The sequence below is a fragment of the Arachis hypogaea genome, chromosome 11 (genome assembly GCF_003086295.3).
Source record: "Arachis hypogaea cultivar Tifrunner chromosome 11, arahy.Tifrunner.gnm2.J5K5, whole genome shotgun sequence".
Lineage (NCBI taxonomy): Eukaryota > Viridiplantae > Streptophyta > Magnoliopsida > Fabales > Fabaceae > Arachis > Arachis hypogaea.
Genome location: NC_092046.1, coordinates 64,542,705 through 64,614,793, shown reverse-complemented (window position 1 = coordinate 64,614,793; position 72,089 = coordinate 64,542,705). Strand labels below are relative to the sequence as shown.

The window sequence follows — 72,089 nt, the reverse complement described above, 5'->3', positions numbered from 1 at the left end:
TTTTGCACTAAAACTTTATAAAATGTAACTGAAAATACTAAGAAAATGATACTAAAAAGGGTATAAAATATTCGCTCATCAATGATTACCCATCATCGACCTTTAATTCAACAATATTGTACTTGGTAGATTTGCCATCATTTTTAAGAGTCCTTTCACTCTCAATTCCAGCAAAATATTCAATATACTCATGATGTGTAGTCTTGAAGTTACCTATATTGAGCCCAACATCAAAATATCTTATTTGATAAGATATTTCTTCTCTTAATAAATTCACGAATCGAGACACAAGAGTCTTCTTAAGTGAGGTGTATATTTTTTCTTCCTAGAATTGATAAACAAAAATAAAAAAATAATTAAATAGGGATAAACAAACACATTTAAAATATGAATAATATAAATGTAATATTATTTAAAAAATTGGTAGAAAACTCACGTCTTTATCGAGACAAACCATCTCAATTGAATATGATAATGGAGAATTTTCATAACTTGATAGTGTCCATAACCTTATTACTCGTATACGTACACACAAATTCTCAACTATAGGACTCATCTCAGCAATTTTGTGAACATAAACTACGATTGAAAAAAGATAGAAAAATTTTAAATAATTAATTGTATTGATCAAGGAGACAGTGGACTCATAGTTAGGATTTTTTAAAATCTAATTGGCTTTGATTTCAATAACTAACTATTTAAAACGCTTTTGAAATTTAGTTTTTACCGTAAAAATGATTTAAACCAATTAAGTTAGATTTTAACTTTTCAAAAAATTATAACCACAATTTAAAAGAATGAAATTAGTTTCTAACATGCATGTTGACATGTTGACGGTTTTAAAATAAAAACTATTTAAAACACTTTCACATGTGAACGAATTTGAAATACAACTACTTAAAACACTGATTTTTAATTTGAATGATGAAAACTTTAATAATATGAAGTTAGTTTCTAACTTTTGAAAAAATTATAACCACAATTTTTGTGTGTACTATAATTTATAAATTTTAAAAGTAACAATCTAAATAAATAATTTATAAATAAATTTTTTAAATTAGTTCAACAATATTAAAAACTAAATATTAACGACTTAAGAAAATATATTTAATTTAAAAATAAAAAAATAATAACCTAAGCAAATAACTTAACCTAAGCAAAATAATCTAAATAAATAACTTAAAATTAAAAGTAAAAATTAAAAAATTTCTGGTGATTAAATTTACAAATAAAATAATATAAACTTATTATTAGTCAATTTTTTAAAAGAGTAATATTGTCAATAAAATAAATTTTATAAATAAAATGTAACTAAAATTTAAAAATTTAAAAAATAACCATCTAAACCAATAATTTTTAATTTATAAATATTTTTTTAAATTAGTTTAACAATATTAAAAAGTAAATATTTAATAATTTAAGAAAGCATATTTTAAAATTTAAAAAGTAACAACTTAACCAAATACTCTATTAGTTGATAAAAAAAAATTTAAAAATTTTTAGTGACGACATACACTTAAACAAATAAATTTTCAAATTTAACGTATGTGCGCCACGTCAGCATAAAAGCTCCTCATTTTTATTACTATTACTATTACTATTAATATACATATTATATAGTGATATATTATTATTGAAAGTATCTTATAAAATCTCAATTATAATGAGATACACATATTAAAGAGTATTAATAAAGATATCTTATTTCTTTTTGTTTTATTTTTATATTTATTTCTCTTCTCTATTTCTTTATTTATTTTACAATAAAATAAAATTTTTTATCTCAAAATTAAACTCTATTTATAATGAAAAACAACCCAATATTTTTTTTTGAATTTTATAAATATTATATTATTTAAAATATTATTTATACACTAAAATTTGTCATTATATATGTATATATAAATTAAATATATTATTTAATTTTATTTTTAATGTACATTTTATATTAATAACTGATTTTGGTCGCATTTTAGTAAGAGTATATATATATATATACTGTCCCGTTATTATTGATTGGATACCCTAATCCAACATGAGATTATAAGTAAGGTTTTGAAAATTGGACCAATTATTAAATCGTTTTAGTTACTTATTTACTGATTTATTAGTCTAATTGATTCAATTATATTTAACAAAATAAATAAATTCTCTAAAATATACTTATAGTCTAACTTTTACGGTGGCTTAGTGGCTTGCTGGATACAATTAGGAAATAATCCGATTTAGTTTCAGAATATTATATCAATTACTAGTCTATGCAAAGAGTATTAAGATAACATATCCAATTACTAATTCCATGTTTCATTAATGGCATAAAATCTCATTCCTAAAGAGATTTTCTTTAACAGAAAAGCTCCGCAGGCTTGTATGCTTTACAAGTTCATTAAGTAATAAACCCAAAAAACGCGCTGCTACACATACGTGGAATACACGCGCTCTATAAATATCATGCGTATATATAACTACCAAATTTAAAAGATTTGTTTCCTTTTTTGTTCTCCTTATTTTTAGATTTGGTCGTTCTTCTTCTCGCTCCTCTTCCTCCTTCTTCTCGATCGTTCTTCTCTACTCCTTTCTCACTGGTATGTTCTTTGTCATTTACGTTAGTTTCTCTCTCTGCAACTCCATCTTCGTTTTCTATTCGATTTCTGAAATCAAAGTTTGAATTCGTTTTTGAAGATAATGGATGATTCAACCTCAGATTGTCAGCTGAATCCAGGCGAAGTGAACTATGAATTTGAATCTGACGAAGTTCCTGAGATTTGAATGTAATGTATTAGTTTTGATTAATTATCTGGAATTTATAGCAGACGCTCGGGTGTATATCAGACCTTTTTTGGGTATATTTTTGCTAGAAGTGTGGGTGTATTTACACTTTACTGCTTTTTTGTTATTTTAATTGAGTTGTTGTTGTTCAGGTGTATTATATCAGACATGATTGGGTGTGTTTTTAGTTTTTGACATGGTGTATTCTGCAGCCTGTGTATTTATAGTTTATGGCTTTTATTGTCATTTTAGTTAGTTGTTGCGGTTCCGGTGTATCATATCAGACATGATTGGGTGTATTTGAATCGTATCTATGGGTGTATTTACAATTTTTGACATGGTGTATTCTGCAGCCTCTCTCGGTTGTTGATGACCAGCTTGTTCCGAAGGGTGGAATGACCTTTACCACCCTTGAAGATGCTGGAAAATTTTATAGGAACTACGCCAAGGCTGCAGGTTTCTCTACAAGAGTTCGGAGCACAAATAGGAAGGGAAACGAGATTAAGAATCAACTGATTACATGTAGCAGAGAGGGAAAATGGAAATCTAAAATATCTCCGACCGAGAAGACCAATCCAACAGCCGGTTTAAACTGTCCTGCAAGAATTTATATACACACATTGAAGAATGTCGGTGCTTGGATCATTTCAAAGGTTGTGCTGGATCATTCACACCCCTGCTGTCCAAGCAAAGCAGAGATGCTCAAACAGCACAGGGAACTAAGCATGTCCATTCGTCGTACAATACAGAATAACGAGGAGGCCGTTATCAGACCAAGCAAAACCTACCAATCATTTGTTGCGGCTGTCGGGGGTCACCGTGAGTTAAATTTTATCGAAAAGGACGTGAGGAATTACATTACCAGGGAAGTGCGGAATGTTTCCGAACAAGAAGATGCAAAGGAATTCAGAAAATATTTGTTAAGAATGAAAGAGAAGAATCCGAATTTCTTTTTTGAGCTCGAACTCGAGGAGGATCAATCGATTAAGCTGGCTTTTTGGGCCGATGCAAGAAGCAGAGCTGCCTTTGAATATTTCGGAGACGTCATTTCATTCGACACCACCTACAATACAAACAGGTAACAAACTGCCCCTGTTTATGATGCTAAATTAATGTATTTTTATGAATCCACAGCAGAGGTGTATATTGGCTGTTTCATTGGGTGTATACGAAGCATTTGTTGGGGTGTACCTAATGATTTTGCATTCTGGACTATGGTAATTTGTTTCAGGTATAATTTGGTCTGTGGTTCTTTTGTCGGGGTGAATCACCACGGTCAGTTAACACTTCTCGGATGCTCTTTGATGAAGAACGAAGAAATTGAATCATTCAAATGGTTATTTCAATGCTGGCTTCGTTGCATAGGAGGAAACGCTCCGAAAGGGTTTCTCACCGATCAATGCGCATCAATGAAAAGGGCTTTAGAGGCCTGTATGCCAACAACAATTCACCGTTGGTGTATTTGGCACATCATGAAGAAGATTCCAAGCAAATTAAACGGGTACAAGGGACATGCCGATATGGAACAAGAAATGAGCCAAGTTGTTTGGAACTCTCATAGCAAAGACTCATTCGATAGGAATTGGAATGATTTTCCGCTGAATTTTGGTCTTGCGGACAACAAGTGGCTTTCAGGTAATGTCTTTTTAAAATCTGCAGCAGAGGTGTAAATTGCATGTTTTCTCGGGTGTATTTACAGTCTGTGTTTGGGTGTATTATGCAGATCTGTATGAAGACCGTCATATATGGGTTCCTATCTATCTGGATCACCACTTCTGGGCAGGGATGAGAAGCACACAAAGGAGCGAGAGCATGCATTCATTTTTTAACAAGTTTATCACCCAAAACAGCTCGCTTATTCAGTTCGTCAAACAATACGATAATTGCCTCAGAAGCAGGGAGCAAGCAGAGAGAGAATCAGATGCTGCAGATTTTCATACGGTCATACTGTGTGCAACAAAATCCTCCATTGAAGCTCAGTTTCAAGATGCGTACACTCATCAAAAGTTTAGAAAAGTCCAAGCGCAATTCAGAGGAAAGGAGAATTGCATCACCAGATTAAAGAATTCCGCTCTAGGCTATTCAGTATACGAAGTCGGAGAACAAGTTTCCAGCTCAATATTCAACAAGTTCGTGGTTACTTACGACTCAGTTGCAGCCGAGGTAAAATGCCAATGCTTATTATTCGAGTCGAGAGGGATACTGTGCCGTCACGCACTAAGCGTGTTAAGCTTCGAAGAAGTAAGCCAAGTGTCACCTAGATATATACTAGAACGATGGAGCAAGAAGGTAAAGAGGCGACACACACACATCAAGAGCAGCCACGACGAGCCACTGATGGAGCCAAGAAGCAAAAGGTTCGACCAATTGGTTTTTCGTTCGCAAAATATTTGCGAATTTGCATCCGAATCGGAGGAGCTGACTGCAATTCTGCACCGTGCGTACGATAACGTCATGGCTGAGATGGAATCATTAAAAGCCAAAAGGAAGGGGACATCTTCTTTATCCCACGAAGATGCCAACTTGGAATATGTTAACGAGCTTCAAAGCCCGCCAAGGATTCGAACAAGAGGACGTCCAAAAAATAGGCTAGGTTCAAAGTTGGACAAACAGATTGCAAATGCCACAAAGAAGAAGAAAACGAAAGTTTTAAGCGAGGTAAAAGTAATGTTCTTTAAATTTGTGGGGATTGAGTTTGTTTTTCTCGTTAATAGTTTAGCTAATATGTGAGTGTTATATTCAGATAAACCTGTTTGATGCTGCATCAGCGGTGCATTCAAATTCCAGCCAATATCAAGGACATGTTATGAATTATCAGTTTAGGGTACCAGCAGCAGGGGATAACTCTTTGGGTGTATAGTTTTACAGAATATGGGTGTAAAAGCACTGTTCTTTTGGGTGTATTTTTGTTAATTCACAATTTACATATAGATACATATATATAATATTTGTGTTTTAGGGTTTACAGGTTAGGGGTAAGGGTTTAGGTTTTAAGTGTTTAGGTTTCAGGGTTTTAGTCTCAAAGCATCAGGGGGGATAAGGTTCAGGGTGTATATTCAACTTTATTTGGGTGTAAAAATTTGCAGGTTATGGGTGTATATTTGATTTAATGTTTTTCTTCATATTTTAGTACCTGTAATTCATACATTTTGAATACAGCACAGACAGTTTGGGTGTATATTTTATGCAATCTTGGGTGTATTATTAAACTTGTGTTGGGTGTAAAAGTTTATAATTTGCGTTTATATATGACTTTGATATTTTTCTTCATATTTTACCACCTGTAATACAGCTTTTGAATACAGCACAGATAGTTTAACTATGAAAAAAATTTCATTCAATAGAAGTTGTTTATAAATGGCAAATTTTTACAGCATTTGTTCAATGTACAAACTAGCTAGCAGTTGGATTACGCAGTTTCTATATCAGCAGAATTTATCTGACAAAACGGACTCAATAATACAGAGGATGGCTTCGACAGCCTTATTGCATTACTCTCTCTAATTGCCTGATCTCTCTCTTTATTCATTTCACTGAATAGTATCCGCGAAGTATACTCGACTCTATAGTGGTCCACCTCCTCCTACAATTAAAAAGTATATTCTGTTTAAACAGCAATATTAATTCAGTAAAGTAATACAGAGTTATATAGTTCTAAAGACAGTTACCTGTTTCCAATTATCCCATTCATACTTCCCCTTTTTAATGTTTTCCGGCTCAATTAACTTAAGCCACTTCATAACGTAGATACCGCAGTCATAGCTGAAAACGAAGAAAATAAATTACAAATCTCATTTAGGAAAGTTTAATGTTCAGAGTCACAAATTTATACCTTGATTTTTGGCCTGATATTTTAACATATGATGCTTTAATTTCCTTCTCCTTCTTGTCTTTCTGCAGAGGTTCCCCGCCAGCATATGCTCTTAATCTTGAAAATACATATCCCTTAAATACCAAAACAAATCAGTAATACACCCGAATGAATGCACAAGATACAACCAACTGAATGGACAATATACACCCAACACAACTAACGAAATACACCCAACTTGAAAAACAACATACACCCAACTTGATCAACAAAATACACTCAAATGGTTCCACAAAATACACCCAACTCGACAAAGAAATTACACCCAAAGGAGAACATAATTATACCCAAAGCAAAACATACATAAACCTTATATTGAACTGAAATAGACCTATCTATTAAAGTAAAGAACACAGAGGCAACTTACAATGAATTTATTAAGCTCCTTTCTCTCATCGCTTGGAGCTTTCTTGTGTAGCGGGTCAAGTATACGACATCTCCGCTTTCTTGTATCAATCACCCATAACCACCAATGGCCCGAGTAGCAAACAGGTGCAAAAATCTGAAGGATTGCCACATTTCAACAGTGTGTTATTTTATTTAGCATAAAAGTAAAGAACGGTACTAACAAATTTAGCAAATGAAAACTTACATATGGATGAGAAGTTAATTTTTTTGCATCTATGAAGGGAATAAAGCTCGGGTAGTCTTCCACCCTGAATTCTTTATTGGTTTTCAGTGATATGAATTCCCCCATTGGGTGCTTCGAAAGGGCCATGCTCTGCAACAATTGCGAAACAAAAAATGAAATACTGAAAATACACCCAAGTGAATACTTTAAATACACCCAAATGACTACACAACTTACACCCAATAGAACGTAAAAAATACACCCAAATTAATACAGAAAATACACCCAAAATTCGTAGAAGTAACACTTACCACAATATCGGGGGGGCAGACAGTATACTTGTTCTTGAAACTTTTTATCATTTTTCCAGTTGAGGATGTGGCACATGGCAGATACAATCTAGAAATATATGCCGAAATCAATTTACGTTAATAAACATTGTAGTAAACTTTGGTGTAAAACATTAATGTTATTCTAATATTACCTCAGATTCTATATAACTTTCTGCCTGGAGGGATGCAATGTGCATTCTAAATAAAATGTAATTATCTTGGGCAATCAGAGTGCACATGTGGTCATACTCATTAGTACTGCCATCTGCGTAAGTCTTCAGTCGTGTCCCCCAGATGTAGCACTTTTCTTTCATATCATCCGTAATCTGATTTATTCCCTCAGGAGTTTCAAACTTCCCAGAACTTTCTCCCCCAGTCTCCCTTTGAATTTGTGGACTTTTACTTTTTTCTTTTGCCGCACTGCTTGCTATTTTTTGTACCAAATCGTCTAATTGTTCTAGCAAATTTGCAGTTTCTGGAGATTTTGCCCTTTCTGTCTCCTGCGTTGACGCTCCCTCATGGCTTGAATTAGTCAAGCCAAGGCTGAATGATGGCACTGGATCTGTTTTAGGAACATAGGATGCTGTCCGTGCCATCATCATCAGGGTAGCAACGTCTTCTGCGGCTGGATGACTGCGTCATCATGTATAACGTATTATAAGAGTAAGAATATACGGATCATAAGCAAAGATTGATTTTAGTCTGATGAACTTACATTTTAGATGGAGCTGGGGGAAGCGAGGGTGTGGTTTCTTGAAGTTGTTGGGGGGGGTTCAGGAGTGCTACACAGTTACACAAAATTAATCATGGCGTAAAAAAAACTAATCAGGAACAATATACACCCAAACTGTTAGCAAATATACACCCAATCTCTAAACAAATATACACCCAATACTATTTCTTACGTTTCTGTAGTCCCTTCAATCTGTAGCAGAGGGGTTGGTTCAAAATCTGTCTCAGGTGTTTCTTGAAGTTCCGGCACATTGGTTGTTTGGGACGCCGGCACAAAAACTTGAATCGGGACTTTAAACAAGAAGAAAAATGAAAGGTTAACAACGCCTTTGAAAATAATAAGGTTATAAGATTGAAATATTCTTGGAAAACTCACATTGCAAGCACTTCCGACGGTGTCTGTTCCCTCACAACCATCATATTCGATCAGCCAGACTCAACCTAAAATACACCTAAAGAAAGTCAAAAAATACACCCGAACAATTCAAAAAGAAGACAGGCTTTGTTTTTTGAGAACTTACATACTTGCAGTTTTTGCTTTTTTTCTTGCCTTTTTTTTCTTGAATAAAATAATAAAGGGCTTTTTTTTCTAAAAAAAAATATATACAGAATTAGAAGTAGAAGGTAATAGAAGAACAAAAGTAACGGTTATTTGAAAGAGAAATTACATGCTCTCTGACGGCTGGTTTACACTACTCTGTTCTGTGCGTCCTTGAGAGGAAGGATCATCACTTCCCAAGTTCACAGCCGGTATTCTAAACAGATTTCATGTTATTCAGACAAAATAAGATACATGTATAAAATACACCCAAATGAATGCACAAGATACAACCAATCGAATGGACAATATACACCCAACACAATAAACGAAATATCCCAACTTAATAAACAACATACACCCAACTTGATCAACAAAATACACCCAAATGGTTCCACAAAATACACCCAAATCATGATAACAAGATTTTATTAAATAAAGCTTCTTACGTTTTAGAGGAGACATAGCGACCTTCTGTCGATCGCAGGTCAGCTTAGTTCTCCCTGCGAAACAAGAAACAATTATTAGCAAAGAAAACACACTAAAATCTGAAATAGACACCCCAACAAGACATACCCCTCTGCAGTAGATTTTTCAACGTTTTTCCTTAGCCATTCATCTAGTTCTTCACTTGATATTTCATATCTCTCACTACATGCATAAAAGAAGATGTTAACAAAAATAATTACGATAATAGACGGTAATATAGCTTACGAGGTACTGTACCCATCAAAGTATTGATCTTCTTCAGGAGATGAATCCTCTACAACAACTTTTTTCTTTTTTGATTGTGTTCTGGGTGGAAAAAAAAAGTATGAATCAGAAATAAAAAAGTAATTTTATCACAGAATATTTATCCAAAGAAGTGCTTACTTTTTTGGTGTTGTTTTTGTCTTTTTCTTTTTCTTTTCCTTCTCCGCCGGTGATGATTCTTCGCTTCTATAAGTTAATAAGAGACACTTCAGTTAATACATGAAATCTTTATAATGAAGCCAAAAGAAAGGAGTAATAATTTCAGAATATTACTCATCACTTGATTCAGATTCAGATTCTGAATCAGAATCTGACTCCTCTTGACTCTTCTTTCTTTTTCTGGAGTCCATTCTGGAAGGCAAACAATCATTATTTAGAATATACTAAAGATATAAAATACACCCAAATGAATGCACAAGATACACCCAACTGGATATACAATATACACCCAACGCAGCAAACGAAACACACCCAGCTTAATAAACCACACACACCCAACGTGATCAACAAAATACACCCAAATGGTTCCACAAAATACACCCAACTCGAAAAAGAAATTACACCTAAGTATGGTACTTACTTTTTCCCCTTTTTGCTGGGGTGTTTTCTTGCTGAATCCTCTGAGTCTTCTTGAGTCTCAGACTCAGAGGTAGAACTGTCACTGTCAGTAGTTGTTTCTGTCTCCGAAGAGGATGTTAAACTTGCCTTTCTTTTTTTTTTTGTTTTTTTGATTTCTTGTTTTTTTTCTTTTTTTCTCTATTTTTTTCATTTTCTCTCTTGTTTGCGCCAACTTTACAATCCCCTGAAACATCAGATAATTTATTTAGCAGCATTCAGATAAATAAAATACACCCAACATATTATGTTCACTTACCAAAAGTTCCTCTGTTTTTGCAGTCATTCTTTCCACCAACTGCTCCTTACTCCAGTTGGCAATCCATGGTTTTGGTGGTCTTTCAGCCCTCTTCTTGCCTTTGTTTTTTGAAAGATGAAAGTAAATTATCATCAGGGCAAAGAGGCAGCCATCAATTGCCTTCTTCTTTTTCTCCTTGTAGTCTGTGATGCCCTTGACGATGAAGGTCAAAACATGGCCCCCCCAGTTTCGCTCTGAGATGCCGTCCATCTCAAAAATTGGGGCCAGGTGCACAGGTGAGATTTTGTTTATTGTCATTGTCATTAGGCGTTCCTCTTCGTTACCAACGCCGATATCCATCATCTCATCGGTAAGACTTTTGAGGGTCTTACCCTGGAATCTTCTAAAAATTATTTTGTCATCCTCAGAAAGTTTCTTATACTCGACTTTCTGAGGAAATAGATCTCCTACAAAAAGGAAAACAACAAAGTATCAAAGTCGGTTCAAATACACCCAAGCATCAACTTAATATACACCTATAATTTTGAGCTAGTTACCTGTTGCATTGATGCCAAGCGCATGACCTATCTTTCTTGGGGTTATTTTGAAAGAACCATATCCTGTTTCCAGTCTGTTCTCCCCAAGTTTGAAGTTGTTTGCCATCTCCCTTAACAGTTGGTGATGCACCCTTAGTGGTGGGATGTGCATCAACCCACCGAATCCTAGATCCCTCACAATCGCCTTCTTCTCCTCAGTCATGTTTCTGAATTTATCACTTAGGAGATGTGTGGCACACTTAAGGTCTTTTGTTTGGTTTCTTGCTGCCATTTTCTCTGAAATAAAAAATACACCCATATATATGAGTCAGATACACCCATTGATAACAGTGAGATACTCCCATAGTGAGATACATCCATATATATCAGTCAGATATCACTCAAACATGCTTCAATATCAAGCAACATTACAAGGTCAAGCAATATACACCCCCAATCTACTGAATATACCCCCAAAAATCAGTTACCAGAAGATGTAGAACAATAAGAATAACAGGAGAACCTAGAACAACAACGTAGAAGAACAGTATAACAAAGAAGCAAGAATAACAGTAAACCCTAGAACAACAACGTAGAAGAAAAGTAAAACCTAGTTCGTAATCTGGAAAATATACAGGAATCGTAATGTAACGTACCTTGAGTATTGTTGCTTTGTTTTCGCTTGAGATTCTTGATGGAGAGTTTGATGGTGTGTTGATGGAGGTTTCGAAGGTTAGCGACGAGTTGTATATTTTGATTTTCGATTTTCGCTCGAAAATGGAAGGGTTGCGTTTTCTTCGAATTGCTTTGAGAAGTGGAAGAAGTGGAAGAGTCTGCCATTACTCGACGTGTACGTAACCATTTTGAGTGGGAGCACATGAATGTTACGCTCCATTCAATCTCTCTTCATGCGCGTGAATTGTTTTTGGGCTGGGCCAACTTGTAAAGCTTGTAACTCGTTTTTGCTTGTATGTGTAGCAGGCCCGTTTCTTTAAAAATCTAAAATTTATATTGAAAGCTTGGTTTAGTGTAAGTCCGTGTAAATTGAAAATTGAAGCTGAAGAGAAACCATATCCAAAAATTTAAATGAAAATGTAACAAAGCCAAAGTCCAAGTTTAAAATCAGTAAAATTATGAACCTAGTCAAAACATTCTAAATTTCAAATAATAATCACAAACAAACTAACAAATTATGAAAACAGAAAATATAGATATTCAATTAGAGCGTTCAAATTTGGAGGTAACAATCCTCATCAATTTGACTAAGACAGTCACAATCTAATCATAATTAAGCCACAAAAGTACAAAGAACAGCAGGACAGCAGCATATTTACAATGAATAATTACAAACAGTAGTAAGAGTTAATCAGTAATCAATTAATCAATGAATAAAAAACTAAAAACACAAATCATTCAAGAATAATTCAAGGATCAATAACTCTTATGAACAGAGCAAAAAAAAAACGAAGAACAACATCATTACACTATTACAGTGAGCCACAAACAGAGCATTAATCTTTGAAGAAGGCAAATTGTAAACCCTGAATAATTAGTAAATAATTAGCCAATAAATTAATTACTATTTACAAAAATTAGAAAATTAAATTTTATAGTTTAATGAAGTAGAAATAATTAAAATATAAATTTTAACACTAATTTTAAAGGTTTTTGCCCAAAATTAGGCCAAACAGACCAAATTGGTTGGATCGAGTTCAAACCGAGCCCACGGCCCAATATATATATAAGGCCATTTTAGCTTTCTTCTTCCTCATAATCATATGAGGCACGCTGGTAGGACAAAAGGAAGAAAAAGAAAACCCTAAACTCTAGTTTCAATTTCAATTCACCGTAACTTTCAATCCGGAGCTCCGATTGACGATCTGTCAGTGGCCACGCGTTCGTCTTGAAATTCTCTATAAAACCCACTAAACAATTTGGTAAGAAAATTACATTTTCTCACCCACTTATTCCCTTTTCAGTTCGTGATTTAGGTTTTGGAAATTGAAAATTTTTGTGATTTTGATGGTTTAGGGGTACTTTAACGGTGGATAATTGTTGGGTTTCACCCTAATTTTGAGTGGATAAGGTAAAAAACCACTTAATTCTCTATGAATCGTTAATTATAAACTCTATGTTAATTATAGTGAATTTAGATTGTATTAGATTGAATTGGGTGTTTTGGAGTTAAATTGGTGAATATTAGAAGCTTGAAATTGAATCCTGGGAGTTGAAAATTCAGTTGGTGAAGAGTTTGAGCTTTGGAGGTTGAGAAACAGTGGATGATTGAGGCGTTTCGAGCTTAGGGAGGAATCAGCTAAAGTATGGTTTTAGTTTCTCATAACTAAAATATAATGTGTCATGAAAATGGAGGTTAGTTGACCCTAAGATAGGATTAGATTATTGATGTTGTGAGGATTGATATTTGTTGGTATTTATGAGGCTTGGTGATTTTGAGGTTGATGATTATTAATATGTATGATTGGGTTTTGTATTGTTGGTATGATATTGATTGATGATGATGTATGTTTAGAATGAGCATAATTGGAATTGTTGTATTTGAATGGGAATTATTGAATAAAGATTCAGAAAGGGGAGTTTGAATAATGTTTAGATGATGAAAAGGCTGGAGAGTATTTATTATAGTATGGAAATGCTTGATATTGATTTTGAAATAATTTGATACTGGAAATGATTTGAATGACTGAGAGGCGTTTGATTTGGTGGTTGGGACCCTTGAGGGGTGGCAAAAGTCCAAATTTTAGAGGAGATGCTACTGAAATTTTTTTGAAAATAGGAGGTTTCGATTGAAGTGGTTATTTAGAAAGATTTAGATTTTTAAGGATTTTATAATTTGATTTTGAGTTATTAAGAAAAGGAATTACGTTTTGAATTTGATTCATTTAAAAAAGAATGAATTATATTTTAAGTTTGAATTATTAATGAACAGAATGAGAGGAATGATGATGATTGAAAAAGCATGAAGAATGATCAAAATATGATTTAAAGTATGATTTTTGAATGAAACTAAATGATAATTGAGTGAGAGATTGAGTTTGAATGAAGGATAATGAGGATTGATATTGAAGTACGATATTTGAATGAATTGAATGATTATGAAATATTTGTGGCCCCGAGTAGTAGGCAGTGGCGATGTTCACTTCCTCCGGGTATGAGATGGGGAAGAAGAATTATGAAAAATGAGTTTAATTATAGAATTTTGAATGAATGTAAGGTTGTGATACCTGGGCAATAGCAAGGATTGTGGTTCATCCCGCTTGCTCCAAGTCAGTGTTTGAGATTTGATAATAATGATGATTGATTTAGACGGAATGAATGTATGTTTGAGATCCTGGGCAGTAGCAAGGATTGTGGTTCGTCCCGCTTGCTCCAAGTAAGTGATTATGAAGCCTAGGTAGTAGCAGCAGTAGTGGATTATTCCATTTGCTCCAGGTTGAGCTTTTAAACACCCGCCTGGATAGTGGCAGCAGTAGTGGTTACTCCATTTATTCTGGGTTAAGCAAGTAGTAGCAAGGGGGTTGCAGCTCAAATCCACTTGCTCCGCAATGAGTGTTTCTGTCCATGGTTAGCTACCAAGATGTGTCGGGTTGGCTATATGACCGACATATGATATCATCAGCCATAGGATAGGCATACATCATATGCATATATTTGTTTTGTATGAGTGTGCATTAATTGGACTTATGGTGCGGGGAATTAAACTTCGCACAACTGAACCAGCAAGTGCACTGGGTCGTCCAAGTAATACCTGAGTGAGTCAGGGTCGATCTCACAAGGATTGTGATTTAAAGCAAGCTATGGTTATCTTGTAGATCTTAGTCAGGTAGATAGAAAAGTTTTTTGATTGTTTAAGACACATAAAAAGAAAATAAATAAAACATTACTCAGTTGATGGTAAATGCAATGATATGGAGATGGTTAAGGCTTGGAGATGCTTTGTTCTTCTGGATCTATCTGGTCTTACTGTCTTCTTCAACTGTGAATGATTTCTTCTATGGCAGGCTGTATATGAGCAACGCCTTTCTTAAGAGATCGCCAATGCTCATCTAGATTTGAACCCCAAGGTTAGTGCGGATCCAGTCCGATTAAGGGTGAAGCTCCTGCAGTTCATCCTCCTTAGTAATCCTACTCAAAATGCCACAAACAAACTCGAATCTTCTGGATCAGAGAATGATGTGCCCTTGGTTCTAGCCTTTACCACAAAGACTCTAATCTTCCCGTACCTCGGCTTCACTGGTGTCTCGAGAAGTTCCCAATGAAGTCGTGGATTAGCCGTCTTAGAGATGTATAATCAAGCTAGTGGTTCATCATTATCCGATGAGAGATTCACTCTGAATCCATGTAGAATGAGATAACCTTGTGCTGGTTTAACGCATTCATAATGATGAAGAATGAATATACATCTTAGAATAGAGAATCAGACACGTATTGAGATAGAACATTAGTATTTTATTAATCCATAAAACTCAGCAGAGCTCCTCCCCTCAACCTACTAGGAGGTTTAGAAATTCATACTGATAGAAAATACAATCATAAACATGTAAAGTGTCAAAAGGTCCCTCAAGATTGTAAAAGTTCTTAAATAAATACTAGATTAATGACTAAGGATAACATAAGAAGGGTAAAACAGTCTTTTAGTGTAAAAATCCACTTCTGGGGTCCACTTGGTGAGTGTTTGGGCTGAGCTTGATTGAGATCCACATGTTAGGAGGCTCCTTGGGCATTGAACGCTGGCTAGAGGATCCTTTTTGGGCGTTGGACACTGGGCTCTTCTCCTTTGGGCGTTGGACGCTAGAATAGGGCAGGAGGCTGGCGTTGAATGCCAGTTTTGGGCCTTCAATTCTGAAGCAAAGTATGGACTATTATACATTTCTGGAAAGCTATAGATGTTAGCTTTCCATATCCGTTAAGAAAGCTTCATTTGGACTTCTGTAGCTCCAGAAAAGCTCTTTTGAGTGCAAGGATGTCAGATCCGGACAGCATCTGCAGCACTTTCTCTGTCTCTGAATCAGACTTTTGCTTCAACTCCTCAATTTTAGCCATCAAATATCTAAAACTGAATAAAAACAAACAAACTCATAGTAGAATCCAAAAATGTGAATTTTACACTAAAACCTATGAAAACTTAATAAAACTTAAACAAAACATACTAAAAACTATGTGAAAATGATGGCAAAAAGCGTATGAAATATACGCTCATCAGAACACTAAACTTAAACTGTTGCTTGTCCTCAAGAAACTAAAGACAAAGTAGGATAAAAAGAAGAGTAAGATACAATAAATCTCAGAGTTTTCAATGAAGCTCAGTTTCAATTAGATGAGCTAGACTTAGTAGCTTTTTGCTTCTGAATAGTTTTGGCATCTCACTATCCATTGAAACTGAGAAGTGTTGGCATCCTTAGGAACTTAGAATCCAGATGATATTATTGACTCTCCTAGTTTAGTTCTTTTTTATTCTTGAACATAGCTTTTAGAATCTTGGTCGTGACCCTAAGCACTTTGTTTTTCAGTATTACCACCGGATATATAAATGCCATAGACACTTAACTGGGTGAACCCTTTTGGATTGTGATTCAGCTTTGCTAGAATCCCTAGATAGAGGTGTCCAGAGTTCTTAAGCACACCCTTTTTGCTTTGGATCATGACTTTAACTGCTCAGTCTCAAGCTTTTTACTTGACACCTTCACACCACAAACATATAGTTAGGGACACTTTTCATTTGAATTGCTTAGGTCAAGATTTTATTCCTTTTATGCCCTCCTAACCATTGATGCTCAAAGCCTTGGATCCTTTTATCCTTGCTTTTTGGTTTAAAGGGTTATAGGCTTTTTGCTCTTGCCTTTTGATTTAAAGAGTTATTGGCTTTTTCTGCTTTTTATTTCTCTCTCTCTTTTTTTTTTCCGCATGCAATTGTTTTTCTTTCTATTGCATCTTGCTTTTTGCTGCTTTTTCTTTATTCAAGAATCAACTTTTGGGATTTTTCAGATTACCAATAATACTTCTTCTTTTTCATCATTCTTTCAAGAACCAACATTCTTAATTCCAATTTCAAATATGCACTGTTCATTCATACATTCAGAAAACAAAAGCAATGCACCACATCAAAATAATTGACTATTTTTATTATAAACTTGAAATTCATGTATCTTTCAATTCTTTTCAAATAAAATTTTCTTTTAAGCAAGGTGAAAGATATATAGAACATTTTATAACTTTAAGACATAGATAGAAATGATCATGCAAGAAGAACACGAGAACAGACAATAAAATATAACAGAAAACAGAAAAATAACATAAAAAAAAGGGATTAAGAGAACGAATCCACCTTAGTAATGGTGGCTACTCCTCCTCCTTGAGGATCCAATGTAGTGCTTGATTTCTTCAATGTCACACCCTTGTCTTTGTTGTTATTCCCTCATAGCCCTTTGATCTTCTCTTATTTCATTGAGGATGGTGGAATGCTCTTGATGCTCCATCCTCAATTGCTCCATTTTAGTGTTCAATTCTCCAAGAGAATTATGCAATTGGTCCCAATAGCCTCAAGGAGGAAATTGCATCCCTTGAGGTATCTCAGGAATTTCTTGCTGAGGTAGTTTCACAGGCTCATGTGCATGCTCTCTAGTTTGCTCCATCCTCTTCTTAGTGATGGGCTTGTCCTCCTCAATGAAGATGTTTCTCTCTATGACAATTCCAGCTGAATTGCATAGGTGACAAATGAGGTGAGGGAATGCTAACCTTTCTTTGGTGGAGGGCTTTTCAGCTATCTTGTATAATTCTTAAGGTATCACCTCATGTACTTCCACCTCACTCCCAATCATGATGTAATGAATCATGATGGCTTTGTCAATGGTCACTTCTGACCTATTGCTAGTAGGAATGATAGAGCGTTGGATGAATTCCAACCATCCTCTAGCTATGGGCTTGAGGTCAAGCCTTCTTAGTTGAATGGGGCTTGCCTTGGGAATCCCTTTTCCACTGTGCTCCTTTCACGCAGATGTTTGAGAGTACTTGATCCAGTCTCTGATCAAAGTTGACTCTTCTAGTGTAGGGATATGGGTCTCCTTGCATCAAAGGCAAGTTGAACGCCAACCTCACACTTTCCGGACTAAAGTCTAAGATTCTCCCTCGGACCATGGTGTTCCAATTCTTGGGATTTGGGTTTACACTAATGTCATGGTTTTTCGTGACCTATGCATTAGCTTAGAACTCTTGCACCATTAAGATCCCAACCTCTTGGATAGGATTGGTTAGGACTTCCCAACCTCTTCTCCGGATCTCTCTTCGGATTTTTGGATACTCATTCTTCTTAAGCCTAAAAGGGACCTCAGAGATCACCTTCTTCTCTGCCACTACTTCATAGAAGTGGTCTTGGTGGGCTTTGCTGATGAATCTCTCCATCTCCCAAGATTCGGAGGTGACGGCTACGACCTTTCCTTTCCTCTTTCTAGAGGGTTCTCCAACCTTGGGTGCCATAAGTGGTAATGGAAATAAAAAAGCAACGCTTTTCCCACACCAAACTTAAAAACTTTGCTCGTCCTCGAGAAAAAATAAATAAAAGAGAAGAATGGAGTATAAGAAGAAGAAAATAGATGGAGATGGAGGGACAGAAGGAATTCGGCCAAGGGGGCTTTGATGTGTGTGATGTGTGTGTATGAAGGGTTAGTAAGAGGGGGTATTTATAGGAGTGGGCTAGGTTAAGATGTTGTGGGACCCACTGGTCTTGAGAGGTTAGGGAATTCAGATTCTCTGCCCTCTGCATGGGCATTTGAAAGCCCAGCACTATGCTCTTGGCTGGTGTTCAACGCCAGCTTTGCTGCCATTTGGGGCGTTGAACGCCCAGCCAGTGCTCCCTGGCTGGCATTCAATGCCCAACCAGTGCTCCCTGGCTGGCGTTCAACGCCAGCAAGACACTCTATCCAGAGTGTTCTATTTTCATTGCTGAACCTTTCTGTCTCTGTTCCGACTGCTGCAAATGATCATGAACCTAAAGAAATAACTTAAATAAAATAAACTTAAGGAATTAAAAGAAATAGAAATTACTAGATAAGATTGGGTTGCCTCCCAACAAGCGCTTCTTTAACGTCACTAGCTTGACGGTTAGCTCCTTACGGAGATGGATATGGGCTCAGAATTTTGCCCCTTATAGTGAATTTTCTTCCTGTCTTCTCATGAATGAGCTCCACATGCTCTAGAGACAGGACACGACTCAATGTATGTGGTATGACTGGCTTCTTGGTGAAGACAACTCTCATGCCAGGTGAGAGGCCTTCAGTGGAGACTTTCTTGTCCCTCCAGCCTTTAGGTGCTTTCTTCTTAGTACTTTTGTTCTCAGTGCTTGTTAATGGCTATCCAACACCAAACTTAGGATTGGTGTTTGGGGGCTTAGTAAAGCTTTGTACTGAAAGAGATGGTTGGAACACTAAGTGTTGCACATTTATCTTTCTTCTTTTGGAGGGAGAGTCGTGGTGAGGCATCTTGAATAAGATATGATTCTCCCCTAGTTGTAGAATCAGTTCTCCCTTTGCTACATCAACGATAGCAATAACAGTGGCTAGGAAAGGTCTTCCAAGGATGATGAATTCATCATCATCTTCCCCAGTATCTAGGATTATGAAGTTTGCAGGAATGTACAAGTCTTCAACCTTTACCAATACATTAATGAAGGGAAATTTGATGGTATAGAATTTCACAAATAAATTCTCGTTGCAAGTATAGTTTCTGAACAAACAAACAATCCTCTCATGCAAAAATTTGGTTGTCACAAGTAACAAACCCTAATAAAAATAATAACCGAAGTATTTAAACCTTGGGTCGTTTCTCAAAGGAATTGCAAGGAAGTGTTCTTGATATTGGTTATGGGACAAGTATTTTGGGGTTTTGAATAAGGGACATAAAGAGTAAATGGCAAGAAAGTAAATGGAAACTCAAAGAATAAAAAGGTCTTGGCAAGGAATGATGGTCAAGGATCTTTATCCTTGTCACTAACCATAATATGATAATTGCAAGGATTAATCCCATTAAGTCATCCTCTAACGAGTGGAGGAAAGTCAAATGAGCTACATCAATCCTAATTCACAAGTCCTAACCATCTCACTAATTACTTTAGGGAAGGCTAGAGTCAATGGACACCATTTATCAACACTTGGACATTAGCAACTCAATTTCACCTAAATTACCATCCCAAGCCAAGAACACAAAAATCTATTCTAATATCCTTCCAAGCATTTAATCAAACACTTGGAAGGCATAAAAGAAAAGTAAGATAAAATTGTAAGAAAAGTAAATCTACAACTACCAATTGCAAGGAAATGATAACAACAATTCAAATCAACAATAAAAGAATATCAAACATAAAATTGCATTAAAAGAAAATAGAAGGAACAAGAGTGCATCAATATAAAAGTAAACAATTACAAGAAGTAAAATGCTAGACTAAGAAAGCAAAGGTAGAGGAACAAGAAATTGAAAAGGAAAAGTAAATCAAGGCATGAATTTAACCTAGATCTAAGAATTCCTAATCTACATCTAACCTAATTCTAGAGAGAAGAGAGAGCTTCTCTCTCTAGAAACTAACTAAAGCATGATCCAAACTCAACTATGTGCTCCCCCCCCCCCTTTGACTCTCCTCAATTCTGCATGTAATAGGCTCAGAAAGTGAGTTGGATCTGGGCCTGGGAGTCTCAGAAATCGCCCCCAACGTTTTTACTTTAATGAAGTCATGTGTGAACATCGACGCGTACGCGTGGGTCACGCGTATGCGTTGCTTGGCATTTTTGCTTTCCACGCGTACGCGTCGCCATGCGACTTCAATTCCACGCGTGGGCGTCTACTACGCGTGCGCGTCGTTGAATGCATCCCAAATCCTTGATTTTCCATGATTTCTCCACCTTGCATGCTTTTCTCTTCACTCCTTTGATCCATTCCTAGCCTTTTCAACCTGAATTCACTAACAAACACATCAAGGCATCTAGTGGAATCAAAGATGAATTAAAATTAGCTAATTTAAGGCCTAAAAAGCATGTTTTCACTCTTAAGAACAAATTAGGAGAAAGTCATGAAATCACGCTATTTCATTGAATAAATATGGGTAAAGTAGATAAAATCCACCTAAATTAAGCACAAAATATACCACGAAATATTGGTGCATCAAATCTCTCCACACTTAAACCAAGCATGTCCTCATGCTTAACCAAGAAATAGACAAAGGGTACTATCATTTATTCAATGTAAACTACCTAAATGCAACCTATCTATATGCAATCTATCTAAATGAATGCAACTACTTGGTCAAAATAAATCAATTCCCAAGAATATATATATATATATATATATGAGCATAACTGCTAAAGGTATTAACAACCAAGCCAAACCACAATTGAATTGAGTTATTAAAGATTATACAAACTTGCAAGAAAAGTGATGATTCTAGGTGAAAACATGTAACTGAGCATCAAACCCTCACCGGATATGTATCCGCTCTAGTCGCTCAAGTGTATAAGGTCGATCCACTCAATTCTCCCCTAATCATGCTCTCTAAGATTTATTTTTCTTCTAACAATCAATAGTTATTTCATGCATGCATACATTTATCATGAGAACTTTTCATAAGGTTGTAATGGGGCTAGGGTCAAGGTAGGATGTATTTGGTCAAGTGGACTAGAAATTTGAATCTTTGATTAACATAAACTCCCCACCTAACCTATATAGCAACCTATACAATTCAAAGCTAACCTAACTACCCATTCTTCACTTTTTCACACACTCATGCATTCTTTTCTTGATTACAACTCATATGCATTGATTATTAGTGAACTTCACTTTGGGGCATTTTGTCCCCTTTTATTGCTTTTCTTTTTCTTTCTTTTTTTATATTTTTTTCTTTTCATATATATATTTTTTCTTTCTTTTTATTTTCTCATTTTTTTTCTTTATTTTTTTTACTTTTTCGCAATAAAGTATATATAAAAATTTCATTGCATATGGTTTTATATTTAATTAACACATGAGTATGTACCCAATTCCCAATATCTTCAATAAAGATACAACACACACCTTTTACTCAACCAATGTCCCAAGTTTTTCCACACTTGAATGATACACACACTCACTAGCCTAAGCTAATCAAAGACCCAAATAAAGGACATTTATTGTTTTTTTGCTTTAAGGCTTGTAATATGCTAATATTAAGAACAAAGTGGGTTAATCGTAGGCTCAAAGTTGGCTAACAATGGAGATAAAAGGTAAGGCTATTTGAGGTAAGTGAGCTAATTGAAACAATAGCCTTAATCATATAAATGCATGTATACACAAAATAATGGACATAGAGAATCAAACAAATCAAAGATCACAATCATAGAAAGAGAATAATACACACAAGAAGGAAGATAAGTGGTTATATAATGTAACCACATAATTAGGCTCAAAATTCACAAGCTTGTGTTCTTAGCTTAAAACATATTCCACAAGATATAATTCAAGCAAGTTCAATGAAAAATTTTTACTCAAATCAATTGAGGTGCCCTATAGATAAATTTCTTGAAAAATCTGATTATTTTGACTAAGCTTATTCTATATATATGCAAAAATAAGAAAATGAAACTAAAAATCCTAAAAGACCTAAAAAAAATGAAATGCAAAAGTGTTGGATTAGAAACTTGTCACCCAAAAATGCCGACTGGTCGGATGGTGCACAAAATCGTGATCGTTCATTCCTTGGTAACGGCGCTGAAAACTTAATACGTACGTTCATAATCTTAGTTCTTCTTCACAACTTCGCACAACTAACCAGCAAGTGCATTGGGTCGTCCAAGTAATAAACCTTACGTGAGTAAGGGTCGATCCCACGGAGATTGTCGGCTTGAAGCAAGCTATGGTCACCTTGTAAATCTCAGTCAGGCGGATTCAAATGGTTATAGAGTTTTAATAATTAAAAGATAAATAAAACGTAAAATAAAGATAGAGATACTTATGTAATTCATTGGTGAGAATTTCAGATAAGCGTATAGAGATGCTTAGTTCTTTCTGAATCTCCGCTTTCCTACTGCTTTCATCCAATCCTTCATACTCCTTTCCATGGCAAGCTGTATGTTGGGCATCACCATTGTCAATGGCTACATCCCGTCCTCTCAGTGAAAATGGTCCAAAATGCGCTGTCACCGCACGGCTAATCATCTGTCGGTTCTCGATCATACTGGAATAGGATTCAGTAATCCTTTTGCGTCTGTCACTACGCCCAGCACTCGCGAGTTTGAAGCTCGTCACAGCCATCCCTTCCCAGATCCTACTCAGAATACCACAGACAAGGCTTAGACTTTCTGGATCTCAAGAATGGCCGCCAATAATTCTAGCCTATACCACGAAGACTCTGATCTCACGATCAGGAGGCTAAGAGATACACATTCAAGCTTGTTTGCATGTAGAACGGAAGTGGTTGTCAGACACGCGTTCATAGGTGGGAATGGTGATGAACGTCATATAATCATCACATTCATCATGTTCTTGTGTGCGAATGAATATCTTTGAGAAGAAATAGGCTTGAATTGAATAGAAAAATAATAGTACTTTGCATTAATTCATGAGGGACAGCAGAGCTCCACACCTTAATCTATAGTGTGTAGAAACTCTACCGTTGAAAATACATAAAAACAAGGTCTAGGCATGGCCAAATGGCCAGCCTCCCCAAATGGCATATGAATTCGAAAATAGGGAAAAAAGACCTTGAATACAATAGTAAAAAGTCCTATTTATACTAAACTAGTTACTAGAGTTTACAGAAATGAGTAAATGATGCAGAAACCCACTTCCGGGCCCACTTGGTGTGTGTTTGGGCTGAGCATTGAAGCTTCCACGTGTAGAGGTCTTCCTTGGAGTTAAACGCCAGTTTGTAACCTGTTTCTGGTGTTGAACGCCAGTTTGCGTCATCTAAACTCGGGCAAAGTATGAACTATTATATATTTTTGGAAATCCATGGATGTCTACTTTCCAACGCAATTGAGAGCGTGCCATTTGGACTCCTATAGCTCTAGAAAATCCACTTTGAGTGCAGGGAGGTCAGAATCCAACAGCATCTGCAGTCCTTCTTCAGCCTCTGAATCTGATTTTTGCTCAAGTCCCTCAATTTCAGCCAGAAATTACCTGAAATCACAGAAAAACACACAAACTCATAGTAAAGTCCAGAAATGTGATTTTTATTTAAAAACTAATAAAAATATACTAAAAACTAATCAAATCATACTAAAAACTATGTAAAAACAATGCCAAAAAGCGTATAAATTATCCGCTCATCATCGAACGACCTCCCTACACTTAAAAGTTTGCACCGTCATCGGTGCATCCAAAGATGAAAAAGGGGGTACGGCGACTCTCCGATTGCCACCTTCAGCTGGCGGATCAACCGATGCTGCGTGTTCTTCCTCCTGCTTCCATTTTTGCTTATAATAACTCATCCTGAAAATAGAAGGCAGGATAGAAAGAAAAGTAAATGCCAAAGCAAGGAAGCATACATTGTTGGAATGAGGTAAAACCCACTAGAATTGAGTGAGTGGATTAGTGTGACATTAATAAAAGTAAGTGTGCATTCTAACTTGCGTGCAGTTTAGAACACACACACCAACATAAAAAGCCATGCCACAGTTACACAAAAAAGAACATGTACTTCACTCATTCTAGTGAGCTTGAGATGCTCTAAACTTGTGGGTCAAAACAACCAAACAAGCAATAAAGAAGCATGAAAGCATTCAAGCCAAAAATATATGGATGCATATGATCAAGAAGCATAATGCATTAAGATAAATGCATGATGAGCGGATAATTTATACACTTTTTGACATTGTTTTTACATAGTTTTTAGTATGTTTTAGTTAATTTTTATTATATTTTTATTAGCTTTTATTCAAAAATCAAATTTCTGGACTTTACTATGAGTTTGTGTGTTTTTCTGCAATTTCAGGTATTTTCTGGCTGAAATTGAGGGATCTGAGCAAAATTCTGATTCAGAGGCTGAAAAAGGACTGCAGATGCTATTGGATTCTGACCCTCCTGTACTAGAAGTGGATATTCTGGAGCTACAGAAGCCCAATTGGTGCGCTCTTAATTGCGTTGGAAATTAGACATCCTGGGCTTTCCAGCAATATATAATAGTTCATACTTTGCCCGAGATTTGATGGCCCAAAATGGCGTCCAAAGCCAGCCTAAAACTTCCTGGCGTAAAACGCCCAAAGTGGCACCAGAATTGGAGTTAAACGCCCAAACTGGCACTCAAACTGGCGTTTAACTCCAGGAACAGCCTATGCACATGAAAGCTTCAATGCTCAGCCCAAGCACACACGAAGTGGGCTCCGAAAGTGGATTTTTGCACTATCTGCACTTAGTTACTCATTTCCTGTAAACCTAAGTTACTAGTTTAGTATAAAAACTACTTTTAGAGATTTATTTTGAGGATCTTTGACAGAATTCATCATCTTTTGACCATTGTTCACATTTGGGGAGGCTAGCCATTCAGCCATGCTTAGACCTTTTTCACTTATGTATTTTCAACGGTGGAGTTTCTACACCCCATAGATTAAGGTGTGGAGTTCTGCTGTTCTTCATGAATTAATGCAAGTACTATTGTTTTTCTTTCAATTCACGCCTACTTCTTCTCCAAGATATACTCTCGTACTTAATTCAGTTAAGTCAGAATGAAGGGGTGACCCGTGACAATCACCCAATCTTCGTTACTCGCTTAGCCAAGATCCGCGTGCCTGACAACCACAAAGTGGTCTACATGATGTTCAACGTAGTCATTGGACGACAGCCGGAGTATATTCTCTTGGATATCTAATACACGGACCGAGTCCGTGAGATTAGTATCTTCGTGGTATAGGCTAGAATCATTGGTAGCATTCCTGGGATCCGGAAAGTCTAAACCTTGTCTGTGGTATTCCGAGTAGGATCCGGGAAGGGATGACTGTGACGAGCTTCAAACCTGCGGATTTTGGGCGCAGTGACAGTGTGCAAAAGAATCAATGGACTCTATTCCGATGCTAGTGGGAACCGACAAATGATTAGCCATGCGGAAGCTGTGCCTGGTATTTTTCATCCGAGACGAGAAATCCGACAGTTGATTAGCCGTGCAAAAACCATAGAGGACCATTTTCACTGAGAGGATCTTACAGCTTGCCATGGAAGGGAGCACGCATGATTGGAAGAAGGCAGTAGGAAAGCAGATGTTCAGAAGCAACAAAGCGTCTCCAGACGCCTATCTGAAATTCCCACCAATGAATCACATAAGTATCTTTATCTTATTTTATGTTTTATTTATATTTTAATTATCAAAACCTCATAACCATTTGAATCCGCCTGACTGAAAATTATAAGATGACTGATAAACCACTATTTTATGATTTATCTTGTGCTCAATTGAGTGGTTTTCATTAACTCTTTACCCACTTATTCATACTATTTGCATGGTTTTACATTTGCCTTCCTAATTATGTGCTTTGATTGAAAACATGCTTCTTTGGCCTTAAGTTCCCTATGTTTAATCTTCTCTTATTACCATTAGATGTCTTGATATGTGTGTTAAGTGATTTTAGAGATTACAGGGTAGAAATGGCTCAGAGGATGGAAAGGAAGCATGCAAAAGTGGAAGGAATACAAGAAGTTGGAGAAATTGCTAAGCTGTTTAGCCTGACCTCTTCGCACTCAAACGGCTATAACTTTAGCTACAGAGGTCCAAACGACACGGTTTCAGTTGCGTTAAAAAGCTAACGTCCGGGACTTTGATTTGATATATAATATGCCATAGTTTTCCTAACGCTAGGTAACGCAAACGCACGCTCCACGCAGACACATCGCAGTGACGAAAAATCAGCGTGTTTGAATTCGCAACTAGCGAATTCTGGGCTGTTTCTGACCCAGTTTGCGGCTCAGAAAACACAGATTAGAGGCTATAAAGTGGGGGAATTCATTCATTCATGATTACAAGCTCATAATTCACAGTTTCATAATTTTAGATGTAGTTTTTAGAGAGAGAGGTTCTGTCCTCTCTCTTAGGATTTAGGATTTAGGATTCAACTCTTCATCAGGTTCAATATTCCTTTTACTTTATATTTATCTCTTATTTTCAGATACTTTAATGCTTGTATTAGTTATGTTGCCTAATTGGCTTATGAACTTTTCCATGTTAAGATTTGAATATTTTATTTAATATAATTGAGGTATTTCAGATTTATCACTTCTTCTATTGTTTGTTATTAATTAATGTTCTAAGTTGGATCCTAACTTGATTTTAGAGTTGATTAATATTCGGAGACCCTTGAGTTGAATTGCTCAAGAGTTAAATTGTAATTGGGTTTATCGTTGGCTGGCTCTCTAGCCACTAACACTAATCCTTCCCAAGGGAGAGGATTAGAACTTGTGAATAGAAGTAGACTTCCAACTTACTTGACTTTCTTTTACTTTACTTGGTAAATGATAACTAAGTAGAAGCAACCTTCAATTATCAATTGATCTTGAGAAAAATCCAACAAGGATAGAACTTCCGATTAATCTTCTCTGGGTCAAGGGTTTTAATTTAATTACATAAAATCTCTTATTTATTTTTATTGCTTTAATTTATAAATATACCTGTGCCCATTGCCCAAACTTCAAAACCCCCAATTTACAAGACTCATAACCAATAATAAGAACATACTTCCCTGCAATTCCTTGAGAAGACGACCCGAGGTTTAAATACTCGGTTATCAATTTTAAAGGGGTTTGTTACTTGTGACAACCAAAACGTTTGTAAGAAAGGTTGATTGCTTGGTTTAGTAACTATACTTGCAACGAGTGTTTACTATAACTTCTAAACTATCAATCTTCAGTTCTTCAAAATGGCGCCGTTGCCGGGGAATTGCAAACGTGTGCCTTATTATTGGTTATTGTAAATATTTGCTTTTTGCTTGTTTATTTGTTTTTATTTTTGTTTTTTTTTTTTGCCTTTTCATAAATTAAGAGGTTATTGGTTTTTATTTAGTTATTAAAAATTTTTCAAAAAATTTTTGTTCTTGGTGTTCATCTTGATCTTCGAGTTGTTCTTCGTGTTCATCTTGACCTTCAAGTTGTTCTTAGTTGTTTTCTTCGTTTGATCTAAAAATTTTAAGTTTGGTGTCATTTTATTGTTTTTCTCTTTCCTCATTAAATTCAAAAATTAAAAAATTTAAAATTCAAATTTCAAAGTTTCAAATTTCAATTTTCAAAATTCAAATTTAAAAATCTAAAATTCAAATCTTTTTTAAAAAAATCATATCTTTTTCAAAATCTTGTCTTATTTCAAAAATCAAATTTCAAAATTCAATATTTAAATTTCAAATTTCAAATTTCAAAATTTAATTTTCAAATTCAAAATTTAAATTTCAATAACCTTTTAATTTAAATTTGTTTTATTTTCGTTTTTAATTTTTATTAGCTACCATGAATTCTCACCCCTCTCGCTTTGAGTTTGGTTCTAAATCTGTTGAAAGGAGTGGAAGCTATAACATGAATATGCATTAAGGTCTAAGCAATCAAAGATGGATGGAGCCAAGAGGATCTGATCAACCCTTTAGGCAACAACACCCTCCAAGATATCATGGGCAAGGACCACTCTACAATGCATACCAAGCTGATAGATATGGTTGACCCCCTTGTAATTACCAACAAGCCCCACCCGGTGCTTATGAACCACCTCCCCAGCATACCTTTGAACCACCAAACTCACAAGCCTCTTTACACCATTTACCTCCATATGACCCTAACTCACATCCACCATACCAACCACCTTATGAACCGAATGAGCCATACATAGATCCACCCCAACCTCCATTGGATAATAATACACTCATCTCTAACATCATTGGTCTCACCTCTACACTCCAAAATCTTATATCCCGCATGAACTAACCCTCTACCTCCAATATTCAACCCTCAAGCTCTAGTGCACTTTCTTTTCAAACACATAATGATCTTTTCATCCCATCACCACCCTATATGGAAGAGCACCCACATCCATCAATCCAAGAGCAAGATGATCCCAATTATGCTATTGATATGGAACATGAAAGAAGGAATCATCTTCGCGAATCCATACTTCATAAAGAGCTAGAGGAGGCCCTACGAGTAAAGGTAGGAGAGACCCTTGAAGATGAAAGAGTAGTTAAAAGGAGTTGTCATGGAAAGAAAATCATTGAGGATGAGTACGATTTCATACTTAAACAACTGGACAAAGCAGCAATTATTAAAAAGAAAGAAGTGGTTGCAGACTTAAGAGATGCTATACCTCCATTGGAAAGTCCAGTCACAGAGCCTCCTTCCACGGTGTTTGATGTTGATGTTGAGGAGAGCGTACAACCTCCAAGGCAGATCATGGTTGAAGACTTTGTAGAGGTTGATCAAGAGATGGAGATTAAAGAAGAAGAATCACAACCTCCCATGCCCTTGGTGAGCAATGAAGAAGAGATTGAATGAGAAGAAAGCTACCAAGAGAAAGAGGTTGATGTTGAAGAAACTTGCAAAGAGGTGGAAGTTGTCAGAGAAGAGCACAAGGGAGTGGAGCTTGCAATTTCATTAGAAATACCTCCCCCTAAGTTACCATCATCCTTCACAACATTCAAGTGGGTAAAATTTATATCCCTCAGCTTTCTAATTCCACTTGAATATGGGCTACTGGAGACGGATGGTCAACTTAGAGCTCTTTGTGGCATTAAGAGTAAGAGGAAGATGGTTAGTGGTTGGAGTTGTCAAGCAAGGTTCAACATGGTTGCATACTCAAAGTTTAAATGCAAAGGTTAGTGTAAAGTTCAACTAAATGGGTCTACAAAGTTGGTTGGCCGCTTTAGTAAGAATTCAGATTGCTTGCCACCCGGATGGAATCATGATGATCAACAAGAAGACGGGTGCAATAGCAATGTTTGGGATCCTGGAATCTGTTCTGACATCCAACACTCCGGGAGCCTAAGAATCTGTTTGAAGCTGCTCAAAGGCTTCACGTGCCTAGTTTGGGATCCCGGAGGCCATTGGAATTACAAACATTGGTGGAGATTCCTAGATGAGTTCAAGCACAAGCCACCATAACAGGGAGCTCACAAAATGTCCAACTTAAGGACTTTAACTAAAAGTGCTAAGTGGGAGACAACCCACCATGGTATGATCGCTCCTTTTTCATTTTTATTTAGTTTTATTTGTTTTGAGTTTTATTTTATTTTATTGTATTGAACCTGGAGTTTTGCATAACATTCATATTAGCATTGCATTCCACATACTGCATTAAAAAAAAAGAAGCACGCACGCGACGCGGCAGCGTCGCCGATGCACCTGCGTCGCCAGTGCATTGGGAAGAAAAGAAAATTGAACAGAGAGTCACGCGAGAGCGTGGCTGGAGGCGTGCCTTTGGCACAAATTGACCCACGCGACCGTGTCGCCGACGCCTCCGCGTCATATGGGAAAAATTCCTCCCACGCGTCCGTGTCACCCACGCGAACGCGTGGCTCTGTAAAATCGACGTAAAGGGGTGTATGGAAGTATGTTGGGTTGGAATGGGGCTGGACTCGTGCCGGAAGCCCAAGCCCTACCACGTGAACGCGTGCCCCACGCATCCGCGTCATTTTCAAAAATGGCCATCCACGCGATCGCGTCAACCACGCGACTGCGTCACCCTGGAATTTGGCAAAAAGAGTTTCAAACAGAGAGTTGTGCGAACGTGAGGCTACACTCGTGCCAATCGCACAAATCAGGTCACGCGATCGCGTGACCCACACGTCCGCGTCACCTGACCTTATCGCGCACCACGCGACCGCGTCACTCACGCATCCGCGTCGCATGCGTCGTACAACTTATCCAGATCAGCGCCAATTATCTTATCTTTTCTTTTCTAATCCTAATTTCTTCTTTCTCTCTCCTTTCTCACTTTCTTTTTCTTCTTCTCATCCTTTTTCACTTTCATTTTATTTAATTTATTTGCATATTTCATTCATTGCATTTTAATTTTGTGCATATTTTTCTTTTCTTTTCTAAATTTTTTATTTTTTTATTGGTGTCACTTGTTCATATTCAACTGTTGTGTCTTTTCTGGTATTATTTTGGTGCTCAGTGACTTGTTTTACACTGTTGGGTAATATTATTTAAGTCAATGCTAATCTTTTATGATATTTGTATTAATTTTGCATTGACATGAATTTATATTGTCTTGCACTCTCCTCCTCTATGTTTCAAACCTTGCACCACTAGTATGTCATTGCTTCTATTATTTTCTCACGTACATGTTGAAGCTTCCATGTAAATGAGACCCTTATCAATTGGCATTAACCCACCCATTCTTTATTTATTTTCTTATCTTTACTTCTGGGTTACTTTTCTTCCCTTTTTCTTTCAGGATGGCCACCCGGAAGGGAACCGGAAGACGTTTACATGAGGAGACAGACAAGTCTATCTGCACAATCTTTGGAGAAAAGCGTCAGTTGGAACAACCCGTCCACTTGTACATCTTAGCATGCACCGAGGACGGTGCAATCTTTAAGTGTGGGGAGGTCGATACCGATCTCCATGGGTTAGTTACCTTCTTCTCAATACCAATATTTTATTTTCCTTATTAGTTGTTGCATTTGCATATTTAATTGTATGTTTGTTTGATTTTATGCATTTAGTTACCACTTAGTTGAAGTAATATTTTCTTTTTCAAGAAATTTTTATAGTATTTCACTAATTTAAATTAAAAACTTTTTTTATTAAAACTTGTTTGAAGTTGTATTTGGAACATAGTTTAAAAAGCTAAGAACACACAACCTGTGAGATTTGAGCTTATTTATATGGTTACATTATTTAACCATAAATTTTTATTCTTGTGTGTTTTCTTCTCTATAATTGCAATCTTTGCTTTGTTCCATTCTATATGTCCACTATTCAGTGTATTTACATGCTTGCATATGATTGAGGCCATTATTTGTTATTAGCTCATTTATCCCAAATAAGCCTACCTTTTACATCACCCTTATTAGCCACTTTGAACTTTTTAACCCCCTTCTATTTTCATAACCACATTACTAGCCTTAAGCAGAAAAACAAAATAAAAATTCCAAGTTGAATCCTTGGTTAGCTTAAGATAGATATTGTGTATAATTTAAGTGTGGAGAATTTTATGGGAACATAGGATGATATGAAAAGTAGGGAATTAAATTGAATAAGTTATTTGAAAATTTGGGAAGCATGCTCATGTGAAATCAAAATAATTAAATTACCATGTGCATTGAAAAAAAATATATTAAGTAATTAAATAAGGGGATACAAAAAAAAAAGAGAAAAGAAAAGAGAAGAAAAATAATATTACCCCAAATTCAAAATAAAAAGGATCAATGCACATGGGACAAATTTAAAAAAAAAAAAAAGTTTGATACATGAGCATGTAACACAAAAGTGGAAAAAATTTGGGTAGCTAGGTAAAGCATTTTTTTTTTAATTATATAAAGTATGTATATGTTAGGTGAGATCTTAGACTAATCAAGGATTCACTTTATAAAGCTCACTTAGCCATATATATACCCTTACCCTTACCTTAGCCCCATTACAACCTTGAAAATACCTCATGATATTTGCATTGATACATTAAATATTGTTGATTGGTTAGATGAAGAACAAAGTTTTAGAAAGCATGACTAGAGAAGAGTAGAGTGGTTAACCCTAGACACTTGAGAGATTAGAGTAATATACACTACTAGTAAGGGTTCAATGCTTGATTCTATGTTCCCTGCTTTCATGAGCTATCTTCTTACAAGTTTACTTGTCTTTTATTGTATAATTTGAATTAGTGAAATCTGATTTATGTATATTCTTGGAGAATTTGATTTACTTTTAACCAAGTAGGTAGAAACATTTTTGCATGTAGTTGTATTCATATAGGTAGGTTGCATTTCATACATTCTATCATTCCTCTTCACTTTTATAGCTTCTCTTGAGCTTAGCATGAGGACATGCTAATGTTTAAGTGTGGGGAGGTTGATAAACCACTATTTTATGGTTTATTTTGTGCTCAATTGAGTGGTTTTTATTAACTCTTTACCCACTTATTCATACTATTTGCATGGTTTTACATTTGCCTTCCTAATTATGTGCTTTGATTGAAAACATGCTTCTTTGGCCTTAAGTTCCCTATGTTTAATCCTCTCTTATTACCATTAGATGCCTTGATATGTATGTTAAGTGATTTCAGAGATTACAGGACAGGAATGGCTCAGAGGATTGAAAGGAAGCATGCAAAAGTGGAAGGAATACAAGAAGTTGGAGAAATTGCTAAGCTGTCCAGCCTGACCTTTTCGCACTCAAACAGCTATAACTTTAGCTACAAAGGTCCAAACAATGCGGTTTCAGTTGCGTTGGAAAGCTAACGTTTGAGGCTTCAATGTGATATATAATATGCCATAGTTTCCTTAACGCTAGGCGACACGAACGCGCGCTCCACGCGGACGCATCACAGTGACGAAAAATCAGCGTGTTTGAATTCGCAACCAGCGAATTCTGGGTTGTTTCTGACCCAGTTTGCAGCCCAGAAAACACATATTAGAGGCTATAAAGTGGGGAAATCCATTCATTCATGATTACAAGCTCATAATTCACAGTTTCATAATTTTAGATGTAGTTTTTAGAGAGAGAGGTTCTCTCCTCTCTCTTAGGATTTAGTTTTAGGATTTAGGATTCAACTCTTCATCAGGTTTAATATTTCTTTTACTTTATATTTATCTCTTATTTTCAGATACTTTAATGCTTGTATTAGTTATGTTGCCTAATTGGCTTATGAACTTTTCCATGTTAAGATTTGAATATTTTATTTAATATAATTAAGGTATTTCAGATTTATCACTTCTTCTATTGTTTGTTATTAATTAATGTTCTAAGTTAGATCCTAACTTGATTTTAGAGTTGATTAATATTCGGAGACCCTTGAGTTGAATTACTCAAGAGTTAAATTGTAATTGGGTTTATCGTTGGCTGGCTCTCTAGTCACTAACACTAATCCTTCCCAAGGTAGAGGATTAGAACTTGTGAATAGAAGTAGACTTCCAACTTACTTGACTTTCTTTTACTTTACTTGGTAAAGGATAACTAAGTAGAAGCTACCTTCAATTATCAATTGATCTTGAGAAAAATCCAACAAGGATAGAACTTCCGATTAATCTTCTCCAGGTCAAGGGTTTTAATTTAATTACATAAAATCTCTTATTTATTTTTATTGCTTTAATTTATAAATATACCTGTGCCCATTGTCCAAACTTCAAAACCCCCAATTTACAAGACTCATAACCAATAATAAGAACATACTTCCCTGCAATTCCTTGAGAAGACGACCCGAGGTTTAAATACTCGGTTATCAATTTTAAAGGGGTTTGTTACTTGTGACAACCAAAACGTTTGTAAGAAAGGTTGATTGCTTGGTTTAGTAACTATACTTGCAATGAGAGTTTACTATAACTTCTAAACCATCAATCTTCAGTTCTTCAATAACCATAGCTTGCTTCAAGCCAACAATCTCTGTGGGATCGACCCTTACTCACGTAAGGTATTACTTGGATGACCCAGTGCACTTGCTGGTTAGTTGTGCGGAGATGTGAAAAGTGTGAATCACGATTTCCTACACTAATGCACAACATCCAACAAGAAATTTCCTAATCAAAGAAAAGGATTCAAATCACATGGTGGCCAAATCATGTAATTCAAAAGATTTAGAAAGCTTGATGGCAATTCTCATTCACTTGGTATTCACAGTTATTCAACAAAGAAGCTCCAAACCAAGTAGCAAAATATAACCTCAACAATAAAATTCAACAATGAATAACAAAAACAATTGTGCTAAAATAGCATTCAGTTAATAATAAGCAGCAATATATCGTAAACAAAATTAATAATCCAACACTTATAATGAAAAAGATAAAATTAAATGAAAATTAAACTAACTAAATAGCTAACTAACTAAACTAACTAATGGTTGATGGTGTGTGGTAGTGTTGGATGATGGATGAGAGAAGGAAAGAAGAGAAGAGAAGAAAGAAGAAGGAAAGGAATGGGAAGAAAAGAAGAAAAGAATGTGAAACAAGGCAATCCACGCGTGTGCCAAAAATAAAACTAAACCTATAAAGAAAAGGAAATTACCTAATCTAAGCAACAAGATAATCCGTCAGTTGTCTAAACTCGAACAATCCCTGGCAACCGCGCCAAAAATTTGGTGCGCGGAATTAAACTTCGCACAACTGAACCAGCAAGTGCACTGTGTCGTCCAAGTAATACATGAGTGAGTCAGGGTCGATCCCACGAGGATTGTGATTTGAAGAAAGCTATGGTTTTCTTGTAGATCTTAGTCAGGCGGATAGAAAAGTTCTTTGATTGTTTAAGACGCATAAAAAGAAAATAAATAAAACGTTACTCAGTTGATAGTGAATGCAATGATATGGAGATGGTTAAGGCTTGAAGATGCTTTGTTCTTTTGGATCTATCCGGTTTTACTGTCTTCTTCAACTGTGAATGATTTTTTCTATGGCAGGCTGTATGTGATCAACGCCTTTCTTAAGAGATCGCCAATGCTCCTCCAGATTTGAACCCCAAGGTTAGTGTGGATCCAGTCTGATTGAGGGTGAAGCTCCTGTAGTTCATTCTCCTCAGTGGTCCTACTCAAAACGCCACAGACAAGGTCGAATTTTCCGGATCAGAAAATGTTGCGCTCTTGGTTCTAGCCATTTCCACAATGACTCTAATCCCCCTATACCTCGGCTGAACTGGTGTCTCGAGAAGTTCCCAACGAAGCCGTGGATTAGCCGTCTTAGAGATGTATAATCAAGCTAGTGGTTCATCCTTATCCGATGAGAGACTCACTCTAAACCCATGTAGAATGAGATAACATTGTGCCGGTTTAACGCATTCATAATGATGAAGAACGAATATACATCTTAGAATAGAGAATCAAACACGTATTGAGATAGAACGGTAGTACTTTATTAATCCATAAAACTCAGCAGAGCTCCTCCCCTCAACCTAAGAGGTTTAGAAACTCATACTGCTAAAAAATACAATAAAAAACGTGTAAAGTGTCAAAAGGTCCCTCAAGATTGTAAAAGTTCTCAAATAAATACTAGACTAATGACTAAGGATTACATAAGAAGGGTAAAACAGTCTTTTAGTACAAAAATTCACTTCTAGGGCCCACTTGGTGAGTGTTTGGACTGAGCTTGATTGAGATCCACATTCTAGGAGGCTCCTTGGGCGTTGAACGCTGGCTAGAGGGTCCTTTTTGAGCGTTGGACGCTGGACGCCAGAATAAGGCAAGAGGCTAGCGTTGAACGCCAATTTTGGACCTTCAATTCTGAAGCAAAGTATGGACTATTATACATTGCTGGAAAGCTCTGGATGTTAGCTTTCCATAGCCGTTAAGAACTCTCCATTTGGACTTCTGTAGCTTCAGAAAAGCTTTTTTGAGTGCAAGGAGGTCAGATCCGGACAGCATCTGCAGCACTTTCTCTGTTTCTGAATTAGACTTTTGCTTCAGCTCCTCAATTTCAGCCATAAAATACCTGAAATTGCATAAAAACACACAAACTCATAGTAGAATCAAAAATGTGAATTTTACACTAAAACCTATGAAAACTTAATAAAACTTAAACAAAATATACTAAAAACTATATGAAAATGATGGCAAAAAATGTATAAAATATCCGATCATCAACTTACCTATGTGATTATTATGCTTACTTGCTAAATTTGTTACCTACTGTAATTGTATTCTACTTGTGTTTGCTTTGTCTGTATTTTGCTTATCTATGTGCGTGGTTCCATCAGAGTTGGTGGATTTGGAGGAAGGCGGATGATGGAGGGTTTGGATAGAGTTTTGGTTAAGTTTAGAAACCTTAGAGAACCTCCCCTGTTTATGCCTTATTTATGGTTGAAAAGAATAGTTTTAAGCTTGTAATCTATTGTCGGAAGTTCTAGGATCGCTCACCTTTGACTTTTTCGGGACCTTATATGGTAGTTATGTGGTCACCGTTACCATGTTGAGAACATCTGGTTCTCACCCCATACAATATTTGTGGTTTTCAGATGCAGGATGTGAGACACCTCGTCGAGGCATGCTGGGAGCTTTCAGAAGTGAATAATTGTTCTTGGAAGTTATATTTTGGTAGAGTTGTTATATATTTGAATCTCCATTGTATATATGTTTTATGTTTGTCCCTCTTAGAGGTTGACTCGGAGAAATAGGTTATCACTTTTCTGATTTGGGTTACTTTGGGGTGTATGTGTGTATATATACTCTGGCCGGTCTTAACTTCGTGAGCCGATACAGAAACTTTGTTATCTGTATCTTGGAACTCTTCTTTTATAGATTTATGTTTTGTTTTATTCTTATCCTATCCGGTTTACGTTTATCTCTTGCGTGAATGATGTGCTTTTCTGTTTGACGCTTTTGTTTAACTTTCCTTCAAAAGGCTCCTAGATATAAACCCTTTTCAACTACATTATGTATATATTTTACTTTAGAGGTCGTAGCGTCTCCCCACCTCTGTTTTACATCCTAGGTATAAAGTTCTGTGTGATAGGGTGTTATACGAGTTGGCGACAAACATGACGACTGACGACAGGCGAAGAGCTGCAAAATAGGACTAGAGAGCAAATATTGACAAACGAGGGGAGGACCCTCGAACACGACGAACCATGAGGATTGCGAACGACCATGAGAAACCTAGTGGCGATCTTGAGCGTGACGGACAACGGCGGTGAGATGGATAGCAGTGCGATGGAGGTTAGGGTTTTCAGAACTTTTTAAGCAAGAACTGTGAGATGGACGGATGACGGCAGAAACACGACTAAAGAGAACGAACAGACGAGTGAGACGATGAAGATTTTGTGCACCTGCGATTGGGGTGAACGAAGAGGCACACGACGATGAAGGACATAGCAACGGGGATCGGTTCGACCAGTTAGTTCAATCTCATTTTGAAAACATTAATTATAAAATATTCCAATCAACCACACCGATTCCGAGGGTCCAACATATCTCAGTGGATCCCACCAACTAACTCCTCAAACCCTCCATAGATGCCACGTGTCCAGCCTTAAAAAAACCTCCGCGTGTCCCTCTGGCAACAAATCCCATCCACTACTTAATGTTCCCGCTTCATTACCACTACCACCAGTCCACCACCAACACCTTTTCCTTCTTCTTCTTGTTGAATTAACTTCCACTTCTAAAATATGAACGACCACCATTTTATTACTTCTCTCAAAACCCTAACCCCACATATCACGTGCATGGCGGTGCACCGTAACCTACTCTATGCCGCATCCCTAAACCTCATCAACGTCTTCGACTTCTCTCACTACTACAGCCACGTCGACGCCTTCAACGACACCAACCCGTCCTCCGGTTTCGTCAAATCCATAACCTTCACCGCCACAAAAGTCTTCACCGCACACCAAGACCGAAAGATTCGAATCTGGTTCATCACCTCCTCAAAGCGACACCGTTTCCTGTCTTCCCTTCCAACCGTTAAAGACTGCATTCGCCGCTGCATCGTTCCGAGGAACTACGTCAGCGTCCGACGCCACCGTAGGAGCCTCTGGATCCAGCATTGCGACACCGTTTCGGGCTTGGCACTGAACAAAGGTCTCATGTATTCGGTTTCTTGGGACAAGAGCCTCAAGGTTTGGGACTTAAACGGTTACCGGTGTTTGGAGTCCGTTAAGGCGGCGCATGAGGACGCTATTAACGCCGTCGTGGTTGCAACTGACGGAACCGTTTACACGGCTTCGGCGGATGGGTGCATTAAGGTTTGGGAGAGGGATGATAAGGTGAAACGCCACGTGCTCGTGAGCACCGTGGGGAAGAAGAGATCGGGGGTTAATGCGCTTGCATTATCGGACGGTGGGGATTTGTTTTCTGGGGGATGCGATGGCGGGATCTGTAGGTGGGAGAGGAAGTGTAGTGTAAACAAAGGAAACGACGTCGTTTTGGTGGAGAGGTTGAGGGGTCACGGTGGGGCCATTTTGTGTATGATCAGCGTATGTGGTTTGTTGGTGAGTGGGTCATTGGATCGGACGGTCAGGATTTGGCAGAGGGAAAAGGAGAATAGTGGGTTCTGTTGCAGGCTTGTTTTGGAAGGGCATGAGAAACCGGTGAAGTCGTTGGTTGCGTTTTCAAAGGGTGAAGAAGGTGATGATGAGTCAAACGGTGTCGTTACGATCTTAAGTGGAAGCCTTGATGGGGATATTAGGGTGTGGAAGGTGTTTGGTTTGGCTTGAATGTAATTTCATTGATTTCTATAAGTTCTAACTACGAAGGCCTGATTTCCTTTCAACATTTTATGTGAGGAATTTATCTTGGCATACAAATATAAGAATCACATAAATATATGAGAGACATAGTCAGACCGAATCTTAGTAATTAAGTGGTAAAAGATGTAATATATAAAATACAATTTTCAGCTATTTACCAGTTTGAATCATTGTCCTAGTTGCCTAGGTTGAAAGTAAACTTGAAAATTATATATGGTAATAATTCTGTCGTGAATTTACGCACCCGTATAAGTTGAGTGATTGTATTATTAGTTTGTTACTTTCTTACAAGCTAGTAGCTGATGATATTGTACACAAAAATCAGCAATCCATATTCCAACATCATCAATAATATTGTTGAATGTTAGTTGATACCTGATAGTCACTAGTCAAGTCGTAGATTTCTATATTTATGTTCAACTTAATCCCTGTATTCTCTGCAGAGCAAGCCCGCAAAATGATGAGTTGATTATTTAACATATTCAACCAGTAGTCTATAATATAATTAAATTATTGTTAGTACTCTTGGTTGAATCTGTTTGACATTAACCCAGCTGGTTATCATAATATGTTTCAAAATGAAGGTATATTGCATGTGTTACATGCAACCATCTTTCTTTTATATATAGAAGATATTCGTCTGATGGTATACACCGGACCATATTGGTAGTGGCTTTAACAATTATGCAAGCTTTTCTTTCTTTTATTCATCATCCTTTAATTTAAAAATTCAGCTCGTACGGCCTTCTTGCTAGTACATTATACCTACACCAATTATAATTATGTATGTAGAAGTAATTAAATTAAGAAAAGAAGAAACCTCTAATGTTCACTTTTTTTTTGTAATGAAAATTGTTGTCTGGGATTGGAATATAAAGCAAAAATGTTAAAAGACTTCTTTTTCTTTTTGTAATGAGACTTCATTACATTTTGTTATAATCAAAGTTTTTTATACTAAGAATCAAATATTTAAAAATAAATAAATAAGTAAATAGTGCTAATGTAGCCGAATGAATATTCATTCTGCAATCTTGGTTTACTGAACATTATTTTCTGCACAAACTAAGTCTGAGTGTAACGAACGTGAATACATTGATGGAACAAATATGAGGAAGAAAAATCTGCGTATCATTCAGGCACTTGTTATTAAGCAAAATTTAATCAATTGCTTCTTGACTATCTCTAAAATGGAACTTTGTTATTCTTGCTGAAATGGAGTAACTGTAACTCTCATCAGTTGTTGATAGCAAATTAAATAAACTTGTCCTACAAACTTGTAAAATTTGTGAATGAAATAAACCAAAACTTCTATGTATTCTTGTATTCCTCAACCCCTATCCTCATAAAATTGGTATATTGGACTAACTATTTGCATAATAATGTGTAGTGTTTAACTAATAATAGTGGATCGTTACAAGAAAATAAAACATTTATAATAAAAAATTTGTATTAAATTTAAAATTATTATAAATTATAATTTTTTTAATAATAATTAATTATTATTATAGAATAAGAAATATTTTGTAATAACAAAAAATTTTGTTGTAAAACGTTTTAATATTTTGTAACGATAACATATTTTTTTGTTATAAATTATGTTAACTTTTGTATTGAATTTATTTTTTATTATAAAATATTATAATGTTTTGTAATAAAATATTATATTGTTACAAAAATTTAAAATATTTTATAACAAAAAATTAATTTGTTACAAAATAGAATATTTTTATAATAATTATTTATTTGTCACAAAATTCAAAAATTTATTGTAACTAATAAAAAATTATATTTTAAGATATTAAATGTAAGATTATGAATTTTCGAAAATTAAAATAATGAGTTAGTTATAATTAGGGCTAGCAATATATAGTACTCAACCCACTGTGGGTAGGGTAAAGCTCGGTCCGGGTATGCCTGTGGGTAGGGTAGGGTACGGGTTTATAGTGTACCCTACCCTACCTAGGGTAAAGCTCGGTCCGGGTATGCCTGTGGGTAGGGTAGGGTACGGGTTTATAGTGTACCCTACCCTACCTACCTGCATCTCATATATAATACATATTTTATAAAAATTGGGTATATAGTGAAGGAGATGAGAGTTGAATCTACAACCTCCCTCATGTAATGACTTGCAATAAATGAGCAACCACTAAACTAGTTAGTTAATTTAGTAATTTAGAGTATTAATTTTTATTTTTTATTTTATTAATATGTATGAAATTTGGAATGATTGAATTTTATATTTGTTTTGAAAAAAAATTAATATTTCTGTGGGTAGGGTATATAGTAGGGTAGGGTTTAGAATTTTAGGGTGTGGGTAAGGTTAGGGTTGAGAGATTCTTAACCTGCGGGTTGGGTAGGATAGAGTTTTAATGAAATTTTCAACCTGCGAATGGGTTAGGGTAGAGTCCAAACTCTACCCTATCCTACCTATTGCCAGCCCTAGTTATAATTTATTATATTTATTTAAGATTTTGTATTTAGAAAATTACTTCACTAAAAATATTTAAGTCAAATTGATGATACTTTGAGTTTAAAATTATTTTAGACTCATATAAATTTCATAATAAGTGGGTATTTTTTAATTTAAAATTTAAAATTTTAGTAATTAAGAAATAATGAGAATTTGATAATTTAATTTAAAAAATTAGAATTCATAGTTTAATTTTATGAACTAAAAAAACTAATTGGACTATCTCTAATTTTAAATTAAAGTTCTCATTTGAAATCAATTAGCAAGTTGATAAATAAATTGTATTCTTAAAATAGTTTTAATAGATTATATTTGATTTTCAATACTGCTCCATTATCTAATTTTATGCAAATTATTGTATTACCTTTATTCCTTTTAGCTAAATGTTATAATTTTTTATACCAAAACTGTGTCGTTTTGGTCATTAAAATAAAGAGAGAGAAACCTTAAACTAGGCTCGGTGTAACGCTCACTCCTTCTCCTTCCTCTCACCTCTGCCTTTCGGTCGAGTTCCTCCCTCACTCCTTCACCTGCTCCGTCCAGGCACACCCTGTCACTGTTGTCGTCGCAACTGCTCGAAGCTATTCCCAACTATGGTTTGATGATCGGGGAATTACACCAGTTTGAATTTTTTCACTTAAAATAACTTCCGTTGTAAGTATAGACCAAACCGGCAACCAACTCCCACCATCAAAGTTTAATTTTCAAATAAAAATAACCGAGAGTAATTAAATCTCGGGTCGTCTCCCTCGGACAATGCAATTAAGGTGTCACTTTCTTGGTTGTGAGAAAAAGGAGGTTTTAAAGTGAGGAACGAAAGATTAAAAGAACTAGGATATAAAAGAACTAAGAAAATGTCAAAATTGAAATTAGTGCAAGTAAAAAGGAAACTAGATAAAAAATTAGTGAAAATACTATAAATGCATAAAAGAGCCTTGACTTAGGAATGAGAATTAAGGAATCCTATCATCGTCATAACCACAACTATAGCAACTATGATGAGTCAATCTCGCTTCGTCAACCCCTAACATCAAGGAGTAAGTCAAGCAAATTTAGTTGACTGGTGCGTGAAATAAGAACTCGCACAACTGAACCAGCAAGTGCACTGGATCGTCCAAGTAATCCTAAGGTGAGTTAGGGTCGATCCTATGGGTTGGCTTGAATCAAGCTATGGACACCTTGTAGATCTTAGTCAGGTGATTAGAAAAGATAGTTTGTTGAGAGAAACGCATAAAACAAGAATATGGATGAAATTACTTAATTTGAGTGAAACCAGTGATAAGAGAACGATTGAGATTTCAGAGATGCTTCATTCTTCTGGATCAACCTTTCCTACTGTCTTCTCCAACTGTGAGTGGTTCTTTCCATAGCAGGCTATAAGTGATCAACGCTGGTTTAATGGCCGCCACTTTTCCTCTCTCAGGCCGAACACCAGGTTTAGTGTGCGCCCAATCTGAATGAGGGTGGAGCTCCTTTAGTTCATCCCCTTGATGATCCTACTCAAGTTGCCACAAACAAGATCGAATCTTCCAGATCAGAGAATGTTGCGCCTTTGGTTCTATCCTCTACCACAAAGACCCTAATCTCCCCATACCTCGGCTGAACTGGTGTTTCGAGAAGTCCCCAACGAATTCATGGATTAGCCGTCTAAGAGATGTATAATCAAGCTTGTGGTTCAGTAATATCTGGTTAAGGACTCACATTGAACCCATGTAGAATGAGGATAAGTGTCACGGTTCATCTCATTCATAAGGTTGAAGAACGAAGATACATCTTAGAATAGAGTCATACATGAATTGAATAGAACAGTAGTACTTTTATTAATCCATAAAAATCAGCAGAGCTCCTAACCTTAACCTTAGGAGATTAGTGACTCATACTGTACATAATAGTGTTAAAAAATAATGGGGGAGTAAGAAAATCAAAAGTTGGGTGATCTTCTCCTATATATACTAATATAATGACTAAGGATTACAGAAATAAGATAAACTAAGTTGATAGTGCGAAAATCCACTTTTGGAGCCCACTTGGTGAGTGTTTGGGATGAGCTTAAGTGTTTTCCACGTGCTAATGTCCCTTAGGGGCATTGAACGCTGGCTAGGGAGCCCCTTTTGGGTGTTGAAATCCAGTTGCTCTCCTGTGGGCACTGGACGCCAGGACTAGGGCTGGTGGCTGGCGTTGAACGCCAGTTTGGGGCCTTCATTTCCAAAACAAAGTATGGACTATTATATATTTCTGAAAAGCCTTGGATGTTAGCTTTCCCTAGCCATTGAGAGCGCACTATTTGAACTTTTGTAGCTCCAGAAAAGCTCCTTTCGAGTGCATGGAGGTCAGATCCTGACAGCATCTGCAGTCCTTTCTCTGCTTCTAAATCAGACTTCTACTCAAGCTCTTCAATTTTAGCCAGAAAATACCTGAAATCACCATAAAACACACAAACTCAAAGTAGAATCCAAAAATGTGAATTTTGCACTAAAACCTATGAAAACATAATAAAACTTAAACAAAACATAATGAAAACTATATGAAAATGATGCCAAAAAGCGTATAAAATATTCGCTCATCATTGACCTTAATCAATAAGTCCTAGCTAACTTACTAATTACTTAGTAAAAAGCTAGCGTCAATAGAAACAAGAATCAAGTAACTACCCAAGAATTACCTCTAAATGTCGGACATTATGACTCTAGTATCCTAGGAACTCATTTCCCAAGCCAAGGTGTGAAAATCTACTCAAAATTACCAAGTGGCATTTTCACAAACACTTGGTAGGCATGAAAGCAAAACATAAGAAATTGCAAAGGAAAATGAAAACTATAACCAAAATATTCACAATATCAACAATAAACATTCAAACAAACAAAGAAAATCATAAAATATTAAATTCATCAACCAAAACTTCAAAAAATTAAAATTGCATATATTAACAAAGTGACTTAAAATAGAAGAAAGTGTAGCAATAGTAGTAAAATTAAAAAGGAAATTAAAGAGTACTTACAATGAGATAGCAAAATCCAAGATCAAAGCTTAACTATAAAATGCTTCAATGGAAATTAAGTAAACCCTAAGAGAGAATTTTTCTATCTACACTCTCCTACTCCTAATGTGTTTTCTACCCTAAAAGAGAGCTTCCTAAAACTAATCCTAAGCTAATACCTTGATATGTGTTGATGTCTCCTTCATATAGCACCTCAAACCAGTTTCAACATACTCAAAATTGGGGCAAAGAGACCCAAAAATCGCGAGCCACGTGCTTCATTAATGAAATCACGCGTGTGTGCGTACGCACACTTGCTGGTTTTTGCACTTGTGCGTACGCACAACACTTGGTTGTGTGCTTCTCACTACAAGAAAATACGTCTATTGCAACGCTTTTAAAGCGTGGCAAAAAGCTGAAAAAAGCGTGGCGATAGCTTTTCGCCACACTTTTTGAGCTATCGCCCATTTTTAAAAGGGTCACAATTGCTAGCGTGGCGGTTGCTCTATCGCTACGCTTTTGATGACCTATCACCACGCTTTTTACATATTGCCACGCTTAAAAGCGTGGCCGTATGTGGGAAATATAGCCACGCTTTTAAACCGTGGCCGTATGTGGGAGATATAGCCACACTTTTAAAGCGTGGCCATATGTGAGATATGGCCACGCTTTTGAAGCGAGCCAATAGAGATAGATATGGCCACACTTTAAAAGCGTGGCGATAGAGATAGATATGGCCACGCTTTTAAAGCGTGGCAATAGCGAGATACGGTCACGCTTTTAAAACGTGGCGATAGCGAGATATACGGCCACGCTTTTAAAGCGTGACAATAGCCTTATTAAATTAAAAAAAAAAATCCTTTTTCTGATTTTACCTTCATCGCTGCACAATATAAATTTTCAATCCTTTTTTATCACGAAACCTATAAATATAGTATGCAATTTTTATTACAAGACAAATCAAACCCTAATTAGTGACATATACAATTTTTGTTATAATTATTTTATACATTAAAAAAGTAATACTCAAATACAAAATAAATCTCGAGTTCAAATTCTAAAACTAAACCATCTAAATGCATACTTTGATAAAGAACAAATAAATCTCTAAAACAGATCAAAATTTGCACAATTTATAGTTAAGGGAGTTCTAATTCAACACCCATCTAAATCCCAACTCCCACCTCACTCCAATTTAACACCATCAGCACAATGTTTGGTTGGTAACAAGCTCCATTTTGGAGAATAGCACTACAAAGCTCCATTCCCACAAGCATAATCTATTGCTTTCTGAAGTGCTTGATCACTACACCATCTTTGCATAAACAGTACAGCGATATATGGCAAATAATAAAAAAGAATAGTCAGCTTATACAACAATCAAAATATTCAATTCAGGAATAGCAAAATCAACAAGGGAACAAAAAACATGTTTAGAAATTTCCTTAACTAGCAACTAAAATTTACTCTCTCAACTAGAATTACATAGCATGTCTTTGATCATCATAGTAGAAATCCACCTCACAAGAACTTAAAGCAAGAAAAAACATGACTAGAAGATAATCAATTATAGGAACTCATGATGTCAGAGAAAACATACATGGATCAGCAGCTATGTACCTGGGTGACCGATAGTTAAGTAGTACCATGAGGGAAGGGTGAAAAGAACCCCCATCGGGGAGTAAAATAGAACATGAAATCGTAAGCTCCCAAGCAGTGGGAGGATCCCAGCCCGGGACTCTAACCGCGTGCCTGTTGAAGAATGAGCCGACGACTCATAGGCAGTGGCTTGGTTAAGGGAAACCACCGGTAGCAATAAAAAAACTATATCAGTTGCATGGTAGTTCCATCATACTGTATTATCATGCCATTACTACGTTTAATTTCTTTACAAGTAAGTACAATTACAGTGCTAATCACTTCTGATCTTTCTAATTTGAAACTTCAAAAATAGAAAGACTTACTTCAATATTAAGGCACTGTTCTGGGGAATTGTGTACAGCTTAACATAGGCACTGTCTCTGGACTACAAAATATAAGAAAACATTGAAACGATAGAGATGTACAAATAAGTTTGTATGTCATATAGCAGAGGCATCTTATATATTTATGTATTTGTCTATTTATTAAAATAAGTTTATATCTTTTCATTTTTATATAGTCTCCTAGCTAGCCTAACCTAACGAAAAAGTGTGTATATAAAAAATGATCTATTTAAAGCAGTTAACTATCATATAGGCCTCTAGTACAACTAATATGAAAGCAGGACTGTCAAGTATTTTCCATAAAATGAAATAGGAAAAAAAATATTTTCCATAAAACCCCTTATTACACCTAGCAACTTTTCATTTCCGTACATGTTCCCTCCAATCTTTTCAGCGCACGAAAGCGGTTAACTATCATTTTCGTACATATTTGCACTCACCTGCCAAGTAAATTTTGTAATATAATTTATATATATTCGATTAGATATTATGATTTTTGCTAAAAAAATCAATTAATTACTACTAGATCAAGTCTTTTTTGTCTTTAATTTGAGTAGTATTTTACATGAATATATATATATATATATATATATATATATATATATATATATATATATATATATATATATATATATATATATTAACGGTTCTCACATATCATCTTCGCATAAATTTTTTTCTAAGAACTATTGAAACATGATTAAAGAATATCCTAATGGAAGTGTTTAATATTTCTTGCAACTTTCTGTCAATAATCCACAAATTAACTATACAGAAAAGAAAATTGATACCTGAACTATACCGCCAAGACCTTGCTTTTTGGCTTCTCAATGCTGTAAGCAGTAGGCCAAAGGACAGAACCAAAGCAAACATGCCATTTCCAAATCTCCATTGTAAGAACCACAACTAATCAACCGGTTAATTAAGTTATTATAATACACAGATTAGACTCCGAAAAGTTAAAGAGAGAATTAGAAGATTTAAAGGTGATTTTTGGACTCAGAAGGTATTTTTGAGTCAGAAAATGTGTTTTCTACGAAAAATCGTAAAAAATTACAAACCGGCAGTCGAACCGGTTGAACCATTTCAAGTCTGCCTGGTTCTGCGCGAGAAAAAGTGGAAATAATCAAAAACCTTAGAAAAACATTAGAAATGGAAAACTGGGCGTTAACTTTAAAGGTTTGGCTCGCAGTTGGGCCAAACGGGCTAAAAACGCTAACGGGTTGGACTGGGCCCAAGTTGGGCCCAAGCCCAAGATATATAAGGTTCATTTAATAAACCATCACCTCATAAACACACACAAACTTCAGATTTGAAAGAGGGAAGGAGAGGAAGAAGAGAATACTATTCACACCTCTCTATGGCTACGCTTTTTAAGCGTAGCAAAAAAAGCATGGCCAAATCTCTAATCAATTGCCACCTTCATAAAAGCGTGGCCATTAATCCTTTTCGCCACGCTTTTGAAGCGTAGCAAAAAAAGTGGCCAAATCTCTCTTCAATTGCCACCCTCATAAAAGCGTGGCTATTGACCACTTTTGGCCATGCTTTTAAAGCGTGGCAAAAAAAAGTATGGCCATAGGCCTTTTTTCTTGTAGTGACAGATAGAAAACCAAGCTGAAATATTACTGCACAAACAACAAAAAAAGGAAACTCCAATTGATCTCAGAGAAAATAGTATCGTCCTAATAAAAAGGACAATGTATTAAATTCACAAGCTAAAACTAATTCAAAAGCTAATTTGAATGAATAAGTAAAACTCATTATTCCAATTAATTAAAACCTAATTTTAATTTCACCAAACTAATAAGAGGCATCACAAAAATAAGCGACATAAGTTTAATGCAATTGAAAGAAACTCAGTCACTAAACTCAACTAAAATCTTCTAACAACTCAAGCACTCTTAATCTCACCTTACTTAACCTAATATAACATTGTTTAATTTTACATCCATTAAAATAACATAACAAATCCTAATCACACAATTCATTAAACAAATTTAACCACTGATTTAACAAAAATCCTAACAAAATGCGAAAGTCACAAATTAATATGAAAAAAATAAAATAACCATACCAACAATAAATCTGATAATAGTGGTTGTAGGGTCTCTTTAACGTGGTGGTGATAGAGGTAGCAGTGACGCCAATGTGAACAACAACCACGGCGGAGGATGCGGCGGGGACAGCAGCAGCAACAGCTGGATCGACAATGACGTGCCGTGGTGGCACCAGCGGGTGCTCCAGGCTGTGCCGACAATGACGAGCAGCTCTTGTCGGTGGCGACGGCGAGAGTTTGATGGCAAGGGAGAGAGAAGAAGAGGAGAGAGAGAAGAGAAAGAGCGCATTCGAACAAGTGAGAGGAAAGGGTTTCGCGTTTGAATTTTAACCTAATTTTACTGTCAGATTTACTGGTAGATTTTTCTGATGGTAAATCACCAAAATGACGCATTTCATTAAACCGTGATACCAGCGAAATATACCGACAAAAAATTTGATGGTAACATTGGCGCAGATGAGGTATAATTTTGCGCCAATAATTACCTTCGGCTTTAGCAAAGGAAAATCTATTCCGACGGTAACGTTTTATCGCGACGAATTTCTCCTCCTTTCCATCGGAAAACGCGACATTAAATCCGCCGGTACAGTTCGACACTAAATCCGATGATAATTCAAACGATACTCAGCATTTTTCTTGTATTGATTTATTTTATAACAATTTTTTTTAAAACAAATTACACACATAATATACCAAATTGTATTTTTTTAATTATTTGATATATTAACTAATTTACTGGGCAAGTTAATATTTATATAATATATAATAACATAGATAATTCAAACATCTTTCATTTAACTAAGATTATTTTAAAGCAAAATAGCATTAAATCTAGTTCTATAAGTTCAATCACAATACAAAAGTTCTATATAGACTAATGTCTCGATGAATCAAAATATTATTGAGCCCTGCAGCTAGCATGTTGTCATCATTTTGATACTCCTATAAATATAAAAAAAACAAATAAAAAATAAGAAACATAAAATATTACTAATTAAAATTATAACATCAATCATCTACCAATCAATCTCTCAATTCAATGCCATGGTAAATCTAAATATCTGATATCTTACATATATTAGCATGATTCTAAAGACAATCTTAAATAATCAAAGTATATATAAGCTTGGATCTCTCATATGAAGATAAAAAAATAAACAAAAAACCAAAAGACCCAGGTTCTCATGATTAAGCACTCCACAATTATTATATTATGAAAGAATGAATAGCAATTATAGATTATAACATAGCTTTCGAATTCTTTTGATGTTTTGGTATTGTTTAATACTAATAATTGAATTAAAGAAGGTATAATAAATCAAATAAAAGCTTCATAGAAAATAAATTGAATTGAATTAAAAAATGACAAATATATAAATTATATATGACTCAAAGTGGCCTTCAAATTGCAGGAGATTTTCATTAGAAGCAAGATGATGCGTATTTTTGCAAATTACTATCGGCAAGTATATCGAGTCGTATCAAGTAATACCAAGGGAGTGGGTTATTATTCCCATGGAGATTAACGGACTAAGCAAGTAATGGTCAATTGATTAATCTAGTCAGACGGACTAAGCACGAAATTGTGATCATCAATGGCGCCATCAACATGGTACGCTCAATTGTAATCTCAACTTTTTATCACAACTTCGATACAACTAACCAGCAAGTGCACTGGGTCGTCCAAGTAATAAACCTTACGCGAGTAAGGGTCGATCCCACGGAGATTGTTGGTATGAAGCAAGCTATGGTCACCTTGTAAATCTCAGTCAGGCGGATATAAAATAGTTATGGAGTTTTCGAACATAAATAATAAATAGATAGAAAATAAGGATAGAAACACTATGTAATTCATTGGTGAGAATTTCAGATAAGCATATATAGATGCTTTTGTCCCTCTGAATCTCTGCTTTTCTGCTGTCTTCACCCAATCAGTCTCACTCCTTTCCATGGCTGGCTTTATGTAAGGGCATCACCGTTGTCAATGGCTACATCCCATCCTCTTGTGAAAATGGTCCAAATGCTCTGTCACAGCACGGCTAATCATCTGAGGTTCTCGATCATGCTGGAATAGGATTCACCCTCCTTTTGCGTCTGTCACTACGCCCAGCACTCGCGAGTTTGAAGCTCGTCACAGTCATTCAATCCCTGAATCCTACTCGGAATACCACAAACAAGGTTTAGACTTTCCGGATTCTCATGAATGCCGCCATCAATCTAGCTTACACCACGAAGATTCTGATTAAGAGATCTAAGAGATACTCATTCAATCTAAGGTAGAACGAAAGTGGTTGTTAGGCACGCATTCATAAGGAATGATGATGATTGTCACGTTCATCACATTCAGGTTGAAGTGCGAATGAATATCTTAGAAGCGGAACAAGTTGAATTGAATAGAAAAATAGTAGTACTTTGCATTAATCTTTGAGAAACAGCAGAGCTCCACACCTTAATCTATGGAGTGTAGAAACTCTACCGTTGAAAATACATAAGTGATAATGGAGTTCATTGGTCTCGGCCCCAGAGGGGAACCGGAGTAACCAAGACTGCGAAAACAATGATAAAAAGTTTTATTTATACTAAACTAGTCACTAGGGTTTACAAAAGTAAGTAATTGATGCATAAATCCACTTCCGGGGCCCACTTGGTGTGTGCTTGGGCTGAGCTTGAATGTTACACGTGCAGAGGCTCTTTCTGGAGTTGAACGCCAGGTTGTAACGTATTTCTGGCATTCAACTCTGGTTTGTGACTTGTTTCTGGCGTTTAACTCCAGACAGCAGCATAGAACTGGCGTTCAACACCCTTTTACGTCGTCTAAAATCGGCCAAAGTATGGACTATTATACATTGCTGGAAAGCCCTGGATGTCTACTTTCCAACGCAATTGGAAACGCGCCATTTTGAGTTCTTTAGATCCAGAAAATCCACTTTGAGTGCAGGGAGGTCAGAATCCAACAGCATCAGCAGTCCTTCTTCAACCTCTGAATCTGATTTTTGCTCAAGTCCCTCAATTTCAGCCAGAAAATACCTGAAATCACAGAAAAATACACAAACTCATAGTAAAGTCCAGAAATGTGAATTTAACATAAAAACTAATGAAAACATCCCTAAAAGTAACTAGATTCTACTAAAAACATACTAAAAACAATGCCAAAAAGCGTATAAATTATCCGCTCATCACAACACCAAACTTAAATTATTGTTTGTCCCCAAGCAACTAAAAATCAAATAGGATAAAAACAAGAGAATATACTATAAATTCCAAACTATCAATGAAACATAGCTCCAATTAAATGAGCGGGACTTGTAGCTTTTTGCCTCTTGAATAGTTTTGGCATCTCACTTTATCCATTGAGGTTCAGAATGATTGGCATCTATAGGAACTCAGAGTTCAGATAGTGTTATTGATTCTCCTAGTTCAGTATGATGATTCTTGAACACAGCTATTTTATGAGTCTTGGCCGTGGCCCTAAGCACTTTGTTTTCCAGTATTACCACCGGATACATAAATGCCACAGACACATAATTGGGTGAACCTTTTCAGATTGTGACTCAGATTTGCTAAAGTCCCCAATTAGAGGTGTCCAGGGTTCCTAAGCACACTCTTTTTTTTTCTTTGGACCTTGACTTTAACCGCTCAGTCTCAAGTTTTCACTTGACACCTACACGCCACAAGCACATGGTTAGGGACAACTTGGTTTAGCCGCTTAGGCCAGGATTTTATTCCTTTAGGCCCTCCTATCCACTGATGCTCAAAGCCTTGGGATCCTTTTTATTTGCCCTTGCCTTTTGGTTTTAAGGGTTATTGGCTTTTTGCTCTTGCCTCTTGGTTATAAGAGCTTTTGGCTTTTTCTGCTTGCTTTTTATTTTTATTTTTTTTCGCTATTTTTTTTCTTTTTTTCTGCAAGCTTTATTCTTTGCTGCTTTTTCTTGATTCCAGAATAATTTTTATGATTTTTCAGATTATCAAATAACATTTCTCCTTGTCATCATTCTTTCAAGAGCCAACATATTTAACATTCTTAAACAACAACTTCGAAAGACATATGCACTGTTCAAGCATTCATTCAGAAAACAAGAAGTATTGTCACCACATCAATATAATTAAACTAAGTTCAAGGATAAATTTGAAACTCATGTACTTCTTGTTCTTTTGAATTAAAACAGTTTTCATTTAAGAGAGGTGATGGATTCATAGGACATTCATAACTTTAAGACAAAGTTACTAATTACTAATGATCATGTAATGAAGACACAAACATGGATAAGCACTTAACATAGAGAAAACGAAAAACAGAGAATGTAAGAACAAGGAATGAGTCCACCTTAGTGATGGTGGCGTTTCCTTCTTGAGGAACCTATGATGTCCTTGAGCTCTTCTATGTCTCTTCCTTGTCTTTGTTGCTCCTCCCTCATTGCTTTTTGATCTTCTCTTATTTCATGAAGGATGATGGAGTGCTCTTGATGTTCCACCCTTAGTTGTCCCATGTTGGAACTTAATTCTCCTAGGGAGGTGTTGATTTGCTCCCAATAATTTTGTGGAGGAAAATGCATTGGAGGCATCTCCGGGATCTCATGGTGATGAGCTTCATGCGCCTCTTGAGCTCCATGAATGGGCTCTCTTGCTTGCTCCATCCTTTTCTTAATGATGGGCTTCTCTTCCTCAATGGGAATGTCTCCTTCTATGGAAGCTCCAGCTGAGTAACAGAGATGGTAAATAAGATGAGGAAAAGCTAGCCTTGCCATGGGGGAGGACTTTTCGGCTATTTTATAGAGTTCAAGGGAGATGACTTCATGAATTTCTACTTCCTCTCCAATCATGATGCTATGAATCATGATGGCCCGATCCACAGTAACTTCGGATCGATTGCTGGTGGGGATGATGGAGCGTTGTATGAACTCTAACCATCCTCTAGCTACAGGCTTGAGGTCCAGTCTTCTTAGTTGAACCGGCTTGCCTTTGGAGTCAATCTTCCATTGAGCTCCTTCCACACATATATTCCTAAGGACTTGGTCCAACCTTTGATTAAAATTGACCCTTTTAGTGTAGGGGCGTGCATCTCCTTGCATCATAGGCAAGTTAAACGCCAACCTCACATTTTCCGGACTAAAATCTAAGTATTTCGCCCGAACCATTGTAATATAATTCTTTAGGTTTGGGTTCTTACTTTGATCATGGTTCCTAGTGATCCATGCATTGGCATAGAACTCTTGAACCATTAGGATGCTGACTTGTTGGATGGGGTTTATTAGAACTTCCCAACCTCTTCTTTGGATTTCAAGTCGGATCTCCGGATACTCATTCTTCTTGAGCTTGAAAGGGATTTCGGGGATCACCTTCTTCTTGGCCACAACATCATAGAAGTGGTCTTGATGAGCTTTGGAGATGAATCTTTCCATCTCCCATGACTCGGAGGTGGAAGCTTTTGTCTTCCCTTTCCCTTTTCTAGAGGATTCTCCGGTCTTGGGTGCCATCAATGGTAATGGAAAAACAAAAAGCTTATGCTTTTACCACACCAAACTTAGAATATTGCTCGCCCTCGAGCAAGAGAAGAAAGAATAGATGAAGAAGAAGAAGAAAATATGGTGGAGAGGAGGGAGATGTGTTTCGGCCAAGAAGGGAAAGAGAGGGTTGTTTTGTGTGAAAATGAAGAAGAATGGAGGGCTTTATATAGGGAAGGGAGGGGGGTAAGGTTCGGCCATATAGGGTGGGTTTGGGTGGGAAATTGATTTTGAATTTTGAAGGTAGGTGGGGTTTATGAGGTAGGTTTATGGGGAAGAGTGGATGGATGTGAGTGGTGAAGTGGTGATAGGGAAGAGAGATTGAGGTGATTGGTGAAGAGTTTTGGGGAAGAGTGTTTATGGGATTATGTGAAAGAGGGGTGAGAAGAAGTGAGTGGAGGTAGGTGGGGATCCTGTGGGATCCACAGATCCTGAGATGATCCTGTGGGGTCCACAGATCCTGAGGTGTTCAAGGATTTACAACCTTGCACCAAATTAGGCATGCAAAATGCCCTTGCACACAACTCTGGGTGTTCAGTGCCAGATTGATGCTTGTTCTGGGCGTTGAACGCCCATTTGTGGCCCATTTCTTGCGTTGAACGCCAGAACCATGCTTGTTCTGGGCGTTCAGCGCCAGCTCTTCTCCAGGGTGCATTTTTGGCGTTCAAACGCTCAGATGCTGCCCATTTCTGGCGTTCAGCGCCAGAACCATGCTCTGTTATGGCGTTGAACGCCCAAAAGATGCTTCTTACTGGCGTTTAAACGCCAGTAAGGTCTTCCTCCAGGGTGTGATTTTTCTTCTGCTGTTTTTGATTCTATTTTCAATTTTTATATTTATATTGTGACTCCACATGATCATGAACATAATAAAACATGAAAGAACAAGAAAAATAAAATTAGATAAATGAAAATTAGGTTGCCTCCCAACAAGCGCTTCTTTAATGTCAATAGCTTAACAGTGGGCTCTCATGGAGCCTCACAGATGTTCAGAGCATTGTTGAGATCTCCCAACACCAAACTTAGAGTTTGGTTGTGGCCTCCCAACACCAAACTTAGAGTTTGACTGTGGGGGCTCTGGTTGACTATGTTTTGAGAGAAGCTTTTTATGCTTCCTCTCCATGTTTACAGAAGGATGACCTCAAGTTTTAAATACAAGGGAGTCCTCATTCAATTGAAGGACTAATTCTCCTCTGTCAACATCAATCACAGCTCTTGCTGTGGCTAGGAAGGGTCTTCCAAGGATGATGGATTCATCCTCATCCTTCCCAGTATCTAGGACTATGAAATCAGCAGGGATGTAAAGGCCTTCAACCTTTACTAACATATCCTCTACTTGTCCATAAGCCTGTTTTCTCGAATTGTCTGCCATCTCTAATGAGATTTTAGCAGCTTGCACCCCATAGATTCCCAGTTTCTCTATTACAGAGAGGGGCATGAGGTTTATCCCTGAACCAAGGTCACACAGAGCCTTTTCAAAGATCATGTTGCCTATGGTACAAGGTATTACGAACTTTCCAGGATCCTGTTTCTTCTGAGGCAATCTCAGTTGATCCAAATCACTTAGTTCATTGGTGAACAAGGGAGGTTCATCTTCCCAAGTCTCAATACCAAATAATTTGGCATTCAGCTTCATGATTGCACCAAGAAACTTGGCAGCTTGTTCTTCAGTAACATCCTCATTCTCTTCAGAAGAGGAATACTCATCAGAGCTCATGAATGGCATAAGGAGGTTCAATAGAATCTCTATGGTCTCTAGATGAGTCTCAGATTCCTTTGGTTCCTCAGAGGAAAACTTCTTATTGATCACTGGACGTCCCAGGAGGTCTTCCTCCTTGGGATTCACGTCCTCTCCCTCCCTTACAGGTTCGGCCATGGTAATTAATTCAATGGCCTTGCACTCTCCTTTTGGATTCTCTTCTGTATTGCTTGGGAGAGTACTAGGAGGGATTTCAGTGATCCTTTTACTCAGCTGGCCCACTTGTGCCTCCAAATTTCTAATGGAAGACCTTGTTTCATTCATGAAACTTACAGTGGCCTTGGACAGATCAGAGACTAAGTTTGCTAAATTAGAGGTATTTTGTTCAGAGTTCTCTGTCTGTTGCTGAGTGGATGATGGAAAAAGTTTACTATTGTTAAACCTATTTCTTCCACCATTATTAAAGCCTTGTTGAGGCTTTTGTTGATCCTTCCATGAGAGATTTGGGTGATTTCTCCATGATGGATTATATGTATTTCCATATGGTTCACCCATATAATTTACCTCTGCTATTGCAGGGTTCTCAGGATCATAAGCTTCTTCTTCAGAAGATGCCTGAGTACTGTTGGATGCAGCTTGCATTCCATTCAGACTCTGAGAAATCATATTGACTTGCTGAGTCAATATTTTATTCTCAGCCAATATGGCATTCAGAGTATCAATTTCAAGAACTCCCTTCTTCATAGGCATCCCATTACTTACAGGATTCCTCTCAGAAGTGTACATGAACTGGTTATTAGCAACCATGTCAATGAGTTCTTGAGCTTCTGCAGGTGTTTTCTTTAGGTGAATGGATCCACTTGCAGTGGTATCCAATGACATTTTAGCTAATTCAGACAGACCATCATAGAATATGTCCAGGATGGTCCATTCTGAAAGCATGTCAGAAGGACACTTTTTGGTCAGTCCTTTGTATCTCTCCCAAGCTTCATAGAGGGATTCACCTTCTTTCTGTCTAAAGGTCTGAACATCCACTCTAAGCTTACTCAGCTTTTGAGGAGGAAAGAACCTGGCTAAGAAATCCTTGACCAGCTTATCCCAAGAGTTTAGGCTATCCTTAGGTTGAGAGTCCAACCATACTCTAGCTCTGTCTCTTACAGCAAAAGGGAAAAGCATGAGCCTATAGACTTCAGGATCTACTCCATTAGTCTTAACAGTATCACATATCTGCAAGAATTCAGTTAAGAACTGAAAAGGATCTTCAGATGGAAGTCCATAAAACTTGCAGTTCTGCTGCATCAGAGAAACTAATTGAGGTTTCAGCTCAAAATTGTTTGCTCCAATGGCAGGAATGGAGATGCTTCTTCCATGTAAATTGGAATTAGGTGCAGTAAAGTCACCAAGCATCCTCTTTGCATTATTATTATTTTCGGCTGCCATCTCCTCTTCCTGTTCGAAAATTTCTGAAAGGTGCTTGCTGGATTGTTGTAATTTAGCTTCTCTTAGTTTCCTCTTCAGAGTCCTTTCAGGTTCTGGATCTACTTCAACAAGAATGTTCTTGTCCTTGCTCCTGCTCATATGAAAAAGAGGGACAGAAAAATAATAATAATAGGGGTCCTTTTTACCATAGTATAGAGGTCCCTGTGTGAGTAGAAGAAAAGAAGAAAAAAAGAGAGAAAGAGAATTTTCGAAAATAATTTTTGAAAAAGAGTTAGTGATTTTCAAAAATAGTTTTTGAAAAAGGTTAATAATTTTTTCGAAAATTAAAATAAAAAATTAAAATAATTAGTTAATTAAAAAGAAATTTTGAAAAAGAGGGAAGATATTTTCGAAAATTAGAGAGAGAGAGAGTTAGTTAGGTAGTTTTGAAAAAGATAAGAAACAAACAAAAAGTTAGTTAGTTAGTTGAAACAAATTTGAAAATCAATTTTGAAAAGATAAGAAGATAGGAAGTTAGAAAAAATATTTTAAAATCAAATTTTTGAAAAAGATAAGATTTTGAAAAAGAAAAGATAGAAAGATATTTTTGAAAAGATATGATTGAAATTAGTTTTGAAAAAGATTTGATTTTTAAAATCACAATTAATGACTTGATTCACAAGAAATCACAAGATATGATTCTAGAACTCAAAGTTTGAATCTTTCTTAACAAGCAAGTAACAAACTTGAAATTTTTGAATCAAAACATTAATTGATGAGGATATTTTCGAAAATTATGAGATAAAAGTAAGAAAAAGATTTTTGAAAAATATTTTTATAATTTTCGAAAATAAAAAAAGAAAAATGAAAAAGATTTGATTTTTGAAAAAGATTTTGAAAAAGATAAGATTTTTAAATTGAAAATTTGATTTGACTTATAAAAACAACTAGATTTTAAAAAGTTTTGAAAAATTCAACTCAAATTTTCGAAATTTATGAGTGAAAAAGGGAAAGATATTTTTTTGATTTTTGAATTTTTTATGATGAGAGAGAAAACAACAAAATGATGCAATGCATGAAAATTTTTTAGATCAAAACATGAATGCATGCAAGAATGCTATGAATGTCAAGATGAACACCAAGAACACTTTGAATGTCAAGATGAACACCAAGAACATATTTTTGAAAATTTTTATATGCAAAGAAAACATGCAAGACACCAAACTTAGAAATCTTTCATGTTTAGACTCTATGGATGCAAGAATGCATATGAAAAACAAGAAAAGATGCAAAACAAGAAAACATCAAGATCAAACAAGAAGACTTACCAAGAACAACTTGAAGATCATGAAGAACACCATGAATGCATGAATTTTTCGAAAAATGCAAGATGAACATGCAATTGACACCAAACTTTAAATCTGACTCAAGATTCAAACAAGAAATACAAAATATTTTTGATTTTTATGATTTTCTAATTTTTTTTGGTATTTTTCGAAAATTAATTTGAAAAAGAAAAATAAGGATTCCAAAATTTTTAATATGAATTCCAAGAATCTTGTACTCTTAGTCTAAAGCTCCAATCTGAGGGTTAGGCATGGCTTACTAGCCAGCCAAGCTTTAGAAGATATTTATACTTTTCATGTATAGAGCAACTAAGTGTGTGAGAATCAACAAGCTCTTGTGATGATAAGTTGAAACCCCAGTCCAAAAGATTAGATATGGCTTACAGCCAGCCAGGATTCAACAAATCATCATGAAACACTAGAATTCATTCTTAAAAATTCTGAAGAAAAATATATTTTTGAAAACATTGATTTTAAAAAAAAAATTTTTTTCGAAAACAAAGGAGAAATTTTTGAAAGATTTTTGAAAAATTTTTTTGAAAATAAAACAAAAAGAAAATTACCCAATCTGAGCAACATGATGAACCGTCAGTTGTCCAAACTCGAACAATCCCCGGCAACGGCGCCAAAAACTTGGTGCACAAAATTGTGATCATCAATGGCGCCATCAACATGGTACGCTCAATTGTAATCTCAACTTTTTATCACAACTTCGATACAACTAACCAGCAAGTGCACTGGGTCGTCCAAGTAATAAACCTTACGCGAGTAAAGGTCGATCCCACGGAGATTGTTGGTATGAAGCAAGCTATGGTCACCTTGTAAATCTCAGTCAGGCGGATATAAAATAGTTATGGAGTTTTCGAACATAAATAATAAATAGATAGAAAATAAGGATAGAAACACTTATGCAATTCATTGGTGAGAATTTCAGATAAGCGTATAAAGATGCTTTTGTCCCTCTGAATCTCTGCTTTTCTGGTGTCTTCACCTAATCAGTCTCACTCCTTTCCATGGCTGGCTTTATGTAAGGGCATCACCGTTGTCAATGGCTACATCCCATCCTCTTGTGAAAATGGTCCAAATGCTCTGCCACAGCACGGCTAATCATCTGAGGTTCTCGATCATGCTGGAATAGGATTCACCCTCCTTTTGCGTCTGTCACTACGCCCAGCACTCGTGAGTTTGAAGCTCGTCACAGTCATTCAATCCCTGAATCCTACTCGGAATACCACAGACAAGGTTTAGACTTTCCAGATTCTCATGAATGCCGCCATCAATCTAGCTTACACCACGAAGATTCTGATTAAGAGATCTAAGAGATACTCATTCAATCTAAGGTAGAATGGAAGTGGTTGTCAGGCACGCGTTCATAAGGAATGATGATGATCGTCACGTTCATCACATTCAGGTTGAAGTGCGAATGAATATCTTAGAAGCGGAACAAGTTGAATTGAATAGAAAAACAGTAGTACTTTGCATTAATCTTTGAGAAACAACAGAGCTCCACACCTTAATCTATGGAGTGTAGAAACTCTACCGTTGAAAATACATAAGTGATAATGGAGTTCATTGGTCTCGGCCACAGAGGGGAACCGGAGTAACCAAGACTGCGAATACAATGATAAAAAGTTCTATTTATACTAAACTAGTCACTAGGGTTTACAGAAGTAAGTAATTGATGCATAAATCCACTTCCGGGGCTCACTTGGTATGTGCTTGGGCTGAGCTTGAATGTTACACGTGCAGAGGCTCTTTCTGGAGTTGAACGCCAGGTTGTAACGTATTTCTAGCGTTCAACTCTGGTTTGTGACTTGTTTCTGGCGTTTAACTCCAGACAGCAGCGTAGAACTGGCGTTCAACGCCCTTTTACGTCATCTAAACTTGGCCAAAGTATGGACTATTATACATTGCCGGAAAGCCCTGGATGTCTATTTTCCAACGCAATTGAAAGAGCGCCATTTTGAGTTTTGTAGCTCTAGAAAATCCACTTTGAGTGAAGGGAGGTCAGAATCCAACAGCATCAGCAGTCCTTCTTCAACCTCTGAATCTGATTTTTGCTCAAGTCCCTCAATTTCAGCCAGAAAATACCTGAAATCACAGAAAAACACACAAACTCATAGTAAAGTCAAGAAATGTGAATTTAACATAAAAACTAATGAAAACATCCCTAAAAGTAACTAGATTCTACTAAAAACAATGCCAAAAAGTATATAAATTATCCGCTCATCACAACACCAAACTTAAATTGTTGCTTGTCCCCAAGTAACTAAAAATCAAATAGGATAAAAAGAAGAGAATATACTATAAATTCTAAACTATCAATGAAACATAGCTCCAATTAAATGAGCGGGACTTGTAGCTTTTTGCCTCTTGAATAGTTTTGGCATCTCACTTTATCCATTGAGGTTCAGAATGATTGGCATCTATAGGAACTCAGAGTTCAGATAGTGTTATTGATTCTCCTAGTTCAGTATGATGATTCTTGAACACAGCTATTTTATGAGTCTTGGTCGTGGCCCTAAGCACTTTGTTTTCCAGTATTACCATCGGATACATAAATGCCACAGACACATAATTGGGTGAACCTTTTCAGATTGTGACTCAGCTTTGCTAAAGTCCCCAATTAGAGGTGTCCAGGGTTCTTAAGCACACTCTTTTTTTTTCTTTGGACCTTGAATTTAACCGCTCAGTCTCAAGTTTTCACTTGACACCTACACGCCACAAGCACATGGTTAGGGACAACTTGGTTTAGCCGCTTAGGCCAGGATTTTATTCCTTTAGGCCCTCCTATCCACTGATGCTCAAAGCCTTGGGATCCTTTTTATTTGCCCTTGCCTTTTGGTTTTAAGGGTTATTGGCTTTTTGCTCTTGCCTCTTGGTTTTAAGAGCTTTTGGCTTTTTCTGCTTGCTTTTTATTTTTATTTTTTTTTCGCTATGTTTTTTTTCTTTTTTTTTCTGCAAGCTTTGTTCTTTGCTGCTTTTTCTTGCTTCAAGAATTATTTTTATGATTTTTCAGATTATCAAATAACATGTCTCCTTGTCATCATTCTTTCAAGAGCCAACATATTTAACATTCTTAAACAACAACTTCAAAAGACATATGCACTGTTCAAGCATTCATTCAGAAAACAAGAAGCATTGTCACCACATCAATAAAATTAAACTAAGTTCAAGGATAAATTCGAAACTCATGTACTTCTTGTTCTTTTGAATTAAAACAGTTTTCATTTAAGAGAGGTGATGGATTCATAGGACATTCATAACTTTAAGACAAAGTTACTAATTACTAATGATCATGTAATAAAGACACAAACATGGATAAGCACTTAACATAGAGAAAACGAAAAACAGAGAATGTAAGAACAAGGAATGAGTCCACCTTAGTGATGGTGGCGTTTCCTTCTTGAGGAACCTATGATGTCCTTGAGCTCTTATATGTCTCTTCCTTGTCTTTGTTGCTCCTCCCTCATTGCTTTTTGATCTTCTCTTATTTCATGAAGGATGATGGAGTGCTATTGATATTCCACCCTTAGTTGTCCCATGTTGGAACTTAATTCTCCTAGGGAGGTGTTGATTTGCTCCCAATAATTTTGTGGAGGAAAATGCATTGGAGGCATCTCCGGGATCTCATGGTGATGAGCTTCATGCGCCTCTTGAGCTCCATGAATGGGCTCTCTTGCTTGCTCCATCCTTTTCTTAGTGATGGGCTTCTCTTCCTCAATGGGAATGTCTCCTTCTATGGAAGCTCCAGCTGAGTAACAGAGATGGCAAATAAGATGAGGAAAAGCTAGCCTTGCCATGGGGGAGGACTTTTCGGCTATTTTGTAGAGTTCAAGGGAGATGACTTCATGAACTGCTACTTCCTCTCCAATCATGATGCTATGAATCATGATGTCCCGATCCACAGTAACTTCGGATCGGTTGCTGGTGGGGATGATGGAGCGTTGTATGAACTCTAACCATCCTCTAGCTACAGGCTTGAGGTCCAGTCTTCTTAGTTGAACCGGCTTGCCTTTGGAGTCAATCTTCCATTGAGCTCCTTCCACACATATGTCCCTGAGGACTTGGTCCAACCTTTGATTAAAGTTGACCCTTCTAGTGTAGGGGCGTGCATCTCCTTGCATCATAGGCAAGTTAAACGCCAACCTCACATTTTCCGGACTAAAATCTAAGTATTTCTCCCGAACCATTGTAATATAATTCTTTGGGTTTGGGTTCTTACTTTGATCATGGTTCCTAGTGATCCATGCATTGGCATAGAACTCTTGAACCATTAGAATGCCGACTTGTTGGATGGGGTTTGTTAGAACTTCCCAACCTCTTCTTTGGATTTCAAGTCGGATCTCCGGATACTCATTCTTCTTGAGCTTGAAAGGGACTTCGGGGATCACCTTCTTCTTGGCCACAACATCATAGAAGTGGTCTTGATGAGCTTTGGAGATGAATCTTTTCATCTCCCATGACTCGGAGGTGGAAGCTTTTGTCTTCCCGTTCCCTTTTCTAGAGGATTCTCCGGTCTTGGGTGCCATCAATGGTAATGAAAAAATAAAAAGCTTATGCTTTTACCACACCAAACTTAGAATATTGCTCGCCCTCGAACAAGAGAAGAAAGAATAGATGAAGAAGAAGACGAAAATATGAAGGAGAAGAGGGAGATGTGTTTCGGCCAAGAAGGGAAAGAGAGGGTTGTTTTGTGTGAAAATGAAGAAGAATGGAGGGCTTTATATAGGGAAGGGAGGGGGGTAAGGTTCGGCCATATAGGGTGGGTTTGGGTGGGAAATTGATTTTGAATTTTGAAGGTATGTGGGGTTTATGAGGTAGGTTTGTGGGGAAGAGTGGATGGATGTGAGTGGTGAAGTGGTGATAGGGAAGAGAGATTGAGGTGATTGGTGAAGAGTTTTGGGAAAGAGTGTTTATGGGATTATGTGAAAGAGGGGTGAGAAGAAGTGAGTGGAGGTAGGTGGGGATCCTGTGGGGTCCACAGATCCTGAGGTGTTCAAGGATTTACAACCTTGCACCAAATTAGGCATGCAAAATGCCCTTGCATACAACTCTGGGGGTTCAGCGCCAGATTGGTGCTTGTTTTGGGCGTTGAACGCCCATTTGTGGCCCATTTCTGGCGTTGAACGCCAGAACCATGCTTGTTCTAGGCATTCAGCGTCAGCTCTTCTCCAGGGTGCATTTCTGGCGTTCAAACGCCCAGATGCTGCCCATTTCTGGCGTTCAGCGCCAGAACCATGCTCTGTTATGGCGTTGAACGCCCAAAAGATGCTTCTTACTGGCGTTTAAACGCCAGTAAGGTCTTTCTCCAGGGTGTGATTTTTCTTCTGCTGTTTTTTATTCCGTTTTCAATTTTTATATTTATTTTGTGACTCCACATGATCATGAACCTAATAAAACATGAAAGAACAAGAAAAATAAAATTAGATAAATAAAAATTGGGTTGCCTCCCAACAAGCGCTTCTTTAATGTCAATAGCTTGACAGTGGGCTCTCATGGAGCCTCACAGATGTTTAGAGCATTGTTGAGATCCCAACACCAAACTTAGAGTTTGGATATGGGAGTTCAACACCAAACTTAGAGTTTGGTTGTGGCCTCCCAACACCAAACTTAGAGTTTGACTGTGGGGGCTCTGGTTGACTCTGTTTTGAGAAAAGCTTTTTATGCTTCCTCTCCATGTTTACAGAAGGATGACCTCAAGTTTTAAACACAAGGGAGTCCTCATTCAATTGAAGGACTAATTCTCCTCTGTCAACATCAATCACAGATCTTGCTGTGGCTAGGAAGGGTATTCCAAGGATGATGGATTCATCCTCATCCTTCCCAGTATCTAGGACTATGAAATCAGCAGGGATGTAAAGGCCTTCAACCTTTACTAACACATCCTCTACTTGTCCGTAAGCCTGTTTTCTCGAATTGTCTGCCATCTCTAATGAGATTTTAGCAGCTTGCACCCCATAGATTCCCAGTTTCTCTATTACAGAGAGGGGCATGAGGTTTATCCCTGAACCAAGGTCACACAGAGCCTTTTCAAAGATCATGTTGCCTATGGTACAAGGTATTACGAACTTTCCAGGATCCTGTTTCTTCTGAGGCAATCTCAGTTGATCCAGATCACTTAGTTCATTGGTGAACAAGGGAGGTTCATCTTCCCAAGTCTCAATACCAAATAATTTGGCATTCAGCTTCATGATTGCACCAAGAAACTTGGCAGCTTGCTCTTCAGTAATATCCTCATTCTCTTCAGAAGAGGAATACTCATCAGAGCTCATGAATGGCATAAGGAGGTTCAATGTAATCTCTATGGTCTCTAGATGAGTCTCAGATTCCTTTGGTTCCTCAGAGGGAAACTCCTTATTGATCACTGGACGTCCCAGGAGGTCTTCCTCCTTGGGATTCACGTCCTCTCCCTCCCTTACAAGTTCGATCATGGTAATTAATTCAATGGCCTTGCACTCTCCTTTTGGATTCTCTTCTGTATTGCTTGGGAGAGTACTAGGAGGGATTTCAGTGATCCTTTTACTCAGCTGGCCCACCTGTGCCTCCAAATTTCTAATGGAAGACCTTGTTTCATTCATGAAACTTACAGTGGCCTTGGACAGATCAGAGACTAAGTTTGCTAAATTAGAGGTATTTTGTTCAGAGTTCTCTGTCTGTTGCTGAGTGGATGATGGAAAAGGTTTACTATTGTTAAACCTATTTCTTCCACCATTATTAAAGCCTTGTTGAGGCTTTTGTTGATCCTTCCATGAGAGATTTGGGTAATTTCTCCATGATGGATTATATGTGTTTCCATATGGTTCACCCATATAATTTACCTCTGCTATTGCAGGGTTCTCAGGATCATAAGCTTCTTCTTCAGAAGATGCCTCTTGAGTACTGTTCGATGCAGCTTGCATTCCATTCAGACTCTGAGAAATCATATTGACTTGCTGAGTCAATATTTTATTCTGAGCCAATATGGCATTCAGAGTATCAATTTCAAGAACTCCCTTCTTCATAGGCGTCCCATTACTTACAGAATTCCTCTTAGAAGTGTACATGAACTGGTTATTAGCAACCATGTTAATGAGTTCTTGAGCTTCTGGAGGTATTTTCTTTAGGTGAATAGATCCACCTGCAGAGGTATCCAATGACATTTTAGCTAATTCAGACAGACCATCATAGAATATGTCCAGGATGGTCCATTCTGAAAGCATGTCAGAAGGACACTTTTTGGTCAGTCCTTTGTATCTCTCCCAAGCTTCATAGAGGGATTCACCTTCTTTCTGTCTAAAGGTCTGAACATCCACTCTAAGCTTACTCAGCTTTTGAGGAGGAAAGAACCTGGCTAAGAAATCCTTGACCAGCTTATCCCAAGAGTTTAGGCTATCCTTAGGTTGAGAGTCCAACCATACTCTAGCTCTGTCTCTTACAGCAAAAGGGAAAAGCATGAGCCTGTAGACTTAAGGATCTACTCCATTAGTCTTAACAGTATCACATATCTGCAAGAATTCAGTTAATAACTGAAAAGGATCTTCAGATGGAAGTCCATGAAACTTGCAGTTCTGCTGCATCAGAGAAACTAATTGAGGTTTCAGCTCAAATTTGTTTGCTCCAATGGCAGGAATGGAGATGCTTCTTCCATGTAAATTGGAATTAGGTGTAGTAAAGTCACCAAGCATCCTCCTTACATTATTATTATTTTCGACTGCCATCTCCTCTTCCTGTTCGAAAATTTCTGAAAGGTGCTTGCTGGATTGTTGTAATTTAGCTTCTCTTAGTTTCCTCTTCAGAGTCCTTTCAGGTTCTGGATCTACTTCAACAAGAATGTTCTTGTCCTTGCTCCTGCTCATATGAAAAAGAGGGATAGAAAAATAATAATAATAGAGGTCCTTTTTACCACAGTATAGAGGTCCCTGTGTGAGTAGAAGAAAAGAAGAAGAAAAGAGAGAAAGAGAATTTTCGAAAATAATTTTTGAAAAAGAGTTAGTGATTTTCGAAAATAGTTTTTGAAAAAGGTTAATAATTTTTTTGAAAATTAAAATAAAAAATTAAAATAATTAGTTAATTAAAAAGAAATTTTGAAAAAGATGGAAGATATTTTCGAAAATTAGAGAGAGATAGTTAGTTAGGTAGTTTTGAAAAAGATAAGAAACAAACAAAAAGTTAGTTAGTTAGTTGAAACAAATTTGAAAATCAATTTTGAAAAGATAAGAAGATAGGAAGTTAGAAAAGATATTTTAAAATCAAATTTTTGAAAAAGATAAGATTTTGATAAAGATAAGATAGAAAGATATTTTTGAAAAGATATGATTGAAATTAGTTTTGAAAAAGATTTGATTTTTAAAATCACAATTAATGACTTGATTCACAAGAAATCACAAGATATGATTCTAGAACTCAAAGTTTGAATCTTTCTTAACAAGCAAGTAACAAACTTGAAATTTTTGAATCAAAACATTAATTGATGAGGATATTTTCGAAAATTATGAGATAAAAGTAAGAAAAAGATTTTTGAAAAATATTTTTATAATTTTCGAAAATAAAAAAAGAAAAATGAAAAAGATTTGATTTTTGAAAAAGATTTTGAAAAAGATAAGATTTTTAAATTGAAAATTTGATTTGACTCATAAAAACAACTAGATTTTAAAAAGTTTTGAAAAATTCAACTCAAATTTTTGAAATTTATGAGTGAAAAAGGGAAAGATATTTTTTTTATTTTTGAATTTTTTATGATGAGAGAGAAAAACAACAAAATGATGCAATGCATGAAAATTTTTCAGATCAAAACAATGAATGCATGCAAGAATGCTATGAATGTCAAGATGAACACCAAGAACACTTTGAATGTCAAGATGAACACCAAGAACATATTTTTGAAAATTTTTATATGCAAAGAAAACATGCAAGACACCAAACTTAGAAATCTTTCATGTTTAGACTCTATGGATGCAAGAATGCATATGAAAAACAAGAAAAGATGCAAAACAAGAAAACATCAAGATCAAACAAGAAGACTTACCAAGAACAACTTGAAGATCATGAAGAACACCATGAATGCATGAATTTTTCGAAAAATGCAAGATGAACATGCAATTGACACCAAACTTTAAATCTGACTCAAGACTCAAACAAGAAATACAAAATATTTTTTATTTTTATGATTTTCTAATTTTTTTTGGTATTTTTCGAAAATTAATTTGAAAAAGAAAAATAAGGATTCCAAAATTTTTAATATGAATTCAAAGAATCTTGTACTCTTAGTCTAAAGCTCCAATCTGAGGGTTAGGCATGGCTTACTAGCCAGCCAAGCTTTAGAAGATATTTATACTTTTCATGTATAGAGCAACTAAGTATGTGAGAATCAACAAGCTCTTGTGATGATAAGTTGAAACCCTAGTCCAAAAGATTAGATATGGCTTACAGCCAGCCAGGATTCAACAAATCATCATGAAACACTAGAATTCATTCTTAAAAATTCTGAAGAAAAATATATTTTTGAAAACATTGATTTAAAAAAAAAAATTTTTCGAAAACAAAGGATAAATTTTTGAAAGATTTTTGAAAAATTTTTTTGAAAATAAAACAAAAAGAAAATTACCCAATCTGAGCAACATGATGAACAGTCAGTTGTCCAAACTCGAACAATCCCCGGCAACGGCGCCAAAAACTTGGTGCACGAAATTGTGATTATCAATGGCGCCATCAACATGGTACGCTCAATTGTAATCTCAACTTTTTATCACAACTTCGATACAACTAACCAGCAAGTGCACTGGGTCGTCCAAGTAATAAACCTTACGCGAGTAAGGGTCGATCCCACGGAGATTGTTGGTATGAAGCAAGCTATGGTCACCTTGTAAATCTCAGTCAGGCGGATATAAAATAGTTATGGAGTTTTCGAACATAAATAATAAATAGATAGAAAATAAGGATAGAAACACTTATGTAATTCATTGGTGAGAATTTCAGATAAGCGTATAGAGATGCTTTTGTCCCTCTGAATCTCTACTTTCCTGCTGTCTTCACCCAATCAGTCTCACTCCTTTCCATGGCTGGCTTTATGTAAGGGCATCGCCGTTGTCAATGGCTACATCCCATCCTCTTGTGAAAATGGTCCAAATGCTCTGTCACAGCACGGCTAATCATCTGAGGTTCTCGATCATGCTGGAATAGGATTCACCCTCCTTTTGCGTCTGTCACTATGCCCAGCACTCGCGAGTTTGAAGCTCGTCACAGTCATTCAATCCCTGAATCCTACTCGGAATACCACAGACAAGGTTTAGACTTTCCGGATTCTCATGAATGCCGCCATCAATCTAGCTTACACCACGAAGATTCTGATTAAGAGATCTAAGAGATACTCATTCAATCTAAGGTAGAACGGAAGTGGTTTTCAGGCACGCGTTCATAAGGAATGATGATGATTGTCACGTTCATCACATTCAGGTTGAAGTGCGAATGAATATCTTAGAAGCAGAACAAGTTGAATTGAATAGAAAAATAGTAGTACTTTGCATTAATCTTTGAGAAACAGCAGAGCTCCACACATTAATCTATGGAGTGTAGAAACTCTACCGTTGAAAATACATAAGTGATAATGGAGTTCATTGGTCTCGGCCCCAGAGGGGAGCCGGAGTAACCAAGACTGCGAATACAATGATAAAAAGTTTTATTTATACTAAACTAGTCACTAGGGTTTACAGAAGTAAGTAATTGATGCATAAATCCACTTTCGGGGCCCACTTGGTGTGTGCTTGGGCTGAGCTTGAATGTTACACGTGCAGAGGCTCTTTCTGGAGTTGAACGCCAGGTTGTAACGTATTTCTGGTGTTCAACTCTGGTTTGTGACTTGTTTCTGGCGTTTAACTCCAGACAGCAGCATAGAACTGGCGTTCAACGCCCTTTTACGTCATCTAAACTCGACCAAAGTATGGACTATTATACATTTCTGGAAATCCCTGGATGTCTACTTTCCAACGCAATTGGAAGCGCGCTATTTTGAGTTTTGTAGCTCCAGAAAATCCACTTTGAGTGCAGGGAGGTCAGAATCCAACAGCATCAGCAGTCCTTCTTCAACCTCTGAATCTGATTTTTGCTCAAGTCCCTCAATTTCAGCCAGAAAATACCTGAAATCATAGAAAAACACACAAACTCATAGTAAAGTCCAGAAATGTGAATTTAACATAAAAACTAATGAAAACATCCCTAAAAGTAACTAGATTCTACTAAAAACATACTAAAAACAATGCAAAAAAGCGTATAAATTATCCGCTCATCAGCATGTTGCACGCCAACTTTTAACACTGGATGAGGCTTCGAAGGCGTCTAGAAACGGCACGCCCTTATTGATTGGCATGTGGCATGCCTCAAAAATTGTCTATCCTAGAGGTGCATCCTTGGGTGTGTGGCATGCCCTAGCCTTGGTGTGATGCACGCCAACTTGAAGCTTCATTTGAGGATGCCTTCCTTGAGTGTGTGGCACGCCTAACCTTGGCGTGTTGCATGCCCACTTTCTTACTTGAAGTGTCTTGAATTGAGCCTCTGGAAAGTGGGCCTAGCGTGCCATGTCTTTGAACTGGCGTGTGGCACGCCAGCTTCTTCATTGGTTCTTCTTTGGGCGTATAGCACTAATAGAGAGAAATTGTCAGTTCAGAATTTTTACAAAATAATTCCGTTGAAGTATAGATCCAAACCAACAATCAACCCTCAATCAAAGTTTAATTTTGTTTGTCACAATGAAAACTAATAAAAACTGAGAGTATTTAAACCTCGGGTCATCTCTCAAGGAATTGCAGGGAAGTGTGCATATTGGTTATGAGATTATAATAAGAGACAAGAAATGTAAATAATAAGAAAATAAGCTAACAACTAAGAAAGGACTTGGCAAGAGGTGAGAATTGGATTTTCTATCCTTATTATCATCCTCAATTGTGATGGTAATTGTCTTTTGCTCTCACTTAGTTAACCTCTAACAATTGAAAGAAAGCCAAGTGAGCAAAATTGACTTTAATCCACAAGTCCTAATCAAAGATTAGCTTTAGTGGAATTCAAGCCAATTATCAATCCTCAATCACCAATCAACAAAAGAATTTGACAACTCAAGAGTCTCCAATCACTCAACCCAAGCTAAGAACACAAAATTCTACTCTAAAATCCAACCAAGCATTTTATCAAACACTTAGAAGGCATAAAAGGAAAGCATATTAAAATAGCAAGAAAGATAAAATCCAAAACTACCAAATGCAAGATAACAATAATAGCAAATCAATTAAGCAACAATAAACAAAGAAACATCAAATTGCATTAAATGGAGATTAACAATAGTGTTTATAAACTAAAAATGACTAAATAAAGGAAATAGCAAGTAAAACTAAGAGAACAAAGATGTAGTAACAAGAATTGCAAGGAAAATTGAATCAAGACAAGAATTAAAACCTAAACCTAAGAGGAATTTAATCTAATCTACCCTAATTCTAGAGAGAAGAGAGAGTTTCTCTCTCTATAATATGACCTAAAGCATGTTCTAAACTAAAACTAATTGCTCTCCCTCATCCTTTTTGAATTTGGCTTGAAATAGTTTCAGAACTGAGTTAGATTGGGCTTTGGAAGGTCTAAAAATCGCTCCTAGTGTGTATTCTTTAATAAGGCACGAGATCGCATTCGTGCGTACGCATGCCTGACCATGCATACGCATGGTTGTACAAAAATGCGATTGTGTGTACGCATGGATGTAAAAAATACAGTTGTGCATACGCATGAATGCTTGTGCATATGCATGACTGCAAAACGCTCCAAACTTCATTTCTTCATAAATTCTCTACTTTTGCATACTTTCTCCTCACTCATTCAATCCATACTTGCCTTGGAAACTTGAAATCACTTCATCAAACACATCAAGGCATCGAATGGAATTAAAGTGAATTAAAATTAGCAATTCAAGGGCTTAAAAAGTATGTTTTCAATCTCAAGTGAAAATTAGGAAGAATTCATGAAACCATGCTATTTTAATGAATAAATGCAAGAAAAGTTAATAAAATCCACCAAATTAGAGAAAATAAATATCATGAAATGTGGATTCATCAAGCACGCCCTCTTTTTGGCGTGTTGCATGCCACCTTTAATGTTGGTCCTAGGAGACTCGTCGAAGGCGTGTGGCACACCCTAGCCCTGATGTGTTGCACGCCAACTTCAACCTTGGATCCTGGGAGGGTCACCTTGGCGTGTGGCGCGCCCCTGTCCTGGCATGCTGCACGCCACCTTCAATGCTCAATCTTGGGAATTCTACACCCTTGTCTTGGCGTGTTGCATGCCATGAATTTGTGAAGTTTGGGGCCTCTAGAAGTTTGGTCCAACATGACATGCCTTTGGACTAGCGT

General features: G+C 36.6%; 1 protein-coding gene and 2 non-coding genes across 3 annotated transcripts; all 3 read left to right on the top strand.

Annotated features, from left to right (window-relative positions):
• The first annotated feature begins 38,141 nt into the window (after nt 1-38,141).
• LOC112722180 (protein JINGUBANG-like) lies at nt 38,142-39,647 on the top strand. Its single transcript, XM_025773148.3, has one exon. It carries the CDS (start codon nt 38,196-38,198, stop codon nt 39,240-39,242), a length of 1,047 nt encoding a protein of 348 aa, XP_025628933.1. The 5' UTR covers nt 38,142-38,195; the 3' UTR covers nt 39,243-39,647.
• Nucleotides 39,648-56,896: 17,249 nt separating this feature from the next.
• LOC112725832 (small nucleolar RNA R71) lies at nt 56,897-57,004 on the top strand. The gene has a single exon (XR_003164914.1). It is a non-coding gene; the product is annotated as a small nucleolar RNA R71 (small nucleolar RNA).
• Nucleotides 57,005-65,921: 8,917 nt separating this feature from the next.
• Nucleotides 65,922-66,029, top strand: LOC112725831 (small nucleolar RNA R71). The gene has a single exon (XR_003164913.1). It is a non-coding gene; the product is annotated as a small nucleolar RNA R71 (small nucleolar RNA).
• Nucleotides 66,030-72,089: the final 6,060 nt, after the last annotated feature.

Coding starts and splice junctions, on each gene's coding strand:
- LOC112722180 (XM_025773148.3), top strand. CDS start 38,196: ATGAACGACCACCATTTTATTACTTCTCTCAAAACCCTAACCCCACAT.